At 43.3% G+C, this 72089-nt stretch overlaps 1 protein-coding gene across 1 annotated transcript; it reads right to left on the reverse strand.

Moving 5' to 3' along the window:
- Positions 1–531: 531 nt before the first annotated feature.
- FAM3C (FAM3 metabolism regulating signaling molecule C) lies at positions 532–39809 on the reverse strand. The gene is made up of 11 exons (XM_069956077.1): positions 39724–39809; positions 36474–36556; positions 27446–27484; positions 20562–20666; positions 17675–17707; positions 15413–15536; positions 14703–14761; positions 13768–13818; positions 11590–11674; positions 5324–5450; positions 532–1469 (listed from the first exon to the last, which is right to left on the reverse strand). Exons 3-11 carry the CDS (start codon positions 27456–27458, stop codon positions 1377–1379), a joined length of 690 nt encoding a protein of 229 aa, XP_069812178.1. The 5' UTR covers positions 27459–27484; positions 36474–36556; positions 39724–39809; the 3' UTR covers positions 532–1376.
- Positions 39810–72089: the final 32280 nt, after the last annotated feature.

A 72089-nucleotide genomic window follows, 5' to 3' on the forward strand; every position in this document is an offset into this window, starting at 1 on the left:
ACTCTGCTTCGCTGCCACATCTATTTGTCTTATAAGAAGATTTCATAAGCTTTTTCCACTATACTTGGAGATTTATAACTCACTCCTATAAGAATTTTATTATTCTTCGTCCCTCCCCTTATTTCTACCCAAAGAGATTCCACATCATCATCACACATTCTCCCGCAGAATGGGCTTAAGGCAGGATTTAACATATAGGCAGACCTCTCCTCCGTTCTTATTTTTACGGTCATTTCTGAATAGACTATAACCCTGGGTATTAACGGCCCAGTCATAGCTCTCATCCAGCCATGTCTCGCTTATCCCCTCTATATCGTATTTCTCTTCCACCATTATGAGTTCTAATTCCTGAGCTTTATTGGTGAGACTTCGAGCATCTGTATACATACATTTAATATGTTTATCCATATTTCCTTTCCTCTTATCACTAGTGACTGTTCTATGACCCCCCCCCCCCCCCCCCCCCCGGTCTTTAGTTTAAAATGTTTGATTCTAAAAAGATATTAAAACAAAATGTATTGGTACAACAGCAAGTGTTTTGGTTTCTTTATTCTAAAAATATGAAACTTTTCCTAGACTTGCACATTGACATTGAAATTTTCCACTGACAAACACGTAGGATGACATTTGCTACAGTTCTAGAACAGCTGTCTGATGTTAAACTATGAAGACATTGAACACAGTGTTGTAGAGTTAATGACCATCAATGCTGCACATACACAGCCATTCTCGCATTATACCAACAGTGACGCTCCAATGCTTTGAGATTGCACAGTGGGTAGAGATTGCTGCCTATTTACTGGAAAATAGTCCTGAAAATACCAAAAGCATTGGTTACTAGAAATTCCAATAGTAGACTTGTCCTCTAGAGATAAGAAAAAAAAAAGCATACAAACATTTGTTAAAATTCTAATAGAAAAATGACAAGCCAACTAAACTGTATGTGACAACAATGGTGCAAAATATTATCCCAAATTTAAAAAAACTCTGTCCATAAATGTAGAGCCAAAATAATTCCTTTTGAAAAAATCTTTGGTGGAATAAAGAAAGTACAATGGGAAAAAGCTATTATCTTGAAGACATGAAAACATTACAACAGTGCAGATCTTCACATCCTATTCCAGTAGGTGTTATCAGAGCAGCACATCGAAGTCCCAACACGGGTTCCACAAAATTCATTATATGTGCTTTCAGCTCTTTTTTTTTTTTACTGGAAAAAAAAAAATTCCCATCTGTATAAGCAATAAATAAAATTTATGTGGGATCATGCTCACGTTGACAATGATGGATGGAACTGGTCAGTAATAATTTACTTTGTTGGCTGTTATAAAAGGCATTCCTATCCAAGTCCATTGCAGAGTTGCTGCTTAAGCTATTCAATCGTTCTGCTTCTGAGGAATGCATCCCTCCATTTCCACCACTTCAGGCCACCCTTCATACTTGTTTGTATCTTTATTGTTCTTTATATGCTACAGGAAAAAAAAAACAATGTCATTATCTAAACAATGATCTGCAGTCGTTACTGATACAATGTAACTGAATGCATAACTATTCAAGCCTATTATGGCCATTTCTCTTGCTGTGTCAATGCCTGTTCTGGTAAGTGTTTGAACTGCAACTGCTGCTGGTTTTCCCCTAGTATTCTCTGGTAATGTGCATTCTCATGTGTATTCTCATGTATTCCTGTGTATTATTACGTTGTACAGTGGTATGCAAGGTTGTTGATCACGTGACCGTGCCAGTGCCCTGTAACCATGGTTCCTCCAATGGCCGACTAGCTCTGGCCAGGAGCAACCATGTGACCTCCCACTTCCTCCTAACAAGTGAGTCTTCCCCCTGCTCCCAAGCAAGGAGGATGTGTGTCGTCCCTCTCCTGCCTCAGAGGAGTTGGGCTTCTTCTCTGCAGCTCCCACTTCACCACTAGAAGTGTGGATCAGGTGCTCTGCTATATTCAAGTCTTCGGCTGTATCTGCCTGCTCAAGTGTTCGGAGTCTTCTCTCTCATCTGGGTGTCATTCCGTTATCTCTCCTCATCGCTGCAAGGATTCACAGCAAGTATTATTCTCAAGCTAATCCACCCAGCAACGCTATTTCTCTCATACTCCTACTCCCATCATCCGGCACGTATTCTCACAGCCTATGCAGCACCACTCCTGCTTTGTCAAAGCCTGCTATATACCCGGTTGCATCCGTACAGAACTGTTGCTACTAGTTACCTCATCTATAATAAAACCGCTGTTACTGAACACTGGCATTGGTGTCCACTAACTGGTGCCCTAACTAGGTGCAGCGAAGAATCGCATGCCCATCATCACCCGCAGATTCCACAGACCGGCCCTACAGCTGTGCTGCCCTCAGGCCTATACCGTGACAAGTATAACCCCTGCAGCTGCCTCGGTCATTGCCCGCTCATAACACCAGCACTGCGGAAGTGGCCCCCAGGGGCCAGGGCATCGCAATTCCACGTCCGTGATCCGTCAGGATCACGGAACGTGGGAATGCAGCCTTAAACTGTTTGTTTACATTCTGTTCTGCTTGTATGCTTACACAGCATACCTAGTGGCCAGAGGCAGAACTGCAGTGTATACTTGTTACAGGCAAACTGCTGTCTCTTGTTTGTGTGTCCTTCACGGAGTGTGTTAGACAGGTATGCCGTAACATACACAGTAAGTCAGTGTGCATATGCTACTGTGTGTTACAGTGCACATGTCTGAGTGTATTACTGTGTCTTTTTTTGCGTGCGTGCGTGTGAAGGGTTGTAAACAGGGGTAGGTAAATGGTGCAGTCTTACAGTAGATATTTCCCCCTCTTACAGCCAGACGTGCCCTCCTTTGCAGCCCTGTCAGTGTGCTGTCCTGGGTGATCGGTAGTCCGGCCAAGTGATCTTCTGGTCACGATCTTCTTTCTTCCTGCCGGGTCAAGCATCCTCTTTTCTTCCAATCTGGTGACGTAGGCTGAAGAGATCCTGGCATGAAGTCAATGGACCTGTACTGCGCCTGGCTCTCCTTTTCATTGGCAGCAGAGCACCAGACCCTGATCTGGCTGGCTAGCGTGTACCAGCCCCATCAGGGTTTAGTGCTCTGTTGCCAATGAGAAGGAGAGACGGGTGCAGACACAGTAAGGGTACGGGGACGTCACGCCAGGATCCCTTCAGCCTACGTCACCAGACTGGAAGAAAAGAGGATACAGGACATCACGGGAAGAAAGAAGATTGGCGGCCGGAGGATCACGTGACCGGACCGGGATCTCCCAGGACAGTGCACAGGTAAGTATATTACAAAAGTGCTAACCTAGGTTAACCCTTTCCATATAAATGTTTTCATTTTCCCCCGGAATACCCCTTTAACCCCCCTTTAACTGGGCCAATTTAAATGTTTGCGTTTTCGTCTTTCCCTCCTTGTGCTTAAAAGGCCATAGCACTTGCATTTTTTCACCTAGAAACCCACATGACCCCTTATTTATTGCGCCACTAATTGTACTTTGCAATGACAGGCTGAATTTTTTCATAAAATATACTGCAAAACCAGAAAAAAATTCAATGTGTGGTGAAATTGAAAAAAAAAAAAAAAAAAAAAACGCATTTCTTTTATTTTGTTTTTTTTTCGTTTTCACACCGTTCGCCCTGGGGTAAAACTGACTTGTTATATATGTTCCTCAAGTCGTTACGATTACAACAATATATAACATGTATAACTTTTATTGTATCTGATGGCCTGTAAAAAATTCAAACCATTGTTAACAAATATATGTTCCTTAAAATCGCTCTACTCCCAGGCTTATATCGCTTTTATCCTTTGGTCTATGGGGCTGTATGAGGTGTTATTTTTTGCACCATGATGTGTTCTATCGGTACCTTGATTGCGCATATGCGACCATTTATCGTGCAAGATCAGGAATGTGATAAATTAATAGTTTGGGCGATTACACACGCGGCGATACCAAACATGTTTGTTTGTTTATTTTTATTTATAACATGGGAAAAGGGGGGAGATTCTGACTTTTATTAGGGGAGGGGGCTTTTTATTATTAACACTTTTTTTTTTCTTTTACCCTTTTACTAGAAGCCCCCCTGGGGGACTTCTAGTTAGGGATGGTCCGAAACTGCCGAGGTTCAGGTTCGTATGAACTATGGCTATGGCTGTATCCCAGTTTTCCAGGCGGTCCTCCAGCTATATCCACCCTCCAGCCGGAGGCTATCGAGTGCAGAGTCGGGATCAGCGCTGACCCCGAACGTGGTAAGATCTGTGGATCGCTCCTCCGGAACAGCGTCCCGGAGGAGCGATCCACCCCACTGGACACCAGGGAATGGCTGCATCAAGTAATCGGATGCAGCTGTCAACTTTGACAGCTGCATCCGATTACTTCATTAGCGGGCACGGCGATTGGCCCGTGCCCGCTAATAGCCGCGGTCCCGGGCTACCAGCGGCCCCGCTCTGAACACATGGAGGCGGCCCTGGACGTATGGGTACGTCCAGGGGTTAAGGACAATCCCAATTTTCATTTTAGGCTTCAGTTTTTAACTCATTCTAAAGTCACAATTCTTTTATTTTTCCATCAATGGAGCCAAGTGACTGTATTAATTCACAGGTTCAGCACTGCTCCTCTCCCTGCCACTCCTCCCCGGGTACTGGGAAAAGCTGGATCCAATCCTGGAAAACTTCTCCCAGTTTACTAGGATCGTATCCAGCTTTTCCCTTTCTACCGGGGTGGAGCGGCAGGAAGCGGAGCAGCGCTAAGAGGCAGTCTGCGTTCCATTTATTAAACAAAAACACATACTATAAAACTGAAAAAAAATAAATTCAATTTAGCAAATGTGTGAGGGCTGGTTTTTTTTTTGTTTTTTTTTTACATTTTTTTATTGTGTGGTCAAACTAACAAGATCCAGATTCTTAAGGTCCGGGTGATTACAACAATACCCAATTTCTGTATGTTATTATTTTAAAGATGTACTAAGCTTTACTTAACTTTACTCCCATAAGTCTATTTTCCAACATAGGAAACTTATTGAGGCTCAACCTTTGCACCACGATCTGTTTTTATTGGAACCATTTTAATGCAATTGGAATTTGTGATTGCTTTTTAGTTGGTTTCCATAGAATAATTTTTTTTGTGTGGGGGGGGGGGGGGGGGGGGGCTCTGGGGTTTGAAAACTTTTTTTTTACTTATTTTTTGTCCCTAGTTCTTTCACAGAATGCAGCTGGTTTTCCTCCATGATTTCTCTGTGTTTTGATGCATACGTTTAACCCGACATGTTGATCCAACATGCGTTGTGGCAGGGATCGTACTTTATTTTTATCACTACAGGTTGCATATGTGCCTCTTACCTGCTCAAATGGACTTTTCGTCTTTATGCCCTTTCCACCAACAAAGACCCAGTTGTCTCTGAAGCTCAAAGAATTGATTACTGTACTTCCAAGCTCAGAAATCAGTTTCCGTGCTTCATCATTTAATCTGTAATTAGTGAAAAATTAAGATTGAAATAAGGAACATTAAATAAGTACCTGCAAAAAAGAAAAAAGAAAAAAAACCAAACTTTAAACATGTCCTAGGGAAATGTTGAACGGGTCTGAGTGGTCAGTTTCTGAAGGATCATTGGACAGAACTGCTGCATGCTCCTCTCCCCGCACTGTGTGCATGAGACTTGGATGGTCCCCTTACATTATGATTTTTGTTTTGTTATTTGTACCCACTTAAAAGAGTATGGATTTAAATATCTGATTCAGTCAATATATAATGTAATACAAACTTCTATGACTTCAGGATGGGGACAGCCTAAGGCTGTGTTCACACAAACTGGCTAACCATAACATGACTTATTTCACTAATAAAATAGAAGATCAGACCTACACCTGAAATAAATGGTGTATGCATTAGAAAAATAATGCACAAGACAAATTCAAACCTGTTTGGACGGAGGAGATATAAAATGTGTATATGTGTATATGTATGTATGTGTATATGTACATATATATATATATACACACACACACATACTCACCGGCCACTTTATTAGGTACACCATGCTAGTAACGGGTTGGACCCCCTTTTGCCTTCAGAACTGCCTCAATTCTTCGTGGCATAGATTCAACAAGGTGCTGGAAGCATTCCTCAGAGATTTTGGTCCATATTGACATGATGGCATCACACAGTTGCCGCAGATTTGTAGGCTGCACATCCATGATGCGAATCTCCCGTTCCACCACATCCCAAAGATGCTCTATTGGATTGAGATCTGGTGACTGTGGAGGCCATTTGAGTACAGTGAACTCATTGTCATGTTCAAGAAACCAGTCTGAGATGATTCTAGCTTTATGACATGGCGCATTATCCTGCTGAAAGTAGCCATCAGATGTGGGTACATTGTGGTCATAAAAGGATGGACATGGTCAGCAACAATGCTCAATTGGTACCAAGGGGCCCAAAGAGTGCCAAGAAAATATTACCCACACCATGACACAACCACCACCAGCCTGAACCGTTGATACAAGGCAGGATGGATCCATGCTTTCATGTTGTTGACGCCAAATTCTGACCCTACCATCCGAATGTCGCAGCAGAAATCGAGACTCATCAGACCAGGCAACGTTTTTCCAATCTTCCTACTGTCCAATTTCGATGAGCTTGTGCAAATTGTAGCCTCAGTTTCCTGTTCTTAGCTGAAAGGAGTGGCACCCGGTGTGGTCTTCTGCTGCTGTAGCCCATCTGCCTCAAAGTTGGAGGTACTGTGCGTTCAGAGATGCTCTTCTGCCTACCTTGGTTGTAACGGTTGGCTATTTGAGTCACTGTTGCCTTTCTATCAGCTCGAACCAGTCTGCCCATTCTCCTCTGACCTCTGGCATCAACAAGGCATTTCCGCCCACAGAACTGCCGCTCACTGGATGTTTTTTCTTTTTCGGACCATTCTCTGTAAACCCTAGAGATGGTTGTGCGTGAAAATCCCAGTAGATCAGCAGTTTCTGAAATACTCAGACCAGCCCTTCTGGCACCAACAACCATGCCACGTTCAAAGGCACTCAAATCACCTTTCTTCCCCATACTGATGCTCGGTTTGAACTGCAGGAGATTGTCTTGACCATGTCTACATGCCTAAATGCACTGAGTTGCCGCCATGTGATTGGCTGATTAGAAATGAAGTGGTAACGTGCAGTTGGACAGGTGTACCTAATAAAGTGGCCGGTGAGTGTATAGATAGAGATAGATATAGAGATATATATATATATATATATATATATATATATATATATATATATATATATATATATATATATATATATATATATATATATATATATATATATATATATATTATATCTCATTATAAATACACACACACACACACACACACACACACACACAGTAAACCCCCACCATGGACTGTATTCCAGTCCAATAAATAATAACCCTATATTTCCATTTAAAATAAATAAAATGAAAATCTTTATAACACCATTCTTTTAAGTCACTAATGTTAACACCCATTATGGTCCACTGGCGATACCAGTAAGTAGTAAACTACCTAATGTGTCTGCAGATCACACTAATATTATATTAGGCTGGACCCATAATTGTAGATTTAAATATTTGCTCTCCCCACCAGACGTTGCACCACACCAGAGCATTAGAAAAATAAGTCCAATGAAAACCAGACTTGAAGAATTAAAAGCAATACATTTTTTTTCCTTTTTTTAGAATGTGTCATTTTTCCAGAGTCTCCAAGTTGCTTCCTCATTGCTTACATTAAATGGCAGATGCCCAAGGGTGAGCAGGTAATGAAAAATGACCATAGAGGCTGCTCAGACCTCTATCAATGCACCATAAATATTCCCATAATGTGTATCTGTGTGGAGAAAAATTGCTAAAAATTAAAATGTTCTAAAAGGTGATGAGAAAAACTTTAATCCATCTTCTAGTATCAACTAAACTTGGGCAGAGATGAAAATAATTTAAAACTGATGTGCCAAGTGCTCCTGTGCCTGCAGCTTATCGAGCTTTGATACATCTTTGTGCCATCAGGGTGCTGCCAAGGAAAGATCATCAAGTAAAAGTTACAAGGTCACCCTCTGCAGCTGTAAGGAAAACCTCACCTACAACTGAAAAATATTAAATATGTTTCCAGAGGAATTGAATCTAGCATAAACCACAAGTTATCCATATTTACATACACAATACACGCTATTTGTCACAATAATGCTCTCTTTTAATAATATGTAAAATTAGGCCAAGAAAACCTGGGTAAACACTATGGGGGCGATTTATCAAACAGGTTTAGGTTACAAACCCACTTGGCGGGTCTGCAGCGAGTCTCCATGCTGCGTTTTTGCATCGAGACTCGCTGCAGATCCCAGCCCTATGCTTTTAATGGCAGACAAACACGCAACAGGGATGTACATCCCTGCTGCGAGTTTGTCTGCAGCCCACCCCATTAACCCCCCGGCCGCCGGAGTTGATACTTCACCTGATCCCGGCTCCGGCGGTTCCCGATGTCTTCAGCAAGCCGGAGCGGGGACCAGGTGAAGTATATTCTCCAGCCAGCCGCCCGCAGCACCGGCCGCCCGATCGCCCCCCCCCCCCCCCCGCAGCACCGATCGCACGCCCCCCTGCAGCACCGATCGCTTACACGTGCGTGCGATCGGTGCTGCGGGGGGGGCGTGCGATCGGTGCTGCGGGGGGGGGGGGGGGGGGGGCGATCGGGCGGCCGGGGCTGCGGGGGGGCGGCCGGGGCTGCGAGGGGGCGATCGGGCGGCCGGGGCTGCGGCAAGGGCTGGGGGGGGAGGGGGGGGAAGGGGGGGAAATCGGGCGGCCGGGGCTGCGGGGGGGGGGGGGCGATCGGGCTGCGGGGGGGCGGCCGGGGCGGCGGCCCGGGCTGGGAGGAAATCGGGCGGCCGGGGCTGCGGGGGGCTGGCTGGAGCATATACTTCACCTGGTCCCCGCTCCGGCTTGCTGAAGACATCGGGAATCAGGTGAAGTATCAGCTCCGGCAGCCGGGGGGTTAATGGGGAGGGCTGCAGACAAACTCGCAGCAGGGATGTACATCCCTGCTGCGTGTTTGTCTGCCATTAAAAGCATAGGGCCGGGATCTGCAGCGAGTCTCGCTGCAAAAACGCAGCATGGAGACTCGCTGCAGACCCGCCAAGTGTGTTTGTAACCTTAAAGTGAAACTGGCTCAGTTGCCCCTAGCAAGCAGATTCCAACTTTCATTTTGGTTGCTAGGGGCAACTAAGCTAGTTTTACTTTACCCCATGTTTAATAAATCTCCCCCATTATTTTAGTTATTTTTCATTTAGGAACCCAGGGCTATGCGGTTTACACATCTCCCATTAAAGCCTATGGGGGTTATGCAAATGGTGTAATTCACAGTTTTTAGCTTCCTGGCGAGCTACAACATATTCAGAGCATAGGGCATCAGTGTAATACTCCCTCTAATTGGCAGTGACCAAAATAACTTCTTATATCATTAAAATATACCCCACGGATTTCTTTGGTGGTACATTACAATTTCCATCTCAGTATTGCACATCAGCCCCATAATTTTAATAGGTTTCGATTGTAGGTTTTAAGTATGGTACGTGCCTTCTTATTTTTTGCCACTAAGGGTCTCAGGTAAACTTATACCTCCCAGCTTTTTGGATGGCCAAAGAAGAACACTTGTGGTTTAGTCTAGGGAGAACTTTACAGACATTTCTATACTTTTTACTTCAAGGATGCAGTCACACATACAGGATCTGCTGCAGATTGATGCATTTAGCTACATTGATATCTGCCAATCTGCAGCAGCTCCTGTATGTGTGAAAACATTCACACATCAGTAACCCTGTATGTAATTGCAGACCCGCAATTGCGGAGATTACAAATGGGTCATAACTATCCACATTTACAGGGACCCACTGTCACATAGGTGACACAGACGCACAATGGTTTAATTTTTTTTTTTTGCGGCACGGATCATGTCCTCAAAATGGATCCATAACACCTACAGATGTGTGTATGGGGCCAGGGCCATATGAATCAATGAGTCTGAATGTGTGAGAGGCCATGTCTCTTGATTCATCCGAATATAACATTTCTTTAGGATCCAACTTACATGACATGATGCAATAATATGCAAGTTTGGGTCTATTATAAAGTAAGAAACCAGACAGCAGCATAGAAAGTTTATTAATGCCAATCTAATTTCTAGTTTAAAAAGAGGGACATGTCATGGGCAAAGAGGGACACAATTCAAAAGTAGGGATTGTCCCTCCAAAAGAGGGACACTTGGGAGGTATGGGTAAACTGGTCTATTAGGCCCAAGCATAGAGATTATAAAAAAGTGGATGTCACATGACGCATGTCCCACGGCATGAGTGCCTAAAATGCTGACCGGGCATGTGTTTAACAGGTGATCAGCATTATCTACAGGTGTGACAGGCATTTATATTGTTGTGATTATGCAAACAGTAACCAGTCTTTAGGATAAAGCTAGACGCAATACATGTGGTCTTGTGCTATACTCCCCCTTTGGGTACAATACCTACAGGTAAAGGAGGCACGCAAACTGATGTGTTTTAACTTGGTGGGATGGGATAGGCATTTGGTAATAAGGTGGTGAATAGAGATGAGTGAGTCCATCTGAACCCAAACTTTCGGCATTTGATTAGCGGTGGCTGCTGAACTTGGATACAGCCCTAAGGCTATGTGGAAAACATGGATATAGTCATTGGCTGTATCCATGTTTTCCAGACAACCTTAGAGCTTTATCAAAGTTCAGCAGCCCCCGCTAATCAAATACAAAACGTTCGCTCATCTCTAGTGGTGAACCTTATGTAGTGACCATGAGTTTGGGTCAGGAACAGGTCTTTCCCACTTCATAGTGATTTGAGAGGGGATACATGGTTGTTTTTGTGACAGCATCTCTTGCCATTTATATATTATTTAATAAAGATGAGATTTTTGCTTTGCTGGATTTAAAGGAGAACTTGAGCAGGAAAAATTTCAAGATCAACTGGTGTCAGAAAGTTATAAAACTTTGTAATTTAGTTCTATTTAAGCTTTCCAGTAGATATCAGCTGCAGTATGTACTGCAGGAAGTGGTCTATTCTTTCCAGTCTAAAATGATGCTCTGCTGCTATCTCTGTCAGTGACAGAAAAAGTACAAAGCAGTGGCAAATCCCCTTCTGCTGTGGACAGATCCTGACACGGACAGTAGTGGCAGCAGGAAGCACTGTGTCAGACTGGAAAGAAAACATCACTTTCTGCAGGACATACAGCAGCTGATAAGTAAATTCCAAAGGTCTATAACTTTTTGACACCAGATGATTTAAAATGATGATTTAGGTCTAATTTGTAGCGTAAGAAAAAAAAAAAATTGTTGTGGATAATGGCTGGTAAAAAGGTTATAAATATAGCGGTTAGTACTTTCACTCCCTGTGGATATTAATTCATTGTGCTCAGAAAAAAAACACAAATAGTTTAACTGTTTGTATCTGTCTATACCAGTGACTGATAATTTCAGCACATTTCATAGTAATCAATGCAGAAGTCCAGGTAACTACACTTTCTTGCAAACATACGTGTTTTAAGCAAACAAAAATCCTTTAATACTAACACTTACTTTGTTGCTCCGTCATCATAGGTTGCCATACAAACTATTGTTCCATCTGGAATCTTCTTGACAAATTCAATAAAGGGGGCTACATCTAGAAAATGTACAATACAAAAATGACTGATTAAGACAAGAAGGATAGATTAAAAAATAACTATGACGTAACTCTAAAAACAATCAAAACTAAAGGGAAACTAATGGCTACCAATGATGTCCCAAACTGCTTACATAGCTAGATAACCAGTGAGACTATCCATACCATACTATGTAGTTGTCTGAGGCTGCAAACATCCAGTAACATGTCTTTTGTTTCTGCTCTAAAGTGTCAGAGGCATAGCCAAGAGACTTCACTGCACTTCAGAGACCTGGCCACACCACTATGACACTTCAGAGCGACAATAAAGACAGAATTATGAAAAGTGAATTATTGGTAAACCATGGGTCCTTTCATGATGGCATCACATGGACGATGTTATCCTTGACTCCACAGGACAGGAAAAACAGGAGGTTAAATGCTGCGGATCTTGCTGCCAAGTAGAATGCAGTAGCCCTTGTCAAATAGGCTTGCAGCACAGTAGGTGGACGTTTACTCATGGTCGAGTAGGCTTCACATATTGCAGTCTCAAACCATCTTGCAATGGGACGTTTCCGCTTTCTTGCCCTTATTAGGGCCTTGAAATTAAAGCTGATTTTCATCTCTTCTACAAGGTTTGGCAACACTGAAATACCATATATACAATAGCACATGGAGGGACCTTTTGATAACCTGAAACCTGTAAAAGTCCGTTCAAGAGAAAGCAGGGTTTAATTTTAAGATGACTCTTTTGTCCAGTATAGTACATTAATGCTCTGTGATGGAGTGCTTGAATTCCACAAATTTTCCTAGGACAATAGACATTTTCATTAGACATTTTAGTGAAATTTCCTGGATAGGCTCCACATTTACTCAGTGTGAACATACCCTTATGCAATCTGTGTATCATAAATACAACCTAGAGCTGCAACCTGGACTTTTAGGGTGCTAGACGACAAATGCTTTATCTAACCCTCTTGTAAAAATTCTAGAATTCTGAGGATGTCAGACTGAAACAGATCAGAAGGGTTCTCTTCTCACTGGAAACTTATTTTTTGTTTTTAAGAAGGGTATTAATCCCTTTAGGAGAGAGACCTCTACTGGCAAGGAGGGACTTTTCAAAAGCCCTGCTGCTAGATTTGGACTCTTCAGGTCCTGATGGTCTAGAAGACGTCTTCCTCGAGAAGCAATAGAAATGGTTCTTCTACCACCACTTGGATGTTGCCTTAGCAGATGTTCTGAAAAGCTTTGATGATTAGCAGTGAGTGAATGAATAAGCTAAGTGGAAGTTTCACACCTGCTGCAGGGCATCTGGATTGTCTTAGCAGTTTCTTCTGTCTAAATTACAAACTTTGCCGTTTTCTCTTGATGCAAATAAATCTATATCTGGGCACCCTCACCTTTCCACAAATATCCAGAATATCTGGGAATTTCATTTCCATTCTCCAGATCTGATTTTGCTGATAACTCCTCACATACACTGCAGATATGGAAGCCACCTTGTACTCTGTCCATGAGAATATTTCCCACATACAAGCTGAAGATGACTGTGCCTCATGCCTCTCTAGTGTCTCAAGTATGCCATCATTGTGATATTGTCCAAGAGAGGATTCCTGCTTTTTCATGTTTTAACATCCTACACCTTGAGGTTTGCGGGACTCCAGGGGCCCCAGCAGCTTCAAATACCAGTTTGCTGCTTTGTAATGGCATTTTTGCTCGCTTAATCCGATGAATGTGTCTGGCATAAATCTCTTCATAGAACGATGATTACACTTACATTTTTGTGAAGTAGCTAATGTTTTCATACCTTATCTAAGGCCCTGTACTTTTTAAAGTGTTTCATCGACAGAGAGATCCATTTTCTTTCCATATTGCTTGAAATCTGTGGCCTGCTTATTAACATGGAATGTCCTTCTTAGGCTGTGTTCATATACTGCAGTTTCATTTTATTCTTTAATTGTGTGTGCGGTGTCCTTTATTTTTCAATGATAAGTGCTACATTCTAAATCAGAAGATATTTGCAAACCTCCAACCTAAATTACGGACACCTTGATGTATTTCAGAAGTATATACAACTTTTGTTGTTGTTTTGTTAAAGAAACTGTAATCCTTACCTCCACCCCACAGGTCATAATACTTTGTATCAATTACTTCTCCAGTTTTCCCTAACAAGAGAAAAAATGGTTAAAATAAAAGGCTTGTATATGTACAATATAATATCGCTATATGTACAGAGATCATTGTTGTAAACTACATAATATACATTACTATCTGCACTAAACAGTGATGAAAACCCTGTTTGATTTCTTATTAGATAGAAAACTTGGCAATCAAAGCAATTACCACAGTTCTCTATACAGGTCATGGATAGGATTCCATAAAGGGGTGTGCTTTCTGCTTCCCAGTGCTTACTTTCTTACTACACGTGTCACAACAGTGGCAACTTTGTGCAGCTATAAGTCATTGTGTGCAAGCGTGGTGTAGGCTGCATGTAATGATCAGGACTTCTACCTGCCACGTATGTCTCAGAAGCTATACTTTGGAGATGTGGAAAGAATGGAAGTAAGCAAAGGGAAGCAGAAGGAAACAGCCGTATCTGCTCCCCACAACCCCCCCCCCCCCCCCCCCAATTTTCTTTTGGCCTAGTCTGCCTGGTTAGTGTACATCAGGTATGGAAAATCATAGTATACTGTGCCATTTAACTGTGTCCAGTAAACAGATAAATATATTTGTGTGTATTACAATGGGCCAATGGCATCTGTTTATTTCATACACCTCGGTGTATATGTGAAATGGAGTCTATATATGAGATTTGAGTATAAGGTAGGTCAGAGGGAAGGAGCAGCTTGGCCATGTGTAAAATAAGCATAAACATCCCGAAATATCAAAACACTTATTGTGGCTACTTTCACTATAATGCATCACAAGTCTGTCCCTGGTGTCACAGCAGATCTCCCAAATGAGACTCCAGAAAAACTAGAGTTCAGTCTGACTATTCCTGATATATACACAACCTATTAGTAGCATCAAAACATAAAAAACAACCTACCATTAACCAAAGCAGCGTTAATACCACGGCCAACGTTGTTCTTCACACCACTCATCAAACTAGAAAGAAAGAAAAAAAAATTTGCTACAGTAAAATATAATGTTGAAGGGATAACAAAAACTTGTTTTCTATTAAAAGTACATTAAAAAGGGTATATAGATGTGGCTATACAATGTATTACTGTATCTGTACGGTTCTGCCACACTGGTAGCTGACAGAAATCCAGGAAGTAAAAAAAAAAAAAATGTGCCAATTCACATTGTCTCCTGCTCCTTCTGCTATCCCCCCTTAGGAGACAAATCTTCCATGCCTCTGTCTCACATTGTGTGTGTTTGCTGATGATACAGACAGGGGGCAGGGGGTGGTGTCACAGGAGGCTTGGTTGGATAACCCAATGCCCTGAGTGATTCACCATATCTGTCTGGCCAGAAGCAGCTGCAGCACTAATTTTAATGATTGTATGGGAGGGGGACTGTGATGACCACATGAGGGAAAGCATTGCATTCTGGGAAATGCTAAACCAGGAAGGACAGAAACAATACAGAGAGAAAAAAAAATCCAAATGGATTTTTGGTTTCAAAACTGGAATACACAGGTAAGTAATGTGTTATGCTTTTGCAGAAGTTTCATTTTTTTTATTCTGGAGTTCCCTTTTAAAGTCATGCAACGAATGCTCTTTAACAAAAAAAAATGTAAAAGTTTATCCTTACACAACATCATCCACACAAATCTTGGGCCCCACAACATTAGCTGCTCCACTGGAAATCTTGAAGGCAAAGTGTTTTTCTGGACAAATTCTTGAAATACCACATCTGTATCTTGGTGCCTTAGTAGCTTAGAAAAAAAATAAAAATGTTAACAAATCACATTTTACTGTATAAGCATCTTGGTTAGAGATGAGCAAATTTACAAACAACTTAAAGCGCTTATTTTGCTTGGAAATCGGCTTATACACTGGCTGCCTTTGATCTCTGAGAAATCTCCCAGGACTGGATCCAGCTTTTCCAAGCACCCGGGGTAGAGCAGCAGGGAGTGTCACGGAGATCAAAGGCAGCCAGCGTATAAGCCCTCTGCCAAGCAAACATTTAATCTGTAATCTGGTGTAAAAAAACACTAACCCCTACTGACTGGCCTATTTTAGGCCGTTGTGACCAAAAACTTATCAAGATAAGCGAATTTACGCTAATAACGAGTGCTTCACTGCTATCTGGATTCCATTCATAAGCCTGCTACTCTTAAATTTATTTATTTTTTTTGCACAAAAATTACCCCTTAAGGTCTGAGCCAATTTTCATTTTTGCACTTTCGTTTTTTCCTCCTCGTGTTTAAGGTCACAGTGCTTGTATTTTTTCACCTACAGACCCACATTGGACCTTATTTTTTGCGTCACTAATTGCAATGATTGCACTAATTTGTAATGACTGACTTAATTGTTGGATAAAATATTCAGCGAAACCAGAAAAAAAAAAAAATGTATGTGTGTGGTAAAAATGATAATAAAACGCAATTTTATTTTATTTAGGAGGGGGGTTTGTGTTTACGCTATTTGCTCTAGGGTAAAACTGACATGTTATATATGTTCCTCATGTCAGTACGATTAGAACGATATGTAACTTGCATAACTTAATTTAAAAAATTTAAATCTTTAAAAAAAACTAAATGTTCCTTAAAATTGCTTTATTACCATGCTTATAACGCTTTTATCCTTTGGTCTATGGGGCTGTGTGAGGTGTCATTTTTTGCACAATAATCTGTACTTTCTATCGGTACCTTGTTTGCATATATACGACATTTTGAATGCACAATTTTGCACTTTGGTGGGTTTTTGCGCATACGCTGTTTACCGTGCGAGATCAGGAATGTAATTTACTATTTTGGACGATTACGCACACGGCGATACCAAATTTTTATTTTTTTTTTACATGGGAAAAGGGGGTGATTTGGACTTATTAGGGAGAGGGGATTTTTTATTAATACAAATACTTAAAAAAAAAATGCTGCGTATATAATAGAGCACCTATCCATGAGATCAGTGCTCTATTGGTCTGGCCTGCTGCAGATCAGATACATTGAATACCGAGCCGGGATCAGTGTCATTCTGACACTGAGGCCCGACCGGGTAAGGAGAAGAGATGTGATCGCGAAGGCGGGGATCCCCCCACTAGACCACCATGGATAGGCACCACAGAGCATTTAAATGCAGCTGTCATGTCTGACAGCTGCATTTAAATGCTCTTATTAGGGGGCATGGCGATCACCCGCACCCACTAATAGCCGCAGTTCGCAGCGCGGCCCCTCTCTGAACTCCCCTTACGGTGCCATGACGTATTAGATGTCATGGGTCGTTAAGGGGTTAATTAAAAAAATAAAGTGCCACATTCCAAGATCCATAGCCTTCTTATTTCTTTCTTCACAAAGCTGGGTGAGGGCTTGTTTTTTGCAGTAAAATGTATAGTTTTTGTTTATATCATTTTTAAATATAAATATCACTTTTTAAATCACTTTTTTTTAAATTTGGTTTCCAGAGGTAATTTAACAAAACACAGCAATTCTAGCCAGTTTTGAAATAGTTTTTTTTTTTTTTACAGCGTTCACCAAGATGTATAAATAGTGTTATAATTCTATAGCTTGGGGCGAACATGGCGATATCAAACATTTTGGCTTCTAAATTTAAAAAACTGTCAAACACATTATATGGCAAGCCTGGTTTCCAGAACACCAGAATGTGTAAAGTGAGCTTGTCATCACCATTATGCTGCCTGTACCATGTATCATCTGGGTGGTCCCCCCCAGCTTCCTCCTGCCCCACCATCTTTGATTTCTAGATCTCTCAGACCTAAAAATCTTTCAAGTCTGATAGGACAGGGAGAAACCACTAGGCACAGCCTTGATGACTTGTGCTTTAAGCAGCAAGTGATGACAGGTTGCCTTTAATTGAATTGAAACAAAAAAAAAATTGCATTTTTACTTACTAGGATGTGCAACAATGTCCAGCTGTGACCTGGCTAAAAGGAAAAAAAACAATAACTATTAGAAACATAGAAGAATAAAGGGAGCCCCCTGTGTGCTAGATACAAATTAAATTTACTTTTGGTCTTATGTCATAATAAAGTAAGAATGTTCATGCAAATAAGTTTTATTAAGGAATCTTTTTTAAATTACAGTTGTCAACATCCTAGGACCTAGATCTTACACCTTCCTGAACCTGAGTGGTTTTAAGTCTGCTTGCACCCACTGAAGGTGGGCAGGAACCCAAAAACATCCTATTTTGCACACACAGAGTTAAATATATATGGGAAATTCTTTGGAGCGGCAGTTAAGGCCCTATTCCACGGGTCATTTAGAGGAGTAATATCGTTCATATTCGGCCGATATCGACCGCTACGAACGATATTCGTCCCGTGGAATAGAGTGCAACGATCAGCCGACATCGTTCATGTCGGCTGATCGTTGCAGTCGCTTGTTTTTCAACATGTTGAAAAACAAGCGACTGATATAGCAGCGATCTGCTGCCGTCGCTCCGTTGAATAGGAGCATCAGCAGCAGACGCTGCTATATCCTATGGGCTGCCCGGACGATCAGCGATCCCCCGGGCAGCCCCCCCAGCAGCTCCCCGCCGCCCCTCCCGCACTCACCCGCTCGCTGACGCCGCGTTGAATAGCGGCGGCAGCGAGCGGGGAAAGAGGAGCAAACGAGCGCTAATAGCGCTCGTTTGCTCCTTCAAAAGACTCGTGGAATAGGGGCATTAGTTAAAAGGCAGCATGCTAATGAGCAGATTGCAGAGATAACAGTGCACTTTGCTTTATTATTGTAAATTCACTCATCTCTATCTGCAATCTTACTTGTCCCCTATCCTGTGGATGGGGGACAAGTTAATTTTGCCCAAACAACCTCTTTAACCCTGAATAAAAAAACAAACAGATTATAATAAGGTTCATCCACTACAAACTGACTGGGTCCTTTTTGCTACCTTAAAACTATAACAACTTTCACACTAAAGTAGCAGTGTACATATATATATATATATATATATATATATATATATATATATATATGAAAGTGAAGCAGTTTAGACTGTACAGTTGTATTAGACCAATTCATTTTTGGAGGAAATATTTCATTCTGACACTTGTAACCCTTTACGTATACATAATAAAAGCTATGTTTAACTCCAATACTGCAATATTTGCCTTAGGCAAGGTTCACACAACATTTCTGTTTCCATTGTTAAAAAGGAAAAAAAAAAACCACACACATGCATATGCAATACTGCAGAATCTGTTTCTGAATGACTTCATGCAGAAATTATAAAAAAAATAAAAAATTGGAATGGAACAGTTACTTTCTGGCATACACAAATGTGGTTGACAACACACTGAAGTAGAAACAGATGGGGGAAAACAGCCCTAACAATATTGTGTGTTTTCATTGTTAATGGTTAGATTTTGAGGGAAGGAAGGAAGGAGGGAAGGAAGGGAAGGAAAGGGAAGGAAAGGGAAGGGAAGGGAAGGAACCTGTCAACCCCCACAGGGCAGAGAGCTGCTTCATCAGACACCCACCGATCGCTAGAACAATCAGGAAGCCGCGCTCAGATAAGAGTTTCTTTTCTTCCCATCTTGCTGCAGAGGACAGACTCTAGTAAGGGAGAGAAGCAACCAGCCAAGCACTTCTCCCAGCTCTAGTGATTGGTGGGGGTCTCAGCACCCAGACCTCAAACCAGGGGTAGGGAACTTTGGCTCTCCAGGCATAAAAGGCATTGTAGTTTTCCCTGCCCCAAACAATCAGAACTTTTGAAGTTTCTATGATAAGTCAAATGTTTTTCAAACAGTAACACCACTACATGTAACTTTTACTTAATGGGGTATTCCAGAAGGGGAAAAAAAAATACATTGCTTTAATAAAATTACATAATTCTGTAATATGACTTTACTTTATATAAAAAAAAAAAAAAAAAAAAAAAAAAAAAACTTTGTGTGTAAAATACCTCTCTGCTGCCATCAATGTCTGTCAGGAACTGCAGGGCTGCTCATTCCCCGATTTTTGCTCGCTATGCAAGGATCTCCTGTACACACAAAGCTAATGATGTAGCCGCCCTTAGTGTATGTTTTAGTGCATTTTAGCTAGGCACTAGAATATTATACAGTAGTATACACTGCAGACATCGCTCTGCTAAAGGATGATGCATACACAGCACTAGTGACAGAGCCTTCCCCAGTAAAAACGCATTAGAATATACACTAGGGGAGGCTGTGTCAAAAGTGCTGTGTGCTGTAAAACCTAGTATAGAGAACAGGGGCCAGGGCATGAGCGGTCCTGCAATTCCTGACAGAGACACTGATGGCAGAAGAGAAACTCTTACTGCTGCTGCACAATGCAATATTTTAAAGTAATGTATTTTTTTTTCTCTCCAGAATACCCATTTATATAATTAGGGCTCTTCCAAAAATAAAACACTCATACATCAGATTGATCAGTGCAGATAGAACAGGAAATTCATATTCAATAGGCCATAAGCACACATTCAGTAAGGAAAGGCCAGAAACATTGGAGAAAAACTATACAGGAGTGCTGAACGATAACGTTTCAGACCAGTCATGCATTGCCATACTCTCTCCACAGTTCAGCCTAGAGAGCCCAGTGTGGCTGGACTGCTTAGGCAACTGTACAATGCCCTGCGAACACCATGCATGAGCCCAATTTTAATTAATAGGATTTGTAAAGAGGACTCGCTGGGTGTCACACGGGTGCAGTGGTAATCTAACCGCCCGTTGTGAACTGCATTTCTCCATGCTGGTCTGACCCTGTAATGATAAGCCAGATATGCTCCACACTGACAAGCCAGGAAAAAACATTACTCACCCAAAAATTTTCCTAAATTAGCATCCATCTTTATTTCAAATACTTGCGAGATGATGTAAAAGGTCAATAAAAATGCTGCCACCGCCACAACATACTTTATTGCACCTAAAAGCAAAACAAAAACACCATGTTTACATTAATACAACCCAATGCCATCAATTTACAGGGACCAGGTTTACAAATTTGATGCACAAAAACACGACTACTTCAGGACGTTAGATACAGTTATCACTATACAGTGATCAGCCATAACATTAAAGGGGAACTCCGGATAAGAAAAACTTGTTTTCTAATTAAAAGTATATAAAAAGTTAAATATATGTGTCTATACCTTGTATTCAAAAATCAGGGAAGTGAAAAAAAATGGCATCTCTGCAAATCCATATTGTCTCCTGCTCCTTCTGCTCTCCCCCCTTAGCAGACAAATCTTCCATGCCTCTGTCTCACATTGTCTGTGTTTGCTGAGATCAGGCTGATGATGCAGACGGGGCAGGGCGTGATGTCCCAGGAGGCTTGGCTGGATCCCCCAATCCCCTCAGTGATTCACTATCTCTGACCGGCCAGAAGCAGGTGTTGCACTGATTTCTCTAATTGTGCAGAAGTGTGCAGTGAAATTAGGGCTGTGTTCACTCATGTTGGAGTGTCATTGCAGTACTGCAGCGTATTTACAAAAATGATGCAGTAACACAAGTAAATGATGCTAAATGGTAGAGAGGACCAGAGCCTTATTGTGGGGCTCATCTTCAAAGATAACAGATGCTTGATCATAATATGTGCGTGGAAATCAAAAGAAAAAAAAAAAAAAATTTCAAAAAGTTCTTTACTTTATTCCAATATCAGCGTTACAGGTAGAGAATACAGCGTGCTGTGTGGTGTTACAGGTAGAGAATACAGCGCGCTGTTTGGTGTTACAGGTACTGTAGAGAATACAGCGTGCTGTGTGGTGTTACAGGTAGAGAATACAGCGTGCTGTGTGGTGTTACAGGTAGAGAATACAGTGCTGTGTGGTGTTACAGGTAGAGAATACAGCGCGCTGTTTGGTGTTACAGGTACTGTAGAGAATACAGCGTGCTGTGTGGTGTTACAGGTAGAGAATACAGCGCGCTGTGTGGTGTGTGGTGTCACAGGTAGTAACTGTGTGCTGTGCGGTGTTGATGTCGTCGGACCAGAAGTCCGACTGTTCGCTCATACCTAGTTACAGGTAGAGAATACAGCGCGCTGTGTGGTGTCACAGGTAGAGAATACAGCGCGCTGTGTGCTGTGTGGTGTCACAGGTAGTAACTGTGTGCTGTGCGCTGTTACAGGTAGAGAATACAGCGTGCTGTTTGGTGTTACAGGTAGAGAATACAGCCTGCAGTGTGGTGTTACAGGTAGAGAATACAGCGCGCTGTGTGGTGTCACAGGTAGAGAATACAGCGCGCTGTGTGGTGCCACAGGTAGTAACTGTGTGCTGTGCGGTGTTACAGGTAGAGAATACAGTGCTGTGTGGTGTTACAGGTAGTAACTGTGTGCTGTGTGGTGTCACAGGTAGTAACTGTGTGCTGTGTGGTGTCACAGGTAAAGAATACAGCGTGCTGTGTGGTGTTACAGGTAGAGAATACAGCGTGCTGTGTGGTGTTACAGGTAGAGAATACAGCGTGCTGTGTGGTGTTACAGGTAGAGAATACAGCGTGCTGTGTGGTGTTACAGGTAGAGAATACAGCCTGCTGTGTGGTGTTACAGGTAGAGAATACAGTGTGCTGTGTGGTATTACAGGTAGAGAATACTGTGCTGTGTGGTGTTACAGGTAGAGAATACAGCGTGTTGTGTGGTGTTACAGGTAGAGAATACAGTGTACTGTGTGGTGTTACAGGTAGAGAATACAGTGCTGTGTGGTGTTACAGGTAGAGAATACAGTGTGCTGTGTGGTATTACAGGTAGAGAATACAGCGCGCTGTGTGGTGCCACAGGTAGTAACTGTGTGCTGTGCGGTGTTACAGGTAGAGAATACAGTGCTGTGTGGTGTTACAGGTAGTAACTGTGTGCTGTGTGGTGTCACAGATAGAGAATAGAGTGTGCTGTGTGGGTGGGACCACAATGAAATCATAAATTACTGCAAATAACTCAGTAACACAATAAAACTGCAATGTGTGAACACAGCCTAGATGTTCTGCAGCAGCTTTGGGCGGGGAATGGGCAGAGTGGAGGAGTGTGATGAACAGCTGAGGGAAAGCATTGCATTCTGGAACCTGTAGTACTGTGTACAACTGATAAACCAGGAAGTGCAGAAACAAAACCCCCCAAAACAAATGGATTTTTGGTAGTTTCAAAAATGGAATAGATAGGTAAGTAATGCTTTATGCTTCTGCAGAAGTTTCATTTTTTTAACCTCTACCTGGAGTTCCCCCTTTAAAACCACCTGCCTAATATCGAGTAAGTCCACTATGTGCCACCAAAGCAGATCTGACTTCTCACAGCATGGACTCTACAAGACATCTGAATATGCAACTTTTAGTAGCATATCTTGTGTCTCATAAGTTGAGATGTGTGGCCTCCATGGACTGGACTTGTTTTTCCAGGACACACTCAATCGGAGAACAGATGACCTTTTTGATGTTCCTTAAAGCGTACCTGTCATCAAGTGTGAAAAACAATAAAATCCATGCAGGCTTGCTTAAGCAGTGTCCCTTTTTTTTTTTTTTTTTTTTTTTTTTAACTCTTTTGCTTTGGCAACAAATCTCCTCATACCTCTGCTGATGTCCACTGCCCTCACAGCTGTCTAGTATGGGCATGTACAGGAAGTGATGTAATCTGCCCTCACAGCTGCCTAGTAGCCATAGCCCCCCAGTAGCTCAGGGCCCCGGGCTACCGCCCGAAACAGACCTGTTTGCTGGGAGGAGGGGGGGATTCTGCACTGTGAAAAAAGTATTACAGGTAAGGGGGCTATATACAGTGCTGGGAGGAAGGAAGGGGGGATTCTGCACTGTGGAAAAGGTAAATACAGGAAAGGGGGTATATATAGTGCTGGGAGGAGGAAGGGGGCAGTTGTGCTATGCTGGGGAGAGGGGATATACTGTGTGTGTGTGTGTGTGTATGTATGTAGAGAGAGGGGATATATAGGGCTGGGGGCTCTCTCTGATGTGCTGGGGAGGGTATACATACCATGCTGAGGTTGGTGGCATCTGAGGTGCTGCTGGGGTCCTGTATTGAGCTCAGGACACTGCCGGGTGGGGGAAGAGCGTATTTTTGCGGAAATCAATAGTACAAGCAGTTTTAAGAAACTAATAGGATCAGGCAGGAAAAAAAAAAAAAAAAAAAAATTGTCTCTTGTGCTCAAAAATCTGTTTCCCAGCCTCCCCCCCCCCCCTCTCACTTCTTATGTGCTCATTATCAGACAGAGTTGTGTACATTATAGAGGAGCTAAGGGTCCTATTCCACGGGCCAAGGAGGGCCCGATCAACAATGTAAACGAGCGGCGATCTGCTAGATAGCCGCTCGTTTACTGGGCCTATTCCACGGCCCGATGATCATTGAGCGAGGGCTGCAAGGACATCAGTTACCGATGCCCTTGCAGGAGCATACATTACCTGTCCAGGCTTCTTCTCCGCGCGGTCTTCATCCCCGGGTCCCGCGCGCTCTATCTTCTGAATAGCCGGTCAGCTGACAGGCCACAGGTCCCGCCCTGTGATTGGCTGAGCGCTTCGTCAGCTGACCGGCCATTCTGAAGATAGAGCGCGCGGGACCCGGGGATGAAGACAGCGCGGAGAAGAAGCCCTGCAGGTAATGTATGATGCTGCTTCAGCTCAAATCGTCGGTCGCCCGCTGTGCGGCTCTGCAACGTCATCATCCCCATCTCAGCTCTGCTACGCCATCATCCCCATCTCAGCTCTGCTACGCCATCATCCCCATCTCAGCTCTGCTACGCCATCATCCCCATCTCAGCTCTGCTACGCCATCATCCCCATCTCAGCTCTGCTACGCCATCATCCCCATCTCAGCTCTGCTACTTCACCATCCCCATCTCAGCTCTGCTACTTCACCATCCCCATCTCAGCTCTGCTACTTCACCATCCCCATCTCAGCTCTGCTACTTCACCATCCCCATCTCAGCTCTGCTACTTCACCATCCCCATCTCAGCTCTGCTACTTCACCATCCCCATCTCAGCTCTGCTACTTCACCATCCCCATCTCAGCTCTGCTACTTCACCATCCCCATCTCAGCTCTGCTACTTCACCATCATCAGGCATAGGCATTGCATGATGGGAAATGTAGTTTCCTATCTTGAAAATAGACCATCTTTTAGAAAAACTTGTAACTTAGGAACGGCAGCAGCTACAAAGATGGGAGACTGCTCAAAATACTCAGATGGACTTGGTGAGTAAGACCAGCTAGGTTTGGGAGCATTTAATTTTTTATCGCTTGGGGGGGGGAATACCCCTTTAATAAAACCTATTACAGAGTTTCTTAAACTAGCTTGAACTATTGATACGTACTGATTTCAGCAAGGTGACATTTAAATGACAGTTACAGTGGTAACAGTGGTATTTCAGACACTAAACATTGTTTAAATTGCACTAATCTATCATTCACCTCCAACCACTCCCCCACCCTGGTTGCTACTTCTGAGACTGACTCATTTTGGCAGTGACAGCACGCCCCGTCGGCGTCCTGCTTTGTTTAGTGATTGACTAAGTGGGCTGTTACTGCGGAGACGAGTCAGTCTCAAAAGTAGCGACCAGGGCGGGCATGATAAACAATTTTTAGTGTCTGGAATACCTCTTTTACCTCTTTAAAAGGGGTTGCCCTAACATCATATTTAAAATACATATGCTGCAGAAGCATATAGAACTGCTTAGCTGTCTGCTCCAGCTCTAAAACCACCAGAGGGGGGGGGGGTCTTTGTTTTGTATTTCGTTGCTGTACTTCCAGGTTGAGCAGTTGCTCAAAACCACAAATCCCAGAATCTATTGCTTTCCCTCAGTTGTTCATCACAGTCCTCCCACTCCTACCATACAGCACACATTTTGTAATTCTCCTTTTTTTCATTTCCTGTCAGAGGTGAAGCACACCAAAGCCAGTACTGTTAGTGATAACACTTTATTAGTTAGTTATTGGTCTTGGCGTGATATTTTTTTTTTTATATAATATTCTCCTTTAAGGCTGGTTGAGGCTTTTGAATGTTGTGTTGTATTTCACTGCATGACACGCAGATAAATATTTAAAGCCAGCAGAGGGCATTACTGAATTAGCTTTCCTTTTAAGCCTACTGCTAAAGAACCAATAAACCGGAATTACTAGTTTTTTTGGTTTATCCAAAACAGACTTGTTAACTAAAATATACATGCAATGGTAACCTGATCTTTGAAGAATCCTAATAGCATCGTTTTGCCTACACAAAGAATTCAGATGAAGTAAAGCTGTCAAAACATCCAAAGCCTTCAGTTCTTATTTTGTACAGTAAAAATTGGAAAAAAAAAAAATGGTTTCCACAAAAACGTTTCATGTATGTGGACACCAGTAGCTCTATTATACAATTTACATGGTATTTTTTACCAGGCTCCATCTCTAATTTTTAGTTGTCCCTGAGCTAAATGATTAGAGGCTAGCTGCTATGATTTAACTAATACCCTGAACACACACGAGAGGGGTTCTTGCTCCCCTATCTCTGTATGATACACACCCAACAAGCAGCAGCATGGAGGATATTCCACACAGCAGTACAAGCGGTGAAACCAGTACTGGGTGACAACTTTATGCCTTGTCTCAGTCTACAATAAACTCCTTCCTCCCCTAACTGCAGACAGATTCTCTTATAGGGTAGCTTCACATGTATCAGATTTGCAGCCAATTTCACGCTGCAAGTTTGCAGAAAAATTCGCTGTGAATCCTGGTACTGTGAACTTCAATAAGGTTACATATCTGCAGCAGAATTTTCATTCCGCTGCAAGTACTGTATGTAACCTGGCCCCTTTAAACCCCCCCACCCCACAGCAGACATTACCTGCTCGGCGCCACGGCCGCATGTGAGGCTCCTGCTCAGCCAATCAGGGGCCGTGCATTGATAAGCTGAGCAGGACCGACGGGAGATGGGAGTCTCACAGGGGGTCAAAGGGGTAGAGTTACATACTCGCAGCAGAATGAAAACTCCGCTGCGGGTATGTAACCCTATTGAAGTTAACACCACCAGGATTCGCAGCAGATTTCCCTGTGTGAAATCAGCTGCGAATCCAGTACATGTGAGCTACCCTTAAGGCCCTATTCCACAGAAAGAATACCGGCCGTATTCGGCCGATATCGGCAGTTACAGTCGTTCATGTCGGCTGATCGTTGCGTCGTTTGTCTTTTAAACATGTTGAAAGACAAACGGCTGGGATAGCAGTGATATGCTGCCGTCGCTCCGTGGAATAGGAGCGGCGGCAGCAGACCTTCGCTATCCCTATGGGCTGCCCGGAAAATCGTTTGCTCCTGTCGTCAGTTCGTGGAATAAGGCCTATGGAGGCAGTGATTAGTTAGGGGGATTTGGGGAAGGGAGGGAGTCTGAAAATTGGAGCAAGAGGCATCTTACTCTAATAAGATATATGGCAGTTGTTTTTGCTATTGATTTATACAACATGTGCCAAGTGGGTAACCATTTGGGTGAAAAAAAAAAAAAATCTGAAAGTTACAATATTATGCTTTGAGAGATCACTACCATTATTGAAAAACATTTACACTGGCACAGGTGTAAATAACCGTCATGACTGCAGAGGCAGAGTAAGTGTCACAAATAGCCAGAGACACTGGGGAGAAGGTTTACTGATCTCACAAAACCCACGTGAGGCAACTCAACACAGTCTACTGCACATGCTAAATCACTGGGTGACTTAATGCCACTTGTCATACACGGCCCACAAATCTACTTACCTGCTATTCTCATGTTTGATACTAATGATGTATAGTTCTCTGCAACAAAAAAGAGCAAGAGGTTAAATATACAGAAACTGCAATAGATCACTTCATTCATTCATAACACTTCGTGTTGAATGCCTTTGGTGAACTTGTAATACGATACTAAATATGAGATAATTGCAAAACAGAAGTTCTACAATATACACAATTTTATAATGGCTTGCTTTGGAAGGGTATTCTACAGAAAAGGAGAGGAGCCCACAATATGTCCACCCAGCGGGTTAGGATACACACTCTTTGGTATTCTGATCAGGTGGTGCACAGCTATGGGTAGAGACAGTTCAAAACTTATAGAAGAAATATGCAGCACTAAACAAGGTGCAGTTTAAAAAAATCCTTCTTTTCTTTATTCATAAATAGATTTTTACAGGGGAGAGAAGGAAACATGCTGTGTGGGTGGGACAGCTGTTTCACAGGTTAAAGCTGCTTCCTCTGGCCTGCCCCTTATTTCTTCTTCTACAAGTTACTAAAGTATTCTGATGCTAATTTACATCAATGGACCAAAAGAAAAATGGAAATGCCTGTGACCCCCATATTCTATTCCTGGAGCATTCCATCTAGAGAAGAGAATGATTCCAGCAACAGGTATACTGTAGGGAATTGCTAGCTTAGCATTTACATATATGTTGGGGGGGGAGGGAGGGACAATCTAAAATAAACTTTGCAAATAGTATTGAATTAAAATATCCAGGTATTTTGCTCTTTGTATGTCCACATATCCTGCAATCACTCTTCTTCCATCTATCTTCTTGCTTACATGAGCGCTGGAGCTAACTAGGATATTTCACACACCGAGGACTGTTTTGTAATAATAATTGTATATACAGCGCCAACATATTCCACAGCACTTTACATATATTCATCACATACAGACAAGATGATCCTGCTCGACTGTATCTCTACCAGCCCAGGGCTACCATTACACAGCAGTGTTGTGCAGGGTATGATGTAAATCTAGCAAAGGGGTTACATTTAACCCATACTACATAGTAGTGTTGAGCACATCTGCCAAAATGTTCAAATTCGGCAATGAAACCCAAACACGTCGATTCCCCGTGGCTGCAGACAAATCCGTTTTAACAGTACTAGACAGAGGTTTCTGTCTCTGCACAGTCATTCCCACTCTTCCCCTCTTCACAGACAACATGTAACCTGATACTTCGGGAGGCTGATCTGTCTCAAGGTGGATTGATTGTGCTGAAAGGGCCACATGGACATCATTAACAATGTTCGTGCAGCCCTTGCATTAAAGAGGTACTTAGGCATCAATATTGCAACCAGAGATTAGCCGAGCGGGTTGTCACTGTTGTAATGAGGGAGCAGTGAGTATGCAGTTTTCCCCTCTTCTCTGTCTCCCTCTGAAGTCACACGTCCCCAGGTGTACAGGCCAGGAGGAATAAGGATCAGTCATATTTAAGGTATAAAGTTAAATTTTTTTCTTCATTATTTATTCAGAAGATGAGCAAGCAGAGGAAGACAGAGCAGCTCAGGAGAGTCGAGATTGCAGTGCCAATTTGGCTCCAACTTCCTGCCACAGACCACTGTCTACTTCCAAAAACCTTTATTCAACGCTGTACCTGATGCTCAATCTCTCTGGCATCAGGTTTAGCATCTAATTAAGCTATTGAAAAAGTAAAGTGCAGGTATGTGCTGCTTGTACACAGATATTGTGTACAGAGCATAGCAGTGGTACTTTAGGACCTGGGGGGAGCAGGGGAGCCAGTATAGCAACATTTCTTAGGCAGATAAAGACCAGATTCTTTCAAAGTATATTAGAGAATGAGGTAAATCCCTTAAGGCTGTATCAACCAAAGAAAAAATTGCAGAACTAATATGTGAATAAAACATATTTCTTTATCTAAATCAATAATAAATTACATAATTATCACCATGAGATACACAGAAGTACAAAACTGGAGAGGGGAATAGATGTCAGTGGGGTATATGTGACTAAGGACAATTGATAAATAAACAGTATAAAGGAGAACACCCCGTGTAAGGCACAGCTATATTATAGCTATAATATATATATATATATATATTATATATTAGACCAACAAAACACAACAAATCACTGTGGAGCAGGATTCTGGCTCCACACTGACGAGGGGCAAATACCCCGAAACTGCAGTCTGTGGATGGATGCCTAGCCTTGGTAACCCTTGTCTTATGTAGTTATACTCGCCACAGAGTTAGACTTTGACTCACAGGGGCCACCCTGGTGTTTCCCTATTTAGGTCCCAAAGCACGCAACAGAGTGAGGACCTGAGGGACTACGTATCAGGGTGGTTTGGTGCTCTCCCCACTAGGAGGCACCCCTTGGCAATGGACTTCCTTCTCTGGAGAGAGGGATATCTGGCTATTCCCGTGTTTTGAGACTCGTAACTGAGGCTCCACGGACCCCTTTTTTGCATATATATTATATTCGATGACCTCCTGTATGTGCAGGGCCAACACACAGGGCAAACACAAAAGTGTAGTGGAACAAAGTAAGTAAACCCACTACTGTATTACACGTAGCAATTATTGTTCAAAGATTTACTAGAACAATCGTTCGCTATCGATAACTAGCGATTTTGTAGCGAATGATTCTGAGGTTTTTACATTCACTGATAACAGCTATGAACGATCGTTATTACGCTGTTATATGGTCACCAATCGTTCCTCAGGACGATCCACACAACATGTTTTATCGGCGAACGATTTATTACATGAACAGGTATGCGAACAATCGGCGGACTACCAACAATAATTTTGACATGTTGAAGGACAAAAACAAAGATTTTTCGTTGTTTCATCGTTGGGTGTTATTACACAGATAGATAATCGTTTATTTCGATTGTTTTATCGATTTTTTTTAAACTATAATTGTTCAGTGTAATAGGGGCTTTACTTTTGTAAAATAAGTAATTTGCTGACAGTTACACTTCAATCTAGAAAAACGGGTTACTATACACAACTGTAGATAAGATAATTTCAATGGAATAGAACCATTTCACACCTAGATTTTTTTTTTAAATTTGTTCCCATTTTTAAACTGTATTTTTTTTTGTACATTATTACAGGGACAGACATCTTGCCTGAGCGTTTAACAGCAATTAGTGATATGCTTTACAGCAATCCCCATAGACACAGAAAACAATGGACAGAACTTGTCCAACTGCCATGAACTAAAAACATTACTGAGCATACTCTGAGGCCTATTCAGAAGTCATATCACTGCAGACAGTACGGGAAGTCTCATCTAAGGGCCCTATTCCACGGGACGATTATCGTTTGAATTATCATTACATCATTCGGATCTAAATGATAATTGTTGAATAGCAGTTAACGATTATACAACGAACAAGAAATAATTGATTGTTTAATAAGACCTGGACCTATTTTTGTCGTAGCTCGTTTGCACCTCTGGGAGTTACAGCATGGCAGCGGAAGGGCACCGTGGTTCACTCTAGACACCACTTCTGGTGAGCAAGTGGGAAGAGGAGAGGAGGCATAGCGGCACACACTCAGGGGACCAACCGAGACTGGAGGAAAATCCAGGTGACTGCACAGTAAAGGTGGGACAGGTCCCCAGAAATCAGAGTGTTAGGCAGGCTACTGTGCACACACACACACACACACACACACACACACACACACACAGCAGCCACTGCACAGCCCAGCTCAACCTCAGGGACTTACACAGCGTGTCGTAACATCACCATTTTATCAAGGAAGTGAAGCCTTGATGCAGTAGTAAGTGCAGGGAAAAAAGCACTTTATAAGCATTTCCTGTAAAAAGTGTATATTGAGAGTTTGTAAAATTTTATGCTGCAATAACATACTTTAATTTAGCTAATTTAGCCAGACTTCTCCTTTAAACAAGAGATATATTTCTTTCAATATAGGCTTCTTTGCTAAAGGAAAGCTAAAACACAGCAGAGAGAGGATAAGGATTCTGTCTAGTTCCACAGAAGGCCTGTATACAACACACTTGTGAATATTAGCTGGGGGAAAATAGGCCATCTATAGCGACCAATCATTCTGTGACTGTTCTACAAACCTCATTATGCTGTGGATCTACCACTTGTAAATACCCCAATAATGGCATTGTAAATGAACTCCAGAGGAGACCGGCCAGCAAGGCACCACCAGATACTGACCATTACAATGTTATTATACCTTGACATTTGTTTTCAGACTTCTTATGCAAATGTGTGCAAGAAAAACAGGTTTCAAGAAACTGAATAGAAGGCTGAAAACAGGGCACTTTTGCTGTTATGTATTCTACCGGGTCAGTATCATCTCAATATTAAATTAAGTTAAATGTAACTCATAAGTCAAGCATAAGCAATATTTCACATTATGCTCAGTCTATGCTGCCAACAGAATAGTTAGGGCCAATCCATCTGCCTAAAGATGATATTAAAGGGGTTGGCCATGATAAGAGAAAAAAAAAAAAACACAGCCATGTTAGGGCTGGGCGATATGGCCCGAAAAAAAATACTGTCTATGTTATGGTGTCTCTCTTTAGTATGGGGGCTACTATAGTGGATTGGTCTATGCTGTGTGCCCCACAGGCCCTTAAAATATGGTGCTGTAACCTCAGCACTGCCCCTCACACCTGTCATCTGAGCCCTCCTCACACATACCACACTACGGCAGCACTACGGCAGCACTGCTCCCGGCCTAACCCCTTCCCCTAACTCTCACTCCTCTCTTAGTGCTAAGGCCTTGGTTCCCGGCCTGTCTTAATTTAGTGTCTGGACGTGGCGCCTTCTCCCCCGGTGCCCTTGAGTGAGCATCTTGTGGGTGCGGGCGGACCAGGGTGATCGAGGGTGGGGGCAGGCAGCAGCAATCTCCTGGATGTGGGTGGGCGGCCCAGCAGATGGTGCAGCTTGCTGGTCCAGGCCCTGTTCAAGCTGCAGTGCGCTGGTAACAGCACACCCAGGCTAGGTGAATTAATTAATTAATTAGATTAATCGCACAGTCCTAAGCTACATTATGCAAAACCAGCACCACGTCTGTTCTCAGGTTGTGTGTGGTAATGCAATTCTGCTCCACTGATTTCAATGGAACTGAGCTGCAAAACCACATCCTTTAAAAATCGTGCTTTAAGAGGGCTTCTAATGGTGCCACAGAGACATTTATCTGACAAATTTTTGAAGCCAAAGCCAGGAACAGAATATACACAGAGAACATGTAATAAAGGTTGGTGTATAGCTTTTGGAGGGCAATACAATACTTTAATAAAAAAATTTTGCCGAACTATGAAATGCTTTAGTTTAGCTCTAGTTAGGTGTAGCCAACCACAGCATGAGGATTGAGAATCTTGATGTCATTCTTGCACAAAAAGCAGGTGACTGCTAGGGGTCCAAGCAGCAGGTCTCCATCATCCTCAGGCGACCCTTTAACCAAAAAGGGATTGTCCAAAGCAGCTGTTTGCTGGCTGGATTGCAACAGGTACTTTTCATGTTTATTCTCAGTAGATCTAGTCTGGGCTGCAATAGCAGTATACTACAACAACTGCCCGTTATCACATAAGGTCACTTGTCAGTTTACAGACACAACTTTTCAAGCATTATAAACCCTTCACATACACACAAAATGCACTTTGGCCGAGTGGGTAAGGTGGACGCATACACTTTTTTCTTTGCACTTGATCTCTATTTTAATTTAGCTTTTTTATAGGCATTGGCCAGCTATTGTGGGTAAGGTATAATCTGCATTAAAGGTCTTTGAACTGAGTTATTTAATTGTATACACTTTATTTTTCTATACTACCTAGTGCTTAGTATGCGCTCTACGCATACATACTAATATATATACACACACACACACACTCACCAGCCACTTTATTAGGTACACCATGCTAGTAATGGGTTGGACCCCCTTTTGCCTACAGAACTGCCTCAATTCTTCGTGGCATAGATTCAACAAGGTGCTGGAAGCATTCCTCAGAGATTTTGGTCCATATTGACATGATGGCATCACACAGTTGCCGCAGATTTGTCGGCTGCACATCCATGATGCGAATCTCCCGTTCCACCACATCCCAAAGATGCTCTATTGGATTGAGATCTGGTGACTGTGGAGGCCATTTGAGTACAGTGAACTCATTGTCATGTTCAAGAAACCAGTCTGAGATAATTCTAGCTTTATGACATGGCGCATTATCCTGCTGAAAGTAGCCATCAGATGTTGGGTACATTGTGGTCATAAAGGGATGGACATGGTCAGCAACAATACTCAGGTAGGCTGTGGCGTTGCAACGATGCTCAATTGGTACCAAGGGGCCCAAAGAGTGCCAAGAAAATATTCCCCACACCATGACACCACCACCACCAGCCTGAACCGTTGATACAAGGCAGGATGGATCCATGCTTTCATGTTGTTGACGCCAAATTCTGACCCTACCATCCGAATGTTGCAGCAGAAATCGAGACTCATCAGACCAGGCAACGTTTTTCCAATCTTCTACTGTCCAATTTCGATGAGCTTGTGCAAATTGTAGCCTCAGTTTCCTGTTCTTAGCTGAAAGGAGTCATAAGAGAAACAGATTGCTGAACTCAGGGAGAACAGCCAAATGACAACACTGCCGGCTGCTAATGAAAGCGCTCAATGCAGTGAAGTCCTAGGTGCATTGCCCCCTGGGAAACATAAGTATGCAAAAGAGGAGTCCGTGGAGCCTCATTGAAGAGTCTCAAAACACAGGACTAGCCAGATATCCCTCCGGGAAGGACTTGGCTGGGCCGGCCTCCCGAAGACTACGTCTTTGTCCCCAAGATGGAGGCCGGGGTCAACACGAATCAGGTATGTATAGTGCACTACACTTCCGGGGGTGGGGGGACACAGGGAAGGGGGCCATTCACTAACATAACATACATTACAAAGTTGTATAACTTTGTAATGTGTGTTATTTAGTGAATAATTTTCTAACACCGCACTACCCCTTTAAGGTAATCAGTCCCACTCGGGGGACATTTCTTGACATACAGTTAAATTTATAGAGGTTAGGAAAGGTCCTTCCTGTTCTGATCCCAGTCACTCCACTTTTTCCCTCCCGTCATCCATCTCAGAAGTATACTTTAACTGAGATGAGAGGGTGACAGGGGTCACCATAATATCCAATATCTGCCAGCTATTGAACATCGCAGGCAAGTGATGTGGAAACACAGCCTTAGATGGACCTACAGATGAAGTAAAGTAAGCCGCTATTTGCTCCTTACTAAGCAAATCATGCAGCAATGCATGGACACTGTTTGCAATGTTTTGCAGCCCTTGCTCGTATTCTGGTGTATATAAAGAAAATAATTAAGGTATACTTACCTTTCCAGGCTCCCTGGTGTCATCCTACCCGTTCCCCACAGCCGCTGGCACTTCTGAGCCTGTCTCTGCAGTAACAGGCCTCTCTGTCAATGACTGGCCAAAGTGGGACAATGCCACGACCAGTGACTGGCTGAGCAGGCTGTCACTGCACAGACGGGTCAGGAAGTTTCAGTGATGGCTGCGTTGGGTGGGGAACAGGCAGGAGCACACCGGGGGAACCTGAAGAGTGAAGTATAATTTTTATTACTTTCTATACTCCATCAGCCGATGATTTTTAAACTTGCTGGAAGACAATGATCAGCTGATGATCAGCTCCCTGGCTAATCTTTGTCTTTATTTCATGGGGCGATATTTGCAGATTCTGCCAATTTGACAGATAATCACCCTGTGTAACGGTGCGTTTACACAGACCGATTTATCTGACAGATCTTTGAAGCCAAAACAGGGAACAGACTATAAACAGGGATCAGGTCACAAAGGAAAGACTGGGATCTATCCTCTTTTCAAATCCATTTCTGTCTTTGGCTTCCAAAATCTGTTAGATAAATCTTTCTGTGTAAATGCACCCTAACAGAGCTCGAAGACTGGCCTCTGCTCCAAATGTTTGATGAAAAAGGGAGTTAAGGCTAGAGCACTTATGCTTGGTTTCCATAAATAAGGGAGTCCACAGGCTGAAACGACTTGATTGTACTGTGTTTAATTTAAGATAAAATAAATCTAAATCTAAATACTTGCCTAGCGCTACATTGGTCCAGACTGCCTGACGCTGTGTGGTATTGCCTATAGCAACCAAATCCCAGCTTTGCTTCCACTTTACCACAGCTTGTTAAGATAATAAAGCTGAGCCGTGATGGGCTACTATGCCAGGCTAAGCTAGACCATTTCAGGCAGATAAAACACAATGGCCCAGCTATATCTAAGTATCAGAAGCCAGGTCCTGCTATTTGAAACGCCATGTGGTGATAGGTTAGATGACTGTATGTGACATGCAGTATAAAGGAAGAACCATCCACTCCTCAAGTCTACTACAATGAATGCATTCTGTGAATTGTGATACTGAGCAAGTGCTTAACCAGAAAGCGCAATGACTATCTGGGAGATAGAAACCCATGCGGAAAAAAAAAAAAAATTTCAGAACTGTTGCAGACAAGTGAGCAATGCTATATGTTTCTACAGTGTGTTTATTTTTTTCATCTTATGGTGATTTTGACAGATGATACAAATCATGCAAATCCAGTTGCAGTTAGCTGAGCTAAACATCCATTACGGCTGAAGATGAAGGAATCTACAGTACTAGCGAATCACTTTATCTCTGCAATCCCCTCATCAGTCGGCTGCCTTTAAACTGACTGCTGTTTAATGCCGCTCCTCCCTGGGTGCTGGGAAAAGCTGGATCCAGTCCTGGGAAACTTCTCCTAGTTTCCCAGGACTGGATCCAGCTTTTCCCAGCACTCAGGGAAGAGCGGCAGTCAGTAAAATGGAAGCAGGACCATAAGTGGATTACACAGACAATGAAGCGCTTCACTAGTACTGTAGTACACCTAAGTGGTGTAAAATACCAGCTGGATACCTCCAGGATAATTCTATAGGCTCCCTGGTTTCATAAAGGTGTATACACAAGGCATGTGGACCCAGCAAAGTATCTGCACATGGTATGTGGATGTGTCCTTACCTGGTTATGTTATAAACTCAGAACCAGGAGAGCGAAGCATAAAAGGCCACCCAGCATGAAATGGGGACTTGCCACCTTATACACTGTGGAGGGAAAAACACAGGAATGAATCAGTTAAAAATAAAAACACAATCACTACATGTCCATACATTGCAGATTAGAAGCCGAAATGTAGGCAGGTAAATATCACTTCCATACAACTGATGGGACTGGTTCTGCAGTATATATATGGACTTCTGCAATACCCAGATTCTGTGTGACCATACCCCCCCCCCCCCAAGAATCCCACATGGATAAATTTTTAATCTAAAGGCAAACACTTACAATGCTCTATCTCTACTATATTCATTCTATTTTACATCTAGGATACTTGGGTGAAGGTCTTTATAGGGTCAGCACACCTTTATGATTGTGTATGAAAGGACATGGCTGCAAGACTGAAGATCCTAACAACTGCATTACTGAACAGAAGTCACCATCTCTTCATAAAATAAACCAGCCTTCAATGAGGTCCAGGGCAGGAAACCTATAGAAAGCTTAGTGTTAGCTACACATGAAGGTTAAATAAGGGTTTAGCGACGCATAGCTGCTCCAGCTTCCTTAAAGAGTCACTGTCGTATTTTTTTTTTTTTTTGCAGAAATCAATAGTCCAGGCGATTTTAAGAAACTTTGTAATTGGGTTTATTAGCCAAATCTGCCATTATCTGCATGTAAAAAGTCTTTTCCCAGGTCCCCCCCCTCCTTCCTCTTTTTCATCCACTCTGAAAAATCTGAAAATTGTGACTTGTTGCAGGAGACGTACTCTGTCTGCTCTAGGGAGAGGGGAGGGGGGAGGAGGAAGGAGGGAGTTAGCCGGCAGCAGAAAGCAGATAACAGAGGATTACAGGCACGGAGCTGGGTGACAGCTGTAATCCGAGCTCAGACAGGTCACTGGTGACTGTCACAGGAGATATCCCGTGAGGGATTTGTAGATTAACTCTTTGTTGTCCTGTTTTGGTCTTTTCTTTAGCTCTCTCCATAGGAGAACAATGAAGACAGGGGGGAGAGCTTCAAACTGCTTTTTCATGATAAAAATGCATTTTTCGGATAATAAACCCAATTACAAAGTTTCTTAAAATCGCCTGGACTATTGATTTCTGCAAAAAAAAAATTCACGACAGTGACACTTTAAGAGTTTGTACAAGCAAATACCATTCTCTTATTACAAAGAAGCATACCGACAAGAACGGAGATACCTGTTTTAAAGATGAAAAAATTCTTACTGCAAGAAGACAGTGCCTGCCCGGAAGTGGTGAAAACCCCCAGGTGTAACTGCAAGGAATGACAAGCCTGTTTGGTGACACTAAGTAGCATGGCATTCTTGTCATTCAGCTCATTGTTCAGTGCTAGTCTGCTATACACATAACCACACCTTTCATGTCCCCCGGAGATCAATGGGACGCGTTCATTAAGGCACCAGAAAGTCATGAAAGCCTAGCCTTCTTGACCACAGTAGTACAATGTCACTGTACTATAAGGGCTGTCTAGTCTTACATATATAAAGGTTATCAATAAATAATAAAACATCTGCTTGCTTTCATTCAATAGGTTTTTTGCTTAAAGTGAATGTATCAGATGTAGTTTGCGTTCCAAACTGCTGACACTGTTAGACAGCTGTCCAGTAGACGGTGTACACATCTGTCTGGTTTTACAGAATATAGGAAAAAAATGTTTTTATTCTCTAGTGAAGAGGCTCAGAGGCTTTCCTAAGCTGCGGGCCTTCTGAGATCTTTAGCACCTCCTCCCCTGCCTCACCCGGCCAGCAGATGACTTGTCAATCGATCAGGATCAGGTATAGGAGGGGTGGTTAGAAGGTATTCCAGCTCGCAGCAGATCAGAAGCTATGGAAACACTAGGACTTTCTACTGGAGAAAAAATATTTGTCTACATTCTGGAAGCACAGCTAGCTATATGAAAGATACCATATGTCTCCTTGTCCTAACAGCGTCAGCAATTTGGAATGGGAATTGCAGCTGAGATTCCCTTTCAATAAAGTTTTCCCTATGACCTATAGCTAGTAGCAGACCCCCTGCATGCCTGAGATGAAGAGTCCTCCAGATCCCTCTCCGTGATGCCCGCTCTCACCTCTTTACAGGATAGGTTGTGAGCTTTTCCCAATGAATATAAGAAATGTCAAATGTGAATGGAGCTAAAGCTAGATATAGGGATAAACAGGCTGGACAGGATCTCTGCTCAGGCCCCTAGCCAGAGATATACTCCAGACTGCACTCGACTAGACTGTATGGGAGTGTAGGGAAGGCAGACAAACCAGTATGACTGGGTGAGATGACGCATAAGCAGTCCAGGGCACTGGCTCTCAGGCTCTTTGGGATCCACTGAAAAAAAATGTACAAAACTTCCCTCCCTGAGAAACGGAGTGTCTTAAATATGTTTTCTAAGCAAAATTCTAAGGGAGGAATGTCCTAGAAGCCCCTGGGGTCTCCAGGCCTCCTGCCATACCTACAGTCCTCACAATATACTTCTTCAGCAACCATATAGGACAGTGCTCTATGAATAGCGGACACCTACCTAGTACAAGCAGTGCATCCCTCTGTACAGGTGACCGCCTGCCATAGGTGAGGGCTGCTGCCATACAGACAGTGCACTATGAATAGCGGACACCTACCTAGTACAAGCAGTGCATCCCTCTGTACAGGTGACCGCCTGCCATAGGTGAGGGCTGCTGCCATACAGGACAGTGCACTATGAATAGCGGACACCTAGTACAAGCAGTGCATCCCTCTGTACAGGTGACCGCCTGCCATAGGTGAGGGCTGCTGCCATATGGCACAGGTGCTCCCTCGGTGGTCTCTTAGAGGGCAGCTTTATAGGAGGGCACAGCTAGTGGGGAGAGACCCTCCATGTATAGGGCAGAAGCATGACGACTCTATGCCCCGGGTACTTCCTTCCTGGTTACTGTTCCCTCCGCTGACCCCAGCCCCAGGGGGGCGACACCCATGTGTGATGTGGAAGTCGGCTCACTAACCCCTAGAGCTGCTCTCCACGTTACCAGGCTATGAATACAGCGGTAGCGGCGCCTGCACATATATACACAGTGACAGCACCGCTGGGAAGAGTCCACTGACAGGGCGACACAGTGCTCGGGCGGCCGGGCCGCTCACCGACACACAGGGCCGGCATTGCTATTGCGGGAAATAGAACTAGAACACAGCGAAAACGCCAGAGCATCGCAGTAAGCGCACGTACTCACCTCCCAGTGCGCTTCCCGAGCTCCGGATCACCAGCCAGCAAGTGAGCCAGTGTTGCCGAGCAGCCAAACTACAAGACCCATCATGCTTTTCGAGGCACCCGGAAGTCCCTGGCTATCTGAAAGCTTTATTGACATGTGGACACAAAATCCCTCCCTCAGTGATTTATGGCGGTGATGCTTACCCCGTAGCGCTAGGTGGTTTTAGTCTATTGGAGGCTAAGGTTTTCGCCATTTAACGGGAAAGGTGATGTAATGTAAAGCCAGGGAGCACAAATCCCAGCGTACCACAGCCTGTTATAAAGATAACAGCAGCCATAAAGCTCAGATAGCCGTCACACCTTTGTGTACAGTGGGCAGCTCTATGTACACAGCACTTCTGCTGGCGGCAGCTTATCTGACTATGGCGTTGTCCCCCTAGGCTCCTCCACAGGTCAGACACAACAGAAAAAACGCAGGTTACAACAATAGCAAAATAAAGTGATAATCCTAAAAACATTTAGGGTGTGTTCACACGTACAGGATCTACAGCTGATTTGCTTTGAATCATAGCAAAGAAAGTATACTTTCCTGTTCCCCTATAGCGCTGCATCAGCAGGCATGTTCCCCTCCCTAGTCACCGATTGGCTGAGTGGACAATCTATCAACAGGATATTTAAAGGGGTTGTCCGGCGATAAAAAATTATTCACAGAATAACACACATTACAAAGTTATACAACTTTGTAATGTATGTTATGTCTGTGAATGGCCCCCTTCCCCGTGTCCCACCACCCCCACCCGTGTACCCGGAAGTGTGGTGCGCTATACATTACCTGTCACGTGCCGACCACGGTCTCCGATCCTCAGCAGTGACGTCTTCTTCGGGAGGCCGGCGGATCTTCCCGAGTGCGGGCCGCCCTCTGCAGCGTCATCCGAAGCTCAGCCGCGATTGGCTGAGCACAGTTATGCTCAGCCAATCGCGGCTGAGCTTCGGATGACGCTGCAGAGGGCGGCCGGCACTCGGGAAGATCCGCCGGTCTCCCGAAGAAGACGTCACTGCTGACGATCGGAGACCGTGGACGACACGACATGCGGTGAGTATAATGCACCACACTTCCGGGTCTAGCGTGGGTGGGGGGAAACACGGGGAAGGGGGCCATTCACAGACATAACATACATTACAAAGTTGGATAACTTTGTAATGTGTGTTATTCTGTGAATAATTTTTTATCGCCGGACAACCCCTTTAACATTGCTGGAGCTGCTGGAGGCCAGTGTCCCAGCTATCATTAAAGGGGAACTCCACATAAGGAAATTTTGTTTTCTATTAAAATAAGTAATAGTAAAAATAAAATAGTAATACAGATGTGTCTATACGATGTATTACCGTATCTGTATGGTTCTGCCACACTGGTAGCTGATAGAAATCCAGGAATTGAAGAAAAATGGCCTCTCCTGCTTCCTCTGCTCTCCCACCTTAGGAGACAAATCTTCCATGCCTCTGTCTCACATTGTGTGTGTCTGCTGATGATACAGACAGGGGGTAGGGCAATCGCGGAGGGAGGATCCCTTGGTCTTACCGGGCGGGGCCTCAGCGACGTAATGACGCTAATCCCAGCTCGGTATTCTATTGCAATAGTCTGCAGCAGACCAAAGCAATAGAGCACCAATCTCATAGCTGTGTAATACAGCTACACTGATCTCTATGAGAGATCGGTGTAGCTGTATTAGAAGTCCCCCAGGGGGACTTCAAATTAATGTGAAAGTTAAAAAAAATATATAAATAAAAAGCCCCCTCCCCTAATAAAAGTCTGAATCACCCCCCTTTTCCCATTTTCTAAATAAAAAGAAATAAATAATTAAATAAACATGTTTGGTATCGCCACGTGCGTAATTGCGCGAACTATTTATCACATTCCTGATCTCGCACGGTAAACGGCGTCAGCTCAAATACCCGCCAAAGTGCAAAAATTGTGCATTTTTGGTCGCATCAAATCCAGAAACGTAATGAAAAGCGATCAAAAAGTCGCATATACGCAATGAAGGTACCAATAGAAAGAACACATCATGGCGCAAAAAATGAGACCTCACACAGCCGCATAGACCAAAGGATAAAAGCGTTATAAGCCTGGGAATAGAGCGATTTTAGGGAACTTTTTTTGCTGTAGAAAGTTAAATTTTTTTAAAAGCTATCAAATAATATAAAAGTTATGCAAGTTGCATATCGTTTTAATCGTACCAACTTAAGGAACATATATAGCATATCAGTTTTTCCATAGGACAAACGGTGTAAAAACGGAAAAAAAAAAGAAGAAGAATTGCGGTTTTTTTTTTCAATTTCACTGCGCATATAACTTTTTTCTGGTTTCACTGCATATTTTATGCAGAAATTCAGCCTGTCATTGCAAAGTACAACTAGTGGCGCAAAAAATAAGGGCTCATGTGGATTTCTAGGTGAAAAAATGCAAGTGATATGGCCTTTTAAACACAAGGAGGAAAAAACGAAAATGCAAAAACGAAAATTGGCTCCGTCCTTAAGGGGTTAAAGGGGCTGTCCAGCGAAAATCTTTTTCTTTCAAAGCAACTGATATCAGAAAGTTATATAGATTTGTAATTTACTTCTATTAAAAAATCTCAAGTCTTCCCATACTTATTAGCTACTGTATGTCCTGCAGGAAATGGTTTATTTTCAGTCTGACACAGTGCTCTCTGCTGACATCTCTGGCTGAGACAGGAACTCTGTCTTGGTTTTCTATGAATCCCCATAAAAAACCTCTCCTGCTCTGGATAGTTCCTGTCTCGGCCAGAGATGTCAGCAGAGAGCACTGTGTCAGACTGAAAATAAAACATTTTCTGCATGACATACAGCAGCTAATAAGTATGGGAAGACTTGAGATTTTTTAATAGAAGTAAATTACAAATCTATATAACTTTCTGATATCCGTTGATTTGAAAGAAAAAGATTTTTGCTGGACAACCCCTTTAAAACGTAACTAGAATTTAAACAGCCACAAAGGAAATTACTCAAATAAAAAGTCCACATGTTACTCTTTAAAAAGAGCCCTAAATTGTGTCGATAGCTTGTGTGCTTACAGAGATCTCCCCAGTTGTTTGGCTCAGAAAAAGAAAGGAAAGTTTCTCTTGTCTGTCTGAAAATGGGTGTGGCCTCCTCTCTATTGCTGAGTCCAATCACTGACTGCTAACCAGTGCCTTATCCGATGGGATCACACACAGTGGCATTAGATATAGTGCCTCAGCATATGGTATCACACACAAAAGTATTAGATTCCCCCCCCCCCCCACCACACACCCCACACACACACACCCCCACGATTGCATTGTGTGCAGGGGGTCCATCCACTAGACAAAAGGGATGGGGATCTGCAGGACATTTAAGTGCAGCTGTCATGTTTGACAGCTGCATTTAACTGTCCTAATTAGCAGGCAATAGCCGCAACCCCCTCTGAATCCCCCCTAGCGGCACCATGACATATCAGATATGTTATGGGGTTAAAAGACTGAATTGTGACAGGTACACTTTAAGGAACAACATGAAAGAGCAATACAGATATTATTTCTTGTATTAAGGGTTTATCCTTTCATAGGACACGTGCACAATACTTGCTGGGCAACTTGTCCAGCGTGCAGCATCGCCTTTCAACACCCAATATTATATTAGGTGAAGGAGATATTAGCTGCACAACCCTTTTAATATAAAGTAAACAATGAAGGCGAGACCCAACCCTACTGAATAAATACGACAATGGTACAACATGTAACTTAACATGCAACAGCTTTATATGAATGTTCTATACTTGGAAACACTAAGTGTCATATTTCACTATCTTTATAGCCCAGAAAAAATGGTGGCAGTGACTAGTATTTCTCCATGTGACTTTATACAAAGGATAAGACAATGCTATTGTTCAAGGAGTTGACTACACATGTCTTTCTGCCCTTATGTGCTTAATTACATTCTTAGGCTATCCAATATTATTTCAGAACAACAATTTATTTGGTTAAACTTATAATAAATGTAGCTTCTAGACACTTTTTAGAGACTTTTGCCCAGCATCAAACACAAATGTACAACAGCACACTGCAAATACTAAGATATATTAATAAAAAAAAAAGATATTTTTACATTACAATACTGCTATAGAAAAAAAGAGGTTCTTACATACCATGTGATCAAATAGTGTGTACCATCCCACCACAGTAAGGTGACCTCAATGGGATGGACCCTATATTATAGATACGCCTCTCTGGGCTAATAATGAGCTTACAAATGTAGTTTCCTTTTCCATGACTTCTGACAAATGGACGTAGCTTTTGCAATGAATGACATGGCTTAAGATGTGTTTCCATGCACCAAAAATGCACTAGAAGTCTGGCAGAGTTTAACCAAACAAATTGTTTTTCCAAAATAATATTAGAAAGCCTGGGAATGAGGCAGTGATATATCTGGTTACATTCACATGTTTTTTTAATTTTTGTCCATAATGGGCCAGTTCTTTAGGGCTCATTGATTTCAATTGGGCTGTTTACACTGTCCAATTATTTACGGATCTGCAATCTGCAAAAATTACAGGTTCTAGTATGGACCGTAAATGCGGCACAGATTGTTCCATAGAAGTCTTTGGGAGCATCCATAATTTTTGCGGATTTGTAATTTTTACAGATTGAATGTTCGTAGTATCTGCAAATCTGTAAATAATTTACTAATGTTTTTTGTAATTTATGATGTCGTTTACTTGCTCAAAAATTTGCAACTTTTCACTCTGTTCTATTTTTTGTATGAAGTCAATAAAGAATGGTTAAGTACTAGTGAGTGCCACATTTCTTGTGTGTAAGTATTGTGAAAACTTTGTAAACTTTTGACATTTCAGAGAGACATACCATTTATTGAGGGTCCTACAGTACCAAAAGCAAAAGTTCCCGATTGTGCCTTTCTTAGAAGTACAACTGGGACACATGCCAAAGGGCCCCCAATCCGTATAAGGGACCATTTATCATCAGGTTCTGTGAAGTTTATTCAAGCGACACACACAAGGGCCTGTGTCTTTGTTTTTATGTTACTTGAATAAACTTCACTGAACCTTAAAGTGTCACTGTCGTTATATCTTTCAGAATCTAAATAAACAGTAGATGTAATATAAAGCAAGTTACATTCATTATTTTATTTATTTTTTGTCATCATGGAAAACATGGCACTTCTTGGTTTTTTTTCCTAAAAAAAAAAGGGAAACAGTCAGAAAACACGAAGTCCTGTGTTTCCCAGGCCATCTGAGCGGTCATGTGATTGACGTTGACTTTGATCCGTATTTTGGTCCATATTTCTGTCAATATTTGCAGCAAAAATCAGGAGTGGAACTGACAGAGAAAAATTATAATGGAAAGATATGCACAGTTTGTGTTTTCAACCCACTCCTGGTTTTGGTTGAAGAAATACTGAGCAAAATACTATTTGTGAACATAGCCTCATACAGTAAAAGTACATCTCAGTACTCTATATGCTCTATATCAGGGGTCCTCAACTGGCGGACTGCTGCAGCTGAGTATACCAGTATACTGAGCTGTGCTCTGCACAGTAATTATGAGTGCTTGTAATGAGCACTCACAGTTACCGTGCAGCAGCAGCACTGACAGAGAGGGAGCCATTGGCTCCCTACCTGTCAGTCACCCCTCACTGGCCGCAGTGGTCACAAGAGGCCGCACTCTGCCTCTAGTGTCGGCGCTCAAGTGACGTCACTGCGCCGGCTCCAGGACAAGGGGAGAAGAGCCTCTTGTGACCACTGCAAAACGGCCACAAGAGCCAAGAGAAGAGGAGACGCCGGACCCAGGTGAGTATAAGTGTTTGTTTTTTTATGCTATATGGGAGGGGGAGAGCGCATGGGGGGGCCATATACTACAGGGGAAGAGCACATGGGGGGGCTATATACTACTGGGGGAGAGCGCACAGGGGGCTATATACTACAGAGGGAGCGCACAGGGGGGGGCTATATACTACAGGGGGAGAACAGACGGGGGCTATATACTACAAGGGGAGAACGCACAGGGGGCTATATACTACAGGGGGAGAGTGCACGGGGGCTATATACTACTGCGGGAGAGCGCGCAGGGGGGCTATATACTACAAGGGGAGAACGCACAGGGAGCTATATACTACTGGGGAAGAACGTTTGTGGGAAGTAACAAAACACGTTTACTACTGATGTTCAGCTCGGACCTTCACCTGAAGAAAGACCCCGGTAAGTGGACCTTCACTAAAAGTTGCTGAGTACCCCTGCTCTATATGCTTGCACTAGCTTTAAACGTTAGTCCACAAGTAAAGGTTTTAGGTGGGGATTTGAATGGTGTCTTTGCATTTCCAGACTTCAGTCAGCTAACAGAATTGCATTATGAGTAGAAAGTCACAGCCAGATGATGTAATTGGTTGAACATGCAGTGTGGAAAATATCTGAGGATTACAAAGATTTCCTATGTTCCCACAACGTCTTTATTAGGCAGAAAAAAATCTCTCTTTTTTGTTTTAATTATGATGGCCATTTTTAAACAAGAAGTCCGGAGGATTGTAAAATCTGTTGAACACAGATTTTGTTCGGCATAAAATCTCGTCAATGTTCTAAGACTGAGCGAGACTTGACTTGAAGCGACATCTCTTTGCTCAAGAGGTGTGAGAGCTGTTTTGCATATCCTTTCTTCCCAGAATTCTCAGTGGAGCAGCAATGGTCTATAAGTCTCTACATGTCTTTATGACGAGCTCTACTTAAGGAGAGTCACTACCCCTTTGCCATTACCAAGCCAGAAATAAAAATTATTAAAAAAAAAAAAAGTGTCACCAAAAGACACAGTCCAAAGATTCAAATAGGATGGGTCTCATACAGTCTCACGGGTCAATGCAACTATATATAAGGTAACACAAGTTACTATGGATAGTCACAAAATTAGGTTTGTACTTACAGTGGATATAAATATATTATTTACACACAATGGTGTTACACAAACTATCCCACTAAGGACACAACATAAATTCCATTGTACTATATATTGTAAACAAACATCTCACCAGTATACTAAGACTCCCACTCTTAATCACTTACATGCAAAAATGTAGTACTAAATCCAAAATCGCTAATGCTATGTATTGAACAGACCACTCAACATATACGATAACCAAAACACTGCACAAATACAGTGGTGCCTTGGATTACGAGCATTATTCGTTCTGGGACTGCGCATGTAATCCAAATCCACTCTTAAACCAAAGCAATTTTTCCCATGAGAAATTATAGAAATGCAGACAATTGGTTCCACAACCCAAAAATAATGATTTACTATTCTGAATAACACCTAAAACAGATGAAACACACATTCAGAAACAGCAGAATATGTGATATTATAAGTTACTGTACAGTAATGGAGAGGATGGGAAACACAAGGGCGGACAGAGACTGCAGGGAGCATGAAGGAATAAGCAGGACAGATGTGGGCACTTACATGCAGCACTCTCTGTCCGGGGAGAGAGGGGTTACAACTATGAAGACATTACCTCCACAGTCCTGTCCCCTGATGCAAGCCCCAGCCTGAAGTGGATCTGCTATGATTTGGAAGGTGAGGGAGACTTCCTGGATAAGAGTACAGTGCAGTAGACCCCGCTATGCAGGCCATGCCCCTCCTCCATTTGCGCTCTCACCCAGTACAGGGAGCTCTTAAACCAAAGCAATGCTCTTAAACCAAGTCACAGTTTTGAAAAGCTGTGAGCTCTTAAACCAAAACTCTCTTAAACCAAGTTACTCTTAAACCAAGGTAACACTGTATATAGATGTATAACAAAGTCCTTTATTTCAATATTGTTCAAAAGGTAAACAATATTGAAATAAATGACTTTGTCATACATCTGTATATTTGTGCAATTTTTTGTTTTTTGGCTTTTCCCCTTATTGCACTGTAAGTTAAGTTATTTTAGCAGGACTTTGTTTTGGGATTCAACATATACCATATAATCATCTCACCCATGATCCTAAACTGGAACCTCGACAAGCGTTTCGTGATCCTTTCTTAAGGGTCGTTGTTGATTATAAAATCTGGCAGCCGGCATAGGCAGGGGGAAGATTGGTCACAAATACTAACTCACCTCTGTAGGGGCTTATGTGGGCAATATGGTTTGATCAAATTATATACCCCCCCCCCCGAGTCAAGGTGTCATCACAACTTAGGGGAAAATGCCTTCAGATGGGGGGGGTCCCGCAGCCAGTCTTGCTACTTGCCATGGGCAAGGCGAGAGGTAAGTCTGTACTTGTAATGAATTTCCTGAATTTCGCCCCTGCCTGCTGTTGGATTTTATAATCTGCCAGACTTCTCCTTTAAAGATCATTAATAATTAATGACAGCTGTAATTTTCAAAAAACTTCAGTTTTTCCTCTAAAAAAAGACATTGTGGTAAATTAGCCATACACTGAATATTTATTTTAGAAGAATGAGGTAGTTTTTTTACTAACTGGTGCATGCCTGTCAGTTCTGTTTGAGGTTATATGAAGCTGACCGCTTTCCTTTACAGTATTAATACAGCGGGTAAAACTTTTTTTTATATCAACTGGTGCCAAAAAGTTATACAGATTTGTAAATTACTTCAGTCTTCCAGTACTTATCAGCTGCTGTATGTCCTGCATGAAGTGATGTATTTTTTACAGTCTGACACAGTGCTCTGTGCTGCCACCTCTGTCAATGACAGGAACTGTCCAGAGCAGGAAAGGTTTTCTATGAGGATTTGCTACTGCTCTCGACAGTGCCTGTCACACACAGCGGTGGCAGCAGAGAGCACTGTGTCAGACTGGAAAGAATACACCACTTCCTGCAGGATGTGCAGCAGCTAATAAGTACTGGAAGATTCAACATTTTTAAGTAATTTACAAATCTGTATAACTTTCTGGTACCAGTTCATATGAAAAATAATATTTTTTGTTGGAGTATGAAAGAAATGCTGCAGAAATTTCAGAAAATTTAAAATTTGGGTTTTGCAGCATAAAGCAAGCTTGTAAATAAGAGGAACGACCATATTTCAGATACAATGGCTTTGGTCCCATCAAGAAACCAGAAGCCAAGCTTAAAAAATACCCTTTGCACACAGTCACAACTTGCAAGGAAAATCTTCGGGGAGTGTTAATTTCTTCAAGAGGAAGGTTTGGGTAAGGGCCAAAGTGGAAGCCAGAGCACAGTACACCTCCTGGTGGTGGACCAGCTTATGCCTTACTACAGCTTGGTATTACTGCTGGAAGCAAGTATTGACAATGTACATAAGCAAGCAACTGCCAGGGTAAAAAAATAGGGTAGTTACACAAAATGTACACAGCAAATCTGTTTTCTTTTGTTTATATATATTATAATCTAATTTTCTAATACAGAATAAAATATTTAATGTATTTATAATTTATATATTATTTCTTATTTCTTTTATCACAAAGTCCCACACCTCTAAAATCTACAATAACTTAAAGGTCCTGAAATGCTGAAGGCCTTTTCGCTGTAAACAAATCTGCCATACTTACCAGTCTTTATTATCAGCTATTCAGGACAGGATTACCTGGGTGTGTATTTGTATTTAATTGACAGAACAATGTGATGGTTGAAGCCAGTTTATGACAGCAAAAGACAAAGGGCCCTATTCCACAGAGCGATAACACAGGTCAACAGCATTTTTGGGGCCAAAGATATTTCAACGAATTTAGGGTAACTTTGGGGTGCTCATTCTGAATATGTCATCAGTTTTGCCAGATTGGCTCAAGTTTTTGAGAATTTTCGTGAAATGTGTAAAAAAAAAAAAGACGTAATTTGCTACACGCGCATTAACTTTATTGCTATTGTCATGAATACAATAAATTTTACAAAGTAAATGTTGATTTTAGTTTATTTTAACTAGTTTTAGAAAGTAATCTTCAAAAATGAACAAGACATGAAAAAAACTTGAGCCAATCTGGCAAAACTGATAGCATATTCAGAATCAGCACCCCAAAAATACCCCAAAATCATTAAAATATTTTGGACACCAGTAAATTTTTTTTTTGTTGACCTGTGTAATCAGCCGAATCGGCCCGATCAGCTGACAACGATCAGCTGATGATCGTTTCATCGGCTGATCGTTGATATAGGTCCGGACCTATATTTGTTGGGCGCCGACAGCGTACCGCTACGTGGAATAGCGGTGCGCAGCGGCGACTGACGATATACATTACCTATTCATGGGGCAGGTCTCCTCCTGCTTCTTACCGGGTCCCATGCACTCCTCCAGCGTCAGGGCGACCTGTGTCAGCTGACAGGCCGCTCAGCCAATCACAGGCCGCGGCGGTCCTGGCCAGTGATTGGCTGAGCGGCTTGTCAGCTGACACAGGCCGCCATGAAGCTGGAGGAGCGCGCAGGATACTGGAAGAAGCAGGAGAAGAGGAGCCCTGCACCATGAATAGGTATGTATACTAGTTAAGCAAGAGCTGCAAGGACATCGGTAACAATGTCCTTGCAGCCCTTGTTTAACGATAATCGGGGCCGTGGAATAGGCCCAGTTACCGAGCGCCGATCTAGCAGATCGGCGCTCGTTTATCGGGCTCATCGGCCCGTGGAATACCACCCAAAGCCACGACGTACCAAAGACTTCAAACAACGGTTGCTATTCTAAAACAACGCCCAGAATGAATGACTCTTCATCCTATAAAAAAAAAGCTCTTAGCCACTAGGTGTCTCACTTCCTTGCAATCTGTTATCAATTCTCTGTTGCTAGGCTTAGGCTCCATCTCTAGTAATACAGAGACCAGGACAGAAGTGAGGACAGAGCTAAGCCTGTTCTATATGCAGAGAGGGCCTTGGCTGTGTACCTGAAATCTGTGAGCCTGTCTTTAAACTCCAGAGGATCCAAAGTTTGCATAAAAGATAAAATTAGGCTTCCTGAAATGGAGATAATGAGAATTATATGTGCCCCATGGAGGGGGCAGGCAGAGGTATATGTCAGGGGATACACTGACCTTCACCATATAGCTCTAACAGAAGCCTTTTTTGTGCAATCTTTCAAACATACAATATCAAACTTTACAATAAAGTATACTGCGTAGTATATGTTAGGTTTTTTTGGTAGTTTATTCCGCTTTATTCCATCTAGAAGAGAAATGAAAACCCAGACAGAAACCACCCAAACAGAGACTAAAATTACACTTTTTTTAGCTTCCGTCAAGTGATTTGGGTCCATGTATATGTTTGCTGTATGTGTTGAAAAATTTCACATGGCATACAGTAAAAGCTTACCGCAAATTGGTGCAGTTTTCTGTTTGATTGATAATAGCTGTGGAGTTTAACGGGTAAACTTCAAGTCAATCTGTCAGCATTCCGCCGAAAGAATTGACATGTCACTTCTTTCTGCGGAATGCGTAATCCGCTCGTGCATAGAATAGTGTCTATGGCACGGGCGGAAATGCGCGCCGCCACGTGCGGGTACGAGCGACGGAATACGCCGTGGGTTATACGCGGCAATTCCTTAGTGTGCACGCACCCTAATTCATGTTACAAGCTGCTGACACAGTTAGCTGCTAGAACAAGAAGACACATGGGGGGTGATTTATCAAAGAGTGTGAAATTTAGACTGGTGCAAACTACCCACAGTAACCAATTACAGCTCCTCTTCTATTTTACCAGAGCTAAGAGCTGAGCAGTGATTGGTTGCTGTGGGCACTTTGCACCAGTCTAAATTTTACAACCTTTGATAAATCTCCCCATGTTACCTTTTATATATCCAGCTGTCCTTCCAGGATGTACATAAATGCCTTTCCTAAGCTCCTGAATAGCTGCAAGCTAAAAATCTTCCTCTCTCTGCCTTACCTGCTTGATTGACACCTGGAGGCCCCACCTGGAGTCCTAAGCAGGGTCAGGTATGGGAGGGGGGATAAAGGAGGTGCTACGCTTCAGGAGCTCAGGAAAGCCCCCTTTTTACGTTCTGGGGGCACAGACAGGTATATCAAAGGTATCATGTGTCTCCTTGATCTAATGGTTAACTAACAGTGTCTGCAGTTTGGTACATGTACATGAGTTGAAGCTGACAGATTCCTTTTCAGTTTTACCTGCAAAGCTGGGTTTTCAGCCACATAGCAGTCGCACCTCAGCTGCTATGTGTATTTCTAACCTCAGTCTCTGGTGCATGAATCCGACCGTAGCCCTGTTATCTGGCTATTTTAGAACACTATAGCACTTAAAGTGACTGTACCACCAGGCCCAGGCCGAAGCACTGGAGGCGGGCCTACCCCTACCCCCCTAATGAAAGGGTTCCATTGATTCTAATAGAGTCACGTCCTGGAGGGGCTGGGGTTTCTTCCCACTGGGGGTGGGTCGGCCCGCCTCCAGTGCTTCAGCCTGGGCCTGGTGGTACAGTAACTTTAAGTGCAGCTTTATTAATAGCCTATCAGTGGTCTATGTTCACAAAACATTCTTTTTTTTACTATTGATTTGCGGGCACCATCGGGTGGGCTCGCAAACCCATTAGCTATTCACTTCAATGTTATGTGCGGCCGTCGCGATTATTTCCAGCTTCTGTTCAGTGAGCAGTGTCCTGGAATAATAGACAGGTACATTATTTTAACATAACAATGTGGGCATACAGCGGGCAGCATTGCATTGACTTGCAATGCAATGCGCCCCTGCAGTAAAGAACGGACCCTGATGCTATTGCAACCAGCGTCCGTTCTTTACTAAAAAAATTACGTTGTGTGAACATAGCCTTATACCGTTTGTAATCCTATAAAATTTGAAGGCTGTACAGCCTGATACATGTGACTAGGAAGTGGAGAAGAAGGTGGGGGAATACATTAAACATCTTTTTTTATATATTCCATTCCTTGTGATTCCACTGTTGCCATTGGCCAAAAACACCAAAAACTGTATGTAATATCCTAATGGGTTAATATCAACTTAGATTAGATTGGATTAGATTTGTGAACCACTTGGTTTTCAAAAAAACAGGTGGATTAAAAAATTGATTATTAAGTCACTTGTGATTAAAGGAGTACTCCATCACCCCCCCCCCCCCCCCCCCCATTGCCTGGAGCACATCACATGGCTTCCAGCTTGCTCAGCCAATCAGGGGGAACGGGGCCAGATAGCTTGTTAACACACTTTACAAGGTTATATAAGTTTGTAATGTGTGTAATTAAGCTTTAAAAAGTCTGTAACCTGTTTTACTACTTCACTGATGATGTAAGCTTTGGATACTTTCACAAAATAATGAATCATAGTTAATATTAGACATTGAGGAATGTAACCTGACCTTTGTTTAGGAGACTGTGTCACCAGACCTATGCTACCCTATCTAAGAGGCAGGTGAGGAAAATGCTGTCTTAGGGCCCTTTTACACAGAAAGATTATCTGACAGATTATCTGCCAAAGATTTGAAGCCAAAACCAGAAATGGAATTGAAAAGAGGAGAAATCTCAGGCTTTCCTTTATGACCTGATCTCTGCTTATAGTCTGTTCCTGGTTTTGGCTTCAAATCTTTGGCAGATAATCTTTCTGTGTAAAAGGGCCCTTACTTTTCTCTGCTGGTGCACTGAATCTTGCAAAACGGTTTTTAATCACAGCGACTACTGAGCGAGCACAAGCTTATAAACCTACGATATTTCTGAGCTGCTGCTCCGACCTGCCCACCGGTCAGTGATTGGCAGGTTTTTTTCTGATTAGGATTTACTGGACCCTGCCAATCACTTAAGCAGGCGTGAGCAGTAACTCATGAACATCGGGGGCGACTTAGCTCATTCAGTAGTCTGCCATAATTAAAAGCGATTTTGCCAGATGCAACACACCAGCAGAGAAAGGTAAGACAGTGCTCTAGTCCATACCTCCCAACTTTGGCTGAGAGGAAAGAGGGACACGGACACGCCCCTAACCCCACCCAAAGACACACCCCTAAACCCCAAGACACGCCCCTAAAACCCCAAGACACGCCCCTAAACCCCCATATCACGTCTTCCACGTTTTTTCACACAATCATAGGGTAGTAGTATGGCTGACAGTATAGTATGTTGGGGGTAGTAGTAGTATGGCTGACAGTATAGTATGTTAAGGTAGTAGTATGGCTGACAGTATAGAATGTTGGGGGTAGTAGTAGTATGGCTCACACACAGTATAGTATGTTGGGGTAGTATTAGTATGGCTGACACAGCTATACAACTACTACCCCCAAAATTCTATATTAGTGTTATGTGTCAGCCATACTACTACTACCCCCAATATACTATACTAGTGCTGATACATAGCACTAGTATAGTACATTGGGGATAGTAATAGTTGTAGTGGAGCAGAACCTTCACCTCCTGCTCCATGCTGCCCGGTCCCGGCGTCACTCCCCCCTCCCCGCTCCGCTGTGACTCCCGGCCCCCACACACAGACCGCAGCCTCCTCACTACGGGACAATCTCTAAAGTAATAATCGGCTGCTGCGCACGGAGCGGCTCGGATGCTGCTGACACAGCGGCATCTACACAGTTAAATAGCCGGTTTAACTGTGTAGATGCCGCTGTGTCAGCAGCATCCGAGCCGCTCCGTGCGCAGCAGCCGATTATTACTTTAGAGATTGTCCCGTAGTGAGGAGCCTGCGGCCTGTGTGCGGGAGCCGGGAGTCACAGCGGAGCGGGGAGGGGGGAGTGACGCCGGGACCGGGCAGCATGGAGCAGGAGGTGAGGAGGCTGCAGTCTGTGTGTGGGGGCCGGGAGTCACAGCGGAGCACAGCGCAGTATGAATGCAGCTCCGTAGTGACAGCGGCATGCAGCAGTATCCGGGTGGCCCCCGCAGGTTGCAGAGCAGGGGTCGCATAGTGGGTAATGTGCGGTTAACCCCCGGCCGTTGACACATGGACTGTGGCACGCTGGCCCACTCTGATCTGCTTGGCAGGTGAGCCAGGGGGATGACAGTCAGACCGGGACCGGCCAGCAGCATGGAGCAGGTTAGCCGGGGGGATGACACCATCCCTCGTTTGATTTAAAAAAAGATTAAGCCCATACTCACCGAAGTTCTGTTCTTCAGCCCTCCCCAGCAGCGTCTCCTTCCTCTCGGCCCTCCCGGTGACGTCACTCCTCTGCTCCGCGCGGGAATGCAGGGGATGAGAGAGGCCTCTTGTGACCGGAGGCAGAATGCAGCTTCCGGCCACAAGAGCGAGCCAATCACAGCCCCGAATCTGCGAGCGCCTGTCAGAAGCAGTCGCAGTTAAAGAGCCAGGTATATTTTGAGAGCGGGACACTTGGGGCTCGTACCGGGACAGAGGGACATGACCCCGAAATCGGGACCGTCCCGCTGAATCCGGGACGGTTGGGAGGTATGCTCTAGTCTAGCCCCCTGTCACCAGGATATGCTGCCCTCAGATAGGACAGCATGATTCTGGTGACAGATTTCTAGCAGTCACCAATTTTAGTCTACACATATACCTAAACTCCTGGTGTATCTTGGCAGAGTACATTTTCTTAAAAAAATAAACACAATAGCCTGGATTTATCAAAGGATATAAAAATGATCACTATTAAGTGATAACTGCAGTACAAAAGTCTACACCTAGTTGCTGTGATATTGTTGCTACATGTTTCACAACCATTTCAATTTCTTCTATCTCGAGCCATAAGTTGCTCCAGCACAGTATAGGTGTAGCAGTGTACTGAAGGAAGCTGTAAGGGTATGTTCACACTGAGTAAATTAGGCAGAATTCCGCGGGGGAAAGTTCCTGGCTGTCTCTCTGTGCCATAGCATCTCTATGGGAGAGCGCACGCTCCTCCACTGCTGCCATTCTCCGCTCAAAGAAGTGACATGTCATCTCTTTGAGCAGAGGAACACGGGCTCTCCCATAGACGAGCTATGGCACACTGAGAAAGGCGGGATTCCACCGCAGAATTCTGCCTAATTTACTCAGTGTGAACATACCCTCACAGCACAGGGGCACCTGCAGACCTGTAGAAGCAACCTATAGACTTGTCCCGGATGCTATGGTGGGTAAAGGTAGGCGTCTGTGCACGGAAGCAGCAGATGGATTGCTTTTCTGCAGGGCACTTCTTTACATACTGTCAGATATTAGGGGTAGCTATAATTTTAAGAGGGTGGGGGGTTATTAAGCCTGGTGCCCAATAACGATTGGTAAATAGAGTATAGTTTCTGCGCAAACCATGCAACATGGGGGAAATTGCAGCTACACCATCGCTGCACTGCCAAAGATTTCTGAGGTTGCCACAAAAGCAACATGCGCATCTTGATAAATCCTGTGCAAGCTTAGACTAGGGCGGCATTACTCTAAGCAGTCTGACCTTTTAGCCATTTCTCTGTCCAGAAACCCTGCATAAGTCTCTGTCTGCTTGTCAGCTCTCCCTGATCACTCATCCTCATCTGCCTCTCCCCCCCCCCCCCTTGATAGGCTTGTATTGGCAGTGTAAGCCCAGCTTCACTGTGGTTGACAGTTTTGCCTTAAAGTGGCCATACATATTAAATAAAAGTAGGTTGATGGTTGAACAAACAATTGTCTAATGAACAATCTTATTACAGATACGGCCAAACACATTTAGTCCATACTGGCTGTTAAAGTTGTTTAAACTGTCCATACATGATCAATTCCATTAGCCGAAGGACAAATGATCTTTCTGGGAATATTGTGAGAATGCTGTTAGAATATTCAGTCCTGAAAGATAATTTGTAAATAAATATTTTGTTGTTTGAATATTTCCAACACAGTTCACTTCTTTTCAGATAATAACAGTCTGTCTAAAACTATCATTTCAGCCAACAAACTAATGCTTTTGCTGGTCTTCCACTTTCTTCAACCTTAATCTAAGGTGTATGGGCACCAGAGGTGTAGCTAGGATTCATGGGACCGCATAGCAAAAACTGTACAGGGCCCCATGAATCCTGTACGTTCTCGCTCCATGTACTCACCATGCCTGGCGCAATCCTCTGGCATACCTTTCTTCTCTCAGCTCCCCAGCACACAAGTGACATCACTCATGTTCTGCGCAGCTGGGAGAATGAAGGAGCGATGTGCCAGGCCAGGTGAGTTGGTGGGGGGGGGAGGAGGCAGGGGCTGATTAAGGGTACCATGGTCCCTGGACTGTACAGGAAGTGTGGGCATTATCTGTGTGAGGTCAGTGTTGGACAGGGGACATTATAGGAAGAGAGAAGAGATCACCAGGTTATCTTCACATAGAGTGGGAGCAGATATACTGCTGACATTCTCAGCGTCTGCATGGACTATTATCAGAAATCCTCCAATATTTACTGTTATATGGCGGCCATCCACTCAATTTCACCATTGTGTGATCAGATCCTTTCTGTGTTTTTAATCCACTCCTGGTTTTGGAGGACCACAATACTGACTGAAATGTACGTAGTGTGAACCCAGCCTAATAGCGTATGCAAATGCAGTTTACATCTAGTTGCTGTCGTTTCACTGCCAGTACAGGTAAAGTTAAGCATGTGGGTACCACAACTTAAACAGATTGTACAAGAGAGCATTTATGCTGCCCTTAGGGTGCCTTTACACCAACAGATTTATGTGACAGATTTCTGTAACCAAAGCCGGGAATGGATTTGAAAAGAGTAGACAATTTAGTCTTTCCTTTATGACCTGCTCTCTGTTTATAAACTGTTCCTGGTTTTGGCCGCCAAAATCTGTAAGATAAATTTGTTGGTGTAATAGGGCCCTTAGACATTTAATCACTGCAGCCGACACCTGGCATCAGTGGCAAGTCCAGGTGCCTGCTACACCTATAGGGAATTCTCAAACACTAGTGACCAGCACATGGACTTGCCACTGCTTAAAACGCTTCAAGCTGCAATGAAGAATTGTGTGTGTCTGCTACAGGCTATTACCGCCGCATCTAGGAGTATCCTTATTCTGAAAACAATTCATATCCACCAGATCTCACATTAGCTGTAATTACTGCAATTAGAAGTGTTAATGAAGCGCTGCTTTAAGTGTTAAGTATGGGAGAGCTTAATGGCATCATTTTTTGATCAATAGGCATACTTGTTTTCACACAACACATCTACATAGGAGATAATGGTCTGATCTCGCATTAAAGTAGCTTCAGGGTTGAATATACATGAATTTATTACGGGACCAAAAATGTAGTGACTCACTGTGCATGCATGGTCAGCCATAATCATTGGCGAATGAGTCTGAAAGCGTGAAAGAACTCTTAGGCTATGTTCACAAACGCATTTTCATTGCATTACTGCATCATTTCATTGCAGTACTGCATGACTTCATTGCAGTAATTAATCATTTCATTGCCATCCAGCCATCCTTCATTGCTTTAACACAGTAAAACTCCAAAATGTGTGAACATACCCGTGGTCACACATGCATTTTCATTGTGTTACCGCATAATTTAATTGCAATAATTGATAATTTCATTGCGGTGCTGCATTATTTGCCACTCAGCAGGGGCGTAGCTAAAGGCTGATGGGTCCTGGTGCAAAATTGTAGCTTGGGGCTCCCCCCATTTCACCCGATCAGGCAAAGTCATATCTAACGTTATATCCAATTACTCTAATGTGCCACCATGTTCTAATGCACTGTCCCTGCCTCCACCTCATGTACTGCACTACTGCCCCCTATAATTAATGAACTGTACTGTGTCATTGTCTAATCATTGTATTACAATCTTTGACTCTCCAGCTGAAAAACTACAACTCTCATCATGAACTGCCAGTTGGAAACGATGGGGGTTGTAGTGCTGCAACCTGAAGAGCCACATGCTGCAAAACTACAACTCCCATAATAAACTGTCAGTAGGGAACGATGAAGTTTGAACCTCTGCAACCTGGATAAGTCACCTGATGTCACCTGCATGTAACACCACAGATAACACAGTGATATCCCTCGGAATACAGATAATGAGTAGTCACCAGCAGTCCTATGTAACAGCACAGATAATACAGTGGTATCTCTGAGTACAGATAATGTAGTAGATGTCACCTGCAGTCCTATGTAACAGCACAGATAACAGTGATATCTCTGAGTACAGATAATGTAGATGTCACCTGCAGTCCACTTCTCCTCTCCTCACTGGTGTAAGTGGCTCCCACAGGGTTGAGGCTCCCCTCACCGGATCACAACATTAAGTTTATAATTCATTTTATTTTAAACAACAAAGCAGCTCAAAAGAACAGACAGTGGCATTGATATCTTCACATCACTTGTATGAGTATCTGGTCAAGCAGTATCCAAACCAAATCATAATCATCCATTTAATTATGTCTCCCAGGAGATCCAACCCCCAAGGCACTGTTGACCAAAAATTACCTAACCTATCTCTATTTTATCTACCCACCTCTAATCCAACCACCCTACACACATCTTACTACGACACCATGGACACCGGCTGCGCTACAGACAACACGACCCCCCCATATCATATTTACTTCTTATACAAGGTTAATTCCATATTCCATCATTATATTAGGGCAATGACTAGGAACCAGCACAGACAAACATGCTCGCTAAAAGCAGAACTCTTGGGTTCCATGTTCCCATCTAGGGGACCCTGGTCACCCTCAAGTCCACCCTTTCCCACTTTCAACCTGGTGCCAGTGATCCCACCAATGTGGAGCCACTCGCATCCCACCCGACTCCTCCGACAGATCCCCCAACCGTATATTATGATCAACAGATCAGACAAAGGAGCCGGGACATTCCACACACTTCTCTGGCTCAACAACATCATATCCCCCTTTATACAATCTGGTCATCTATCTCATCCCATAAGTAATTATAATGTCCGCTTACGATAGCATATATTATTTATCCCAAGTAATACGCAGGGGTCCTGCCATCTGCCTCACAACCGGCGCCATAAAGTCCCCACCCTTGTTCTCTATATATTTATTAATCTTAAAACCTACCCGTACTATATTTAATTCCAGTGCCCCGGGGGATGATCGCCCGTTCACAGTTCTTCACTCTTTCATCCCTCTTCTATACCATCTGATATTAACTCTCCTCTCGTTTGTTATTAACTCTTCTACTCATTACATCCAACCAATGTTGTCCTTTTGTCTATAATAATATTTTCTTTCCCTTTCTTTTCCCCCTTTTTTTTCTTTTTCTTTCCCCCTTTCCTCCCTCCCCCTTTTTTCCCCCTTCCCCCCCCCCTCCCCTCCCCTCCTCCTCCCCTTTCTTTTTAAATACTTAAATTATTATTATAGTTTTCAATTCCAAAATACAACAATTCACATAAAAAACACCAACCCAATTCCTCCCCCCCCCCCAAACCCTCCCACCCCCCATGGAGTGCAGAGAGAAAGAAAAAAAAAAAAAAAAAAAAAAAAAAAACCACAACACAAGCAGAAACCCTCCTTCTTCAACATCCCCCCCATAAAGAGCCCTCCAGTTTTCTAACACACCCCTTCCACATCTCTTTATTGGGTGGGACCATGGCGATCCAGTTCCGTGTGATCATCAGACGTGCCAAAAACAACAACCTCAGTATCTTTCTCCGTCTCTCTCTACCAATCTTTAGGCCCGTATGATCCCCCAAAATAGCCAAACCTGGTGTATAGGGTATTTCCATGTTCATTTTCTTTTCAATCTCCCCATATACCTCCCTCCAGTACCCCTGAATCTTATTGCAAGACCAAAACATGTGGATAAGGTCTGCCTCTGCCATATTACATCTGGGACAGTTACTATTGGGCCATTTTTTAATTTTCTTTAGAAGTACCGGTGTAAAGTAAATCCTATGCACAATATTGAACTGTACTAATCTATGATTCCCTGACCTAGAGGCCAGATTTATCCCCTCATAAATTCTACTCCACTGATTATCCGTCAGCTTACCCACGTCGTCTTCCCATTTCCCCTTACTTCTAAAATTAACCTCCTCCCTCCTCTTTAACTGAACATATAAGACCGATATCAGCTTTTTCTCTATTGTCTGTTTCATAAGATGCTCAACAAGAGAATCAAAGTCAAACAACACCTTTTTAGGAATTGAGGCTTTGGATAAAACCACCCGAAGTCTAAGATAGTCAAACCACAAAGTCTCAGGAAGCTCAAACTCTGCCCTGACCTTTTCCCACTCTTTAACCTGGCCTCTATAAAGAACATCACCCATGGTCCTGATACCTTTTCTCTCCAGACTCTTTATCACTCCCAACTTCTTCAACTCCTCAAATCTATTATTCTCCCATATTGGAGTAAATTCAAATACTGCATTCAATTTCAGCAACTTCTTTAACTCCATCCATGTTTCACCAAGTGCTTGAACCATGGGCCAGCCCTTTCTACTTCCAGATCTCCAATACTCTCCATCTAGAAACTCGAATATAGTACATGAACCCTCCCGTGTTCCCTCCCCAACACACTGAAAAAAGTTCGTTTGATTCTTTTTCCCTAACCAAAAGAGTTGAGACGCAAGAAAATATCTTTTTAAGTCTGGGAATCCGAGACCACCTCTATTTTTCAACTGACACAGTACTTCCAATTTTAATCTAGCCCTCTTTCTCCCCCATATTAAAGAATTAATAATAATACCAATACGTTTTAGACTTTTCTCTGAAATCCATATAGGGGCTGTACCAAAAATATAAAGGAACTTAGGAAGACATACTGTTCGAAACAACACTATCCTATCCATTCTAGAGAGGCATAACTTCTGCCAGATCATACACTTTCTCTCCACCTCCTCTATAACCAACCTTGTATTAAGATCATTAAACTCCTTAATCTCTCTCGACACCCTTATACCCAGGTACCTGAAATCTCCTCCCTCCCCCAAAACTGTTAAGGGGGGAAAGAGAAATTGCTTATTAACCCCCAAGGGCATCAGGATTGACTTTCCCCAATTTATTTTAAGGCCGGAGAATTTACCCACCCTCTCTACCAAATCTATAACTCTCGGAACTGCCATATCTGGGTCTTTCAGAAAAAACAAAATATCATCAGCATACAGGGAGACCTTGTCCCCTCTCCCCCCCGCCCCAAAGCCCTCAATACCATCATCTGCTCTCACCAGATGTGCCAAGGGCTCAATACTCAGGGCGAAGAGGAGAGGGGAGAGAGGGCAACCCTGCCTGGTACCTCGTGCCAATAAAAAAAAATCTGACACCACGTTATTAACCACCACAGCCGCCCTGGGTTTCCTATATAATAACCTAACCCATGACACAAAACGGGGACCAAAACCAAAACCGGATCACAACATTGCTGTACTCTCTGATGTTACTTGTCGGCTGTACAGTGATGTCATCTGACTTGGGGGAGGGGCCTCAACGCTGAGGAGAGATGGATTGCAGCACAAGCTGGAGCTCAACGCCGTAAAGGTACGGCCATAGGACACAGCTTGGGCCGCCAACGCAGATGTCTGGAGGAGGGGGCGCTGGTACTTGCTGTCATCTGATTAGGTAAGAGGCCCAATCAGATGACAGCATGTGCCAGCGGGTGCAGCAGGACAGATTAGTGCAGTGCTTCCCAACCTTTTCCACCTCGGGGCACCCCTTGGGAAAAAAAATTAGCTTGGGGCACCCCTACTTAATAATGTTCTACAAAATAAGAAAACCGTCATACAGTGACTCACAGGTGACGTCTTCTTTGATCTGAGGCGTCACTTTCCCTTTTCCTCTCCATCCAGTCCAGTCCTCCATGATGATTCCTTCCAGATACTTTTCATCTTTTCAGAACCTGCGAGACAAACAATTTAGGCTCCGCACATTTCTAGCAACTTCCTTTCCTTTCTCCCTCCTGTAGGCTCCCATAGTAACTGCGCTGTTTGGTGTTATGTGCAGTAAAGTGAGTAGGAATGTGGGATGCCCCCTGTATGTAGGATCCCCTGCTGTGTCCCCATGAGCTAATAATGCCCCAAAGGTGCCCCCATGAACTAATAATGCCCCCAGAGGTGCCCCCATGAGCTACTAATGCCCCAAGAGGTGCCCCATGAAGTAATAATGCCCCCAGAGGTTCCCCGTGAACTAATAATGCCCCCAGAGGTGCCCCCATGAGCTACTAATGCCCCAAGAGGTGCCCCATGAAGTAATAATGCCCCCAGAGGTTCCCCCATGAACTAATAATGCCCCCAGAGGTGGCCCCCATGAACTAATAATGCCCCCAGAGGTGCCCCCATGAACAAATAATGCCCCCAGAGGTGCCCCCTATGAACTAATAATGCCCCCAGAGGTGCCCCCATGCACTAATAATTCCCCCAGAGGTGCCCCCATGAACTAATAATGCCCCCAGAGGTGCCCCCATAAACTAATAATGCCCCCAGAGGTGCGCCCATGAACTATTATTGCCACCAGAGGTGCCCCCTATGAACTAATAATGCCCCCAGAGGTGCCCCTAAAAAAACAAACATCCTACTCACCTAATCCACGCTGTGCAGGCAGCAGCTCTCCTCCTCTTCTGGCTCCATCTTGCGAGCCGCAGGGACGGGACCTCCGGCAGGCGTGATGACGTCACATCATCACGCCTGCCGGAGAGGTCACGTCCCGGCGTCCCATAGGCTGCTGGTATGAAGTGCTGGCAGCCTATGGGAGGGAATGCAAGAGCAGGATGCTGACAGGTCCTGCTACTGTATTCTGCTCAATTTAATGTTCAGCCCGCACACTGTGCGGGCGGAACATCAAAGCGATCTGTGCATCCCGAGAAGCTCCCGCGGCCGCAGCTTCTCGGGATGCTTAAAGAGACAAGTGGGAAGGGGGCCGTGCGGGCCCCCCTAGCGTAGGGGCCCAGTCGCCATGGCGACCGCTGCGAACCCTATAGCTACACCACTGCCACTCAGCCATCCTTCATTGTGTTAATGCAATATAACTCCAATGCATGCGTACATACCCTAAAAGAAGATTTCTTTGGACTTATTATGAACTTGTATGCACAGACTTTAAGAAACTTTACTAAACTTTATTGACAAAAGCACATGCTTTGTAAAATGAGATACTTTTATATGCAGGATGGGATTATAATAGCCATAAAAGAATTGAAGGAAGATTGTGATTTATACACTACCGTTCAAAAGTTTGGGGTCACCCAAACAATTTTGTGTTTTCAATGAAAAGTCACACTTATTCACCACCATACGTTGTGAATGAAAATAGAGTCAAGACATTGACAAGGTTAGAAATAATGATTTGAATTTGCAATAACATTGTTTTTACATCAAACTTTGCTTTCGTCAAAGAATCCACCTTTTGCAGCAATTACAGCATTGCACACCTTTGGCATTCTAGCCAGGTAAGCTGAGGTAAGCTGGAGAAATTGCACCCCACGCTTCTAGAAGCAGCTCCCACAAGTTGGATTGGTTGGATGGGCACTTCTGGCGTATCATACGGTCAAGCTTCTCCCACAACAGCTCAATGGGGTTCAGATCTGATGACTGCGCTGGCCACTCCATTACCGATAGAATACCAGCTGCCTGCTTCTGCTGTAAATAGTTCTTGCACAATTTGGAGGTGTGTTTAGGGTCATTGTCCTGTTGTAGGATGAAATTGGCTCCAATCAAGCGCTGTCCACTGGGTATGGCATGGCGTTGAAAAATTGAGTGATAGCCTTCCTTATTCAGAATCCCTTCAACCCTGTACAAATCTCCCACCTCACCAGCACCAAAGCAACCCCAGACCATCACATTACCTTCACCATGCTTAACAGATGGCGTCAGGCATTCTTCCAGCATCTTTTCATTTGTTCTGCGTCTCACAAACGTTCTTCTTTGTGATCCAAACACCTCAAACTTGGATTCATCCGTCCACAACACTTTTTTCCAGTCTTCCTCTGTCCAATGTCTGTGTTCTTTTGCCCATCTTAATCTTTTTCTTTTATTGGCCAGTCTCAGATATGGCTTTTTCTTTGCCACTCTGCCCTCAGGGCCAAAATCCCGCAGCCGCCTCTTCACTGTAGATGTTGACACTGGTGTTTTGCGGGTACTATTTAATGAAGATGCCAGTTGGGGACCTGTGAGGCGTCTGTTTCTCAAACTAGAGACTCTAATGTGCTTATCTTCTTGCTTAGTTGTGCAACGCGGCCTCCCACTTCTTTTTCTACTCTGGTTAGAGCCTGTTTGTGCTGTCCTCTGAAGCGAGTAGTACACACCGTTGTAGGAAATCTTCAATTTCTTAGCAATTTCTCGCATGGAGTAGCCTTCATTTCTATGAACAAGAATAGACTGTCGAGTTTCAGATGAAAGTTCTCTTTTTCTGGTCATTTTGAGCGTTTAATTGACCCCACAAATGTGATGCTCCAGAAACACAATCTGCTCAAAGGAAGGTCAGTTTTGTAGCTTCTGTAACGAGCTAGACTGTTTTCAGATGTGTGAAAATGATTGCACAAGGGTTTTCTAATCATCAATTAGCCTTCTGAGCCAATGAGCAAACACATAGTACCATTAGAACACTGGAGTGATAGTTGCTGGAAATGGGCCTCTATACACCTATGTAGATATTGCACCAAAAAACAGACATTTGCAGCTAGAATAGTCATTTACCACATTAGCAATGTATAGAGTGTATTTCTTCAAAGTTAGGACTAGTTTAAAGTTATCTTCATTGAAAAGTACAGTGCTTTTCCTTCAATAATAAGGACATTTCAATGTGAATGACAACACCATCAACAAAATGGCAGACATTAGTTTTGGTATTCTTGACAGCACAAGACCTACTGACATTCTAATATTCCATTACACCATGAAACTTGACAAGACAAGCTGAAGAGAGAAGAGGCTGACGCCTCAAATAAGTGCAAGATTATGTTCCCACCACATTCAGTGCATTCGCTCATAGTACAGTATATACTGGGAAATTCCAGCACATGTCATGGTGTTATATAAACCTAAAGGGAATCTGTTTACATGGCTACATAGTTATTTAAATCGGGAGATTATTTGTACATACATTATTGTAGTTGTCAGAGGCATGGCATGGCCAGGGCACTTCAGTGCACTTTAGTGCCCAGCCCAGTGCCAGTTATGGTACAGCAGAAAGGAATAGGTATTCTGGTGTCATTGGACAGGAACAAAGTCATAAGAAGAAATCTTATGAAACAACAGTGTTTTTCTTGAACAGTTGTTTATTAGGGCCCAATTACACAGGATGATTATTGTGCGGAAAATCGTTCAATCGTTCGAATTTAAATGATAATCGTTCTGTGTAATTGCAGGCAACGATCAAAAAATCGTTTGTATGTCGTTGATTTAGATCTGAACCTAAAATTATTGTTAATTGTTCGCAAATCGTTCGCTGTAATTCCACATTTGTTCGCTTAAGTTCCGCGTTTTTTCACTACTCGTTCAGTGTAATAGCACATTGCACATTGTTTTGCTGGGATCAAATGGATTAAACGATCATAGTAACGATCGCAATAACGATCGTAGTAACGATTGTAACTAACGATTGTCTTCCAGTGACTCCTCTTTGGCCTGTCCCACTGTTTGTGACCTTTCCATTGGCTCAAAAGTCAGCAACACACTCAAGGACATAATATGGGCCACATGGTTTGTAATTTTTCTTAAGGGTTTATCCAGCAAAAATCTTTTTGCTTCTGGTTTCAGAAAGTTATTTAGATTTGTAATGCTGCGTTTACACGGAAAGATTATCGTGCGAGTTTGAACGATAGTCTGACGTGTAAACGCTGCGAACGATCAAACAACGAGCAAGAAATCGTTCATTTTGATCTTACAACATGTTCTAAAATCGTTGTTCGTAAAAAAAATTCATAGATCGTTTAGTGTAAACAGTCGTTCGCCGATTTAACCAATGTGTGATCGATCACAAAACAATCGCAAAATGAATTTCCGTTCGATATATCGTACCGTCTAAACGTCGACATTGTTAATCGTACAATCAGGCCAATTATCGTTTCGTGTTAACGCAGCATAAATTATTTCTATTTAAAAATCTCAAGTCTTCTTTTACTTATCAGCTGCTTACAGCAGTAGCAAATCCCCATAGAAAACCTGTATTGCTCAGACAGAAACGTCAGCAGAGAGCATTGAAAAGATGTCAGACTAAAAAAAAAAAAAAATCCTGCAGGACATACACCAGCTGATAAGTACTGGCAGGTTTAAAGGTGCGTTTACACGTAACGATTATCGTGCGAATTTGCGCGATAACGATCGAATTAGAACGATAATCGTACGTGTAAACGATCGTTCGTTTTGATCTTTCAACATGTTATCAAATCGTCGTTCGTCGTTCGCAAAAAATTCGCCAATCGTTCCGTGTAAACAGTTGTCGCGCGAAAGTCCGGCCACCCGCCGCCCGACACCCCGCTCATCCGCAGCCCCCTGCGCCGGCTCGAGCCACCCCCGCCGCGCCGCTCTGATCGCCGCTGCCGCCGCTCTGATCGCCACCCCTGCCGCCGCTCTGATCGCCACCCCCGCCGCCGCTGCTCCGAACGCCCCAGCCGCTGCCGCTCCAGTCGCCCCCCCGCTGCAAGGCACTGATTGGCTGAAGAGGAGCCGTTTGAAATTTCCGGCTCCCCTCTTCAGCCAATCAGTGCACTGAAGAGTGGAGTCGGGGATGTCGAAGACCTGCTACACGTAGCAGGTAACGTATGCTCTTGGCGGGGGCGATTGGAGCGGCGGCGGGGGGGTGGCGATCGGAGCGGCGGCGGCAGGGGTGGCGGCGCAGGGGGCTGCGGTTGACCGTGGGGCCGGGCTGCGGATGAGCAGGGGACCGGGCAAAACGATTTCAAAACGATTTTTCCGTACCATATATCGTACCGTCTAAACGCTGATCGTTATGAAAAAAAAATCGTTACTCCAACATCGTTAATCGTACGATTGGGCCAATTTCGTGTAAACGCACCATTAGATTTTCAAATAGAAGTAAATTACAAATCTATATAACTGTCTGAAACCAGTTGATTTGAAAGACAAAGATTTTCACTAAAGTACCCTTTTAACCCCACCTGGATTTCCCAAACATTTTTGCATTCAATTCTTCCTAGAACACAAGCCAACAAAAAACAACTTTTTTTATGTTTCGTTGATAAAAATATGAAAATATTACTAATTTTGGTTCGAGAAACTCAAATACACCCACAGAATTGTTTAATTAGCTCTCGTTTTTTAGATACACGCCATGGAAGTATGTGCTGTAGGTAGCGAGAAGCATTCATTACAATAGTATAAATTGCACACAAATGTCATGTTCAAACTTGAAATATTTCATGGAGATTGTTTAAAATAGCACTAAATAGCAATAACACAATACATTAATTGAACACAACAGTTCAGACAAGACCTATTCACGAGAACGCTTTCTTTTTGCTTGTTTATTGAAGTGTACTTCTGGTACATCTCTGATTAACCCCTTAAGGACAGAGCCTGAAATGGCCTTAATGACAGAGACAAATTTTATGAATATGACCAGTGTCACTTTAGTCATTAATAACTTCGGGATGCTTTTACCTATCCGGCTGATTCTGAGATTGTTTTCTCGTGACATATTGTACTTTACATTTCTGGTAAATTGGAGTCGATACTCATAACAAATCTTTATGAAAAAAACCCAAATAATGTGAAAAAATGTGAAAAAATGCATTTTTCCAACTTTGAAACTTCTTTGCGTATACAGAAAGTGGTTATACCACATAAATTATATATTAAATAGCATTAGCAACATGTCTACTTTATGTTGGCGGCATTTATTAAACTATCTTTCATTTTTTTTAGACGATAGGAAGCTTAAAACATTAGCAGCAAATTTCCAAATTTTCAGTAAAATTTCAAAATCAGATATTTTTAGGGACCTGTTCAGGTTGAGGCTGGGTTCACACTACGTATATTTCAGTCAGTATTGTGGTCCTCATATTGCAACCAAAACCAGGAGTGGATTAAAAACACAGAAAGGATCTGTTCATACAATGTTGAAATTGAGTGGATGGCCGCCATTTAATGGCAAATATTTGCTGTTATTTTAAAACAACGGCTGTTATATTGAAATAATGGCAGTTATTTACCGTTATATGGCGGCCATCCACTCAATTTCAACATTGTGTGAGCAGATCCTTTCTGTTTGTCCACTCCTGGTTTTGGTTGCAATATGAGGACCACAATACTGACTGAAATATACGTAGTGTGAACCCAGCCTAAAAGTGTATTTGAGGGGCCTGTATGTTAGAAAGCCCCACAAAGCACCCCATTTCAGAAACTGCACCCCCCAAACTCTGCAAAAGCATATCCAGAAAGTGTTTTAACCTTTTATGGGAGTCACAGAAATAAAAGCTAAGTGTGTAAGGAATTTGAAAATTTTAATTTTCTGTGCAGAGATTTTATTGTAATCCAATATTTTTCATAATTATAAACCTATTACCAGAGAAATGCACCCCAATAATTATTGTCCCGTTTCTGCAGTTTATAGAAATACCCCATATGTGGCCCTATTGCGCTATTTGACGCAACCACAAGCCTCAGATATAAGGGAGCGCCTAGTGAATTTCAACGCCTCCGTTATATTTGGTCATTTTTGACTGTACCACTTCAGGTTGGCAGAGGCTCTGGGGTGCCAAAACCTAAAAAACACCCCTAAAGGGACACCATTTAGAAAACTACACCCCTCAAGGAATGTAACAAGGGGTGCGGTGAGCATCTGGACCCCACAGGTGCTTCACAGATTTTCCGAACAATATGGCGTGAAAAAAGAAAATTTTTTTTTTTACACTAAAACGTTGTTCTAGCCTTCAATTTTTCATTTTCTTAAAGGGATAAGAGGCAAAAAAAGACAAAAAATGTGTAGCGCAGTTTCTCCCGAGTACAGAAATACCCCACATGTGGCGATAGAGTGCCAAGGGGGCGCAGGACGAGCCTCCAAAGGGAAGGAGCGCCAATTGGCTTTTGGAAGCTGAATTTCACTGAAAAGGATTTCAAGGGCCATGTCGCATTTACAGAGCTCTCGTGCTGCCAAGACACTGGAAACCCCCCACAAGTGATTCCATTCTGGAAACTACACCCCTCAAGGAATCTAACAAGGGGTGCAGTGAGCATATGGACCCCACTGGTGACGGGCACAAATGTGGAACAATGTGACGTGAAAGGGAAAAATTTCATTTTTTCACTTTCATGGCACAAATGTGCCCATCATCAAGGGGTCCATATCCTCACTGCACCCCTTGTTAGATTCCTTGAGGGGTGCAGTTTCCAGAATGGGGTCACTTGTGGGGGGTTTCCAGTGTTTTGGCAGCACGAGGGCTCTGTAAATGCGACATGGCGTTCATCATCCATTCTAGCCAAATCCAACCTCCAAAATCCAAATGGTGCTCCTTCCCTTCGGAGGCTTGCCCTGCGCCCACATGGCGCTTTATGTCCACATGTGGGGTATTTACGGACTCGGGGGAAATTGCTCTACACATATTGTGTGTTTTTTTCTCTTTTAACCCCTTGTGAAAATGATAAATTCAAGGCTAAACCAACATTATAGTGTAAAAAATGTAATATTTCATTTTCACGCCACATTGTTCCACATTTGTGTCCGTCACCAGTGGGGTCCATATGCTCACTACACCCCTTGTTACATTCCTTGAGGGGTGCATTTTCCATAATGTGGTCACTTGTGGGGGGTTTCAACTGTCTTGGCAACACAGGGGCCTTTTGAATGCAACATGGCCCCTCGAAATCCATTCCATCCAAATCCAGCCTTCAAAAACCAAATGGCGCTTCTTCCCTTCGGAGGCTTACCCTGCACCCGCATGGCGCTTTATGTCCACATGTGGGGTATTTCCGTACTCAGGGGAAATTGCTCTACACATTAAATGTTTTTTTTATCTTTTAAACCCTTGTGAAAATGAAAAAACATGACAAGATTAATGATTTAGAGTAAAAATTTTACAAAAATTACACTAAATGTTGGTCTAGCCTTGATTTTTTTTCCATTTCCACAAGGGGTTAAAAAAGAAAATGAACACAAAACGTGTAGGGTAGTGTCCCCTGAGTACGAAAATACCCCACATGTGGGCATAATGTGCCATATGGGCACAGGGCAAGTCACCAAAGGGACAGAGCGCCATTTAGAGGCTGGAATGGAGGATGGAGGCCATGTCGCAATTACAAAGCTCCTGTGCTGCCAGGACAGTAGAAACCCCCGACAAGTGACCCCATTCTGGAAACTACACCCCATAAGGAATCTAACAAGGGGTGCAGTGAGCATATGGACCCCACTGGTGACGGGCACTTACGTAGAACATGTGCCGAGAAAATAAAAAATACAATTTTTTTCATTTTCACGTCCCAAATGTGGCCGTCACCAGGGGGCCATATCCCCGCTGCCCCCCTTCTTAGATTCCTTATGGGGTGTAGTTTCCAGAATGGGGTCACTTGTGGGGGGTTTCTACTGTCCTGGCCGCACAGAGGCTTTGTAATTGCATCATGGCATCCTCTAATGGGAATGGCAGCCATACCTACTTAGCTGGGGAAAAGGGACAATTCTAATTTATTTGGGGGTATTAGGCCAATTATTAGTTTATAAGGTTGGAAATGACAGGTGTCCATCAAACTCAACCTGTGTTGATCCAGAGGAAGGCAAAAAAAAAACCCTCGTGAGGCAGACGACAGTAGCCTCATCACAGGGGAAAAATTCCTTCCTGACTCCATAATGGCGATCAGAATAATCCCTGGATCAACGTGACCCCTGAAATAGGAATAAGGGACAGAATTTAGATAATGTAGAACCCCAGTGACGTGTGGTGCGCCTTGGAGCGATCCAGTATGCAGAGGCCGGGGGGATCAGGACAGGTGTCACACTGGAAAATGGTGTCCTTCCTGATCCCCCTGTTACACCACACTCTGCACTTCTTCTGGGGTCTCCCTTTCTCCAGTGTGGGGGACGTCACCTGGAAAATGTTGTCCTGGTGCGATACGGGGTCCTTCATATCCAGAAGCGCTGGGTCCGCTCCATGGCTGCTAAATATTAGGGCGCTATTACGGCTTCTGATATGTTCGGATCGTGCCGCAAGCTACAGGGCAGCGAGGGACCGGAAGAGGGGGTGCTGGTATAAAAGTTATCCCCGTACAGGTGGTAACCTTTATCCAGCAATGGAAAGATCAGTTCCCGAACGATCTTCCCACTAACTCCGAGGATGGGGGGGGAGGGGGCATCTGGGGGCTGGATTCGGGTGTCCCTTCCTACATACACTCTAAGGGTACGTGCACACTGCGGAATCGCGACAGATAACCCTTTGTGCATTCCACAGTTGGCACCCGCCGGCGGACTGATGCAGGCGCACGTCTCCACACGTGTCATAGACTCCATTCTATGCACGGGCGGATTCCGCTCTCCGTCCAACGTATTCATTCTTTGGATGGACGATGGAATCCGCCCGTGCATAGAATGGAGTCTATGACACGGGTGGAGACATGCGCCCGCATCAGGTGCCAGCTGCGGAATGCACAAAGGGTTATTCTTCGCCATTC

This window comes from Dendropsophus ebraccatus, chromosome 1, assembly GCF_027789765.1.
Source record: "Dendropsophus ebraccatus isolate aDenEbr1 chromosome 1, aDenEbr1.pat, whole genome shotgun sequence".
In the NCBI taxonomy this organism is placed as follows: domain Eukaryota; kingdom Metazoa; phylum Chordata; class Amphibia; order Anura; family Hylidae; genus Dendropsophus; species Dendropsophus ebraccatus.

Coding starts and splice junctions, on each gene's coding strand:
- FAM3C (XM_069956077.1), bottom strand. Junction 13,819..14,702: donor TAACGCTGCTTTGGTTAATG/GTAGGTTGTTTT, acceptor TTCTCTTGTTAG/GGAAAACTGGAGAAGTAATT. Junction 11,675..13,767: donor TTATGACCTGTGGGGTGGAG/GTAAGGATTACA, acceptor TACATTTTCTAG/ATGTAGCCCCCTTTATTGAA.